Source organism: Haliotis asinina, chromosome 6 (genome assembly GCF_037392515.1).
Source record: "Haliotis asinina isolate JCU_RB_2024 chromosome 6, JCU_Hal_asi_v2, whole genome shotgun sequence".
Lineage (NCBI taxonomy): Eukaryota > Metazoa > Mollusca > Gastropoda > Lepetellida > Haliotidae > Haliotis > Haliotis asinina.
Window position 1 is genome coordinate 36,052,260 of NC_090285.1, and position 72,089 is coordinate 36,124,348.

Below are 72,089 nucleotides of genomic sequence, written 5' to 3' on the forward strand. Positions count from 1 at the left end.
GAGTCATATATTCATATGCCGTTACCACTGCCAACGTTGCGTATCTATATAGGTCAGTGGCATATCGAAAATCCTGTCATGATGCCAGATGATTTAGGAGAAAACCTATTTCATTACAGTACCTAGTGTTCTACATGCCAGTGTTAAACACTGTTTCAGTGGATTGCATGATCTTTACACAATTCAAAAGTCGGTAAGGCGATTCATAGAAATCTGAAATGTCAAGGTCACAGGTTGTCATAACCCACTATACACAGTTGAGGTCCTTTGACAAACAAGGTCGGTAGGCCGATGTCCAATATCCAGTTTCTGTTGTAAAATCTGAGAAAGTTACAGCTAAATCATTGCAGGGCGATGTCCGCTGTCTCTGTGGTCAAATGAGAGGATAGATGGTCTCGATTATTCGAGTTTCCATTTGTAAAGGCAAAATAAATGACCAGACGACAATGATGACACCAGGTGCTTGCAAAGGTTTAATCATATGCCGCCGTCCCGGTGTCAGTCTCACTCATACCTATGACTCCATCTGAATTCGACATATGTTATCTCCTAGTCAGCTTGCGCTTCAATTCCTTTGATTTTAGCCATTATTCGGTTCATCGCCTTTCGCGATTGTATAATTGTGGTGTGAGAGCACTATCTTTCTATCGCTTCTTGCGAACCCAACCCGTAACCATTTGTTTCTCTTAACGATACCCTGACGTCCACGCATGTCAATAAGGAGCAACGGTATAGTAACACTTGGATGAACCAACGTGATGCGTTTTCCGGTCTCATTGACTTGGATAAGACAGCAGGAGGATTATCTGACCTTGAGGTCAGCTCTCATGTCAATCACGAGTGATAGTGGGGGCTTAGAAGCTTCTCAACTCTATCTGTTCTGAAAGTGTATGGAGTGAACGAACTGTGTAATTATCATGTAAAGTTTGTTGCTTTGAATCGTCATACGAAGCGCGCCTTTGAAGGGAACCTAAGCTGACTTGTCCAAGAACGGATTCGAATTATCACAGATGAACCTAAAATTCAGCAAACTGAATTTTTATTATGCAAATCAGTCTAATAGTAGTTCAAGGAGATCTTGTTCCGCCATCTCGTCAATCATATCCGTCTACGTCTCATGTCTGCTTGATTTATGTGACACTCTCACACTTTGATTGTGAAGTTACAACTACGTGTAGTTGTCGTGATATAGACGGAGAAACAATTTACAAAATTGATACCCAAAAGTAGGGTTTGCTGTCAAATGACTCGAAGCAACCCATATTTCTGGGCAGCCCATTCCCAAAGTGGGTATAGTATAAACTCAGATCCCGTTATATAGGATATTCAGAGGGAACGGTAAGGTATCACATCATATGAGAGATGGATATTGAGTATAACCGAAGAGGCGGTTAGTGAGTAAAATAACAGAGATGGAATATGAAGTATAACAGCAAGGAAGGATAATTGGTGTAAGACCAAGGATGGATATTGAGAATACCAACAAGGATGGGCAATGAGTGTAACAGATGGGATGACAATTACGTATTACAGGAGGAAGGGATTTACAGCATAGCATCAAGAATGGATATTGTGTGTAACAGAAGGGATTAATATTGAGTATAACAACAAGGGTGGATAATGAATGTAAAGAAGGGGTGGATATTGAGTATAACAGCAAGGGTGGATTTTGGGTATAACAAGAGGATTGGATTTTGAGAATAGCAGCATGGACAGATGTTGAGAATAGCAGCAAGGATGGATAATGGATATGCCAGGAGGGGTGGATATTGGGTATAGCAACAAGGATGGATAATGAGTATACCAGAAGGGGTGGATATTGAGTATAACAGAAAGGATGGATATTGGGTACAGCAGCAAGGATGGATATTGAGTATACCAGAAGGGGTGGGTACTTAGTATACCATAAAGGCTAGATATTGGGTGTAGCAGCAAGGATGGATAATGCGTATACCAGAAGGGGTGGATACTGAGTATGACAGGCAGGGTGGTTATTGGGTATAGCAACAAGGAGGAATAATGACCATAACAGGAGGGGTGGATATTGAGTATGCCAGAAATAATGAATATTTGGTAAAGCAGCAAGGATGGATAATGAGTATGCCAGAAGAATTGGATATTGAGTATAGCAGAAAGGATGGATATTGTGTATAGCAGCAAGGATGGATAATGAACATAACAGGAGGGGTGGATTATGGCGTATCAAGGAAGGATGCAGGATGCAGACATCGGTGTGGCGGTAGTAAAGATTGATGAAATTGCCTCAGAGATTTGGTGGTGATGGAGTGTTAAGGTAGATATTCCAGCTGTAATGTAACAGCAGTAGAGCATCATTCATGGTGAACAGAAGAGTACCAAAGTAGTCTCCTTGAAGTGACGATTGTGGAGCGCTACACTATAGGCAGTAGCGCGCCACAGTGGAGATGGTCGGAGTATCTGACAAGGAACTTATCATACATACAGTAAACGTCTCTCAAAATTAATCACACGCATCAGTAAGAACAAAACACAATACGTTCTACATGATCCGATGAGACACTTTGATATCCAATGCAAGGTTATTGACTTGACGCGATTAATTTTATAATTATTCAGAGGGAACAAAGAAGCATTATCACCTACACAGAGATGTAGGGCTTTGTAAGCCAACCACCTCTCATTACTTGTTTCATCATGAAACAGGAACCCACGATGGAAATGCCAAACAACGCATATGAAAGGTCAGCACAAACATCATTATGTTGCGCTCATTTTATAGATTTCCTTTAGCGACTTAGGTTCACAGAAAAGAGAAAAAAAAAACAAAAACAAAAAACAATCAAACAAAAAAAAAAACAAAGAAAAAAAACAAACATTGTAACGTTATGCGCAATGAAGAGAATCGGTTAAGGTGCCATTATGATATTTTTTGCCACTAACCTCTAAAGGTGTATGTGTAATTATACAAGCTGTGTCAAGCTTTAAAACAAGCACGAGTGGCATAATAACAATAAGGCTATAGAGGTGAATTAAATCTATATAGGTGGTAATTCTGCGTTGTAAAAATATAAAACATTAAAAAAGAGAATAAAAAGAGAAAAAAACACAAGAAAAAGCCCTTATCGCGAACGTATATATTGGCAGTTGAATCATATGTAGAGCTGCACTCAGATATAGTAAAATGAAGATTTTTTAGAATTTCCCTTCGCTTATCTCACCAGTGTTCAGAAGCACAATTTAATGCTTTATTATCAACCCAGGATCGTTGTACTACTTGTAGTAGTTGTAATAGTGATAAATAAAAATACTTGGCAGTGAAGTCAAGTGGTAACTCAATCATGGCCATATGGAAATGTACACATGGTTTTCGGTCCTTTCTTTTTGTCTGAAAGAAGAGGTGGTGACGGATGTTTGGAGGCGGGTGGTGTTCAGTGCGTTGATTTGAATTCTCCTGAAGGTGTTATGAGGATAGAGGGCAGACTGTTTTCCCATGTAAATAATCTGTGCTATAGTTTGCATCTTGCGTGTAATTTGAAAATTGCTCTTTTCTTGCTGGACAAATAAAGTTCAAATACCACATTCACAGGTAATATATTCTCACCAGGAAAAGAAATGCAAATTTTGTCAAACTTTTAAACAAAAGACATAAATATAAACGCTTATTTTTAAGAGATTTCCTTTTTCGAAACTTGCGTTTCTTTTGCTGCTCAGTATCCTCGCAAATGGGCCTCGAAGTTAATAGACAGGGTCTAATGTTCAAGCCCATCGCTGGTGTCCCCAAACGTGATATTTCTGGAGTGTTACTAAAAGCGTAAAACCCAGCTCACGAACTCACGAACTCACTCATCCGAGTCAAAGATGCACAGATTTATCTTTGCCCCTTTTGGTCGTAAACCGAAAGTGCAAACGTTGTTTTATCTGGAAGACAGAGTGAAACTTTGTGCATTTCCATACAATGATTTATCGTTGTGCCTCACAATATAATTATGAAGGAATGGTTCTATCACCTCCGGTCTAATTCACTTTTATATGCAGGGAATTTGCAGACAAGACAATCTTCAGGCAACGTTTCCTGAGATCCTCACAGACAAAATATTGGCTCACATAGAGAACCGATAGCCATGTATGAATTGACTGTATATTAAATCTTGTAATATCATCTGTGATGAACGCGCGAAGGAAGCTGTTGTCATGATTACTAACTCATAGCTACAGCCAAAGGACGTGATGTATTTTGAATTTGGCAACTCAGTTAATCAGGTGTCTGCTTGGCCAAATATAAGGAACGGAAATGGGTTCTGTTTGCAAAAGGTCTGTGTCATGTTCGTAGAAAGGACGCGGTACTCGATGGATATTGGTCGTTCTATTTAGAATGTGTCGTGTGTTGTGTAGTATCAACAGAAATCAGAAGGTATCTCTGTGAAATGTAGTTAGTCGATCTGAAGCACGAACTCAGAACGCAAAGAACAGTGAGTGAGTGAATGAGTCAACACGGCTTTTCTCCTATCATCCATATTGTAACTATTCGCAACCGACTGGCTAGAACGCTTGACAGAGATCACACGTGCATCCTTTTGGTTCTACAGATAACATTAATAAGCTACCCGTCACAAGTTTAGTCTCACTAGTGTAAATGTAGCTACTTATTTCAGTCAACTGTTATAAACAAGATTTGGCAAAATATTCCATACTGTTTGAAGGTGTTGTTCACTCATGAACATATGTATTGTAAAATGAATTCATAACATTGAAAAGGTTATTGTCATGAATTCAGTAAATGATTCAGCTCAGTTAAAATTGGGGAATTCTTAACAAAACTTTACACCAAAACGCAGCTGTAGACATGCACGACATCTGCACATATTCTTCGGCTAATTTGATGCATGATACCCGTGCACTTCCTTTCCGTAAATTTTCCAGTTGTTTACTTCAAGTTAGTAGAGAAAGTCATCTTTTACGTTCAACCATACATATTTTCATAACATAGTAAGCCTTTAGGGCTTTAAGTGAGTCTAAATATTTGATGGGTAATGTATATGATACTTATATTACATTTAGAGTGTCAGCTATTCTGAGCCAGTACTGTTATACACATATTTGAATGAAGTTTTGTAATCCGGTCACTTCAGTGCGTGTTGACTGACAGCGTGGCGGAAGCTCACTGATGCAGATTATTCATACTTACCACTATGGTGAAACCCACGAACGCAGCTGAGATGCTGACAAACATAATCATCATCAAAGAATATCTCGAATTAAAGTTCGACATCATAGGACGCTCGGCAAATATCAAATAACAAAAATCGAACATTTAATTATGATCAGTCCATTGATTGTTTCCACTTTTATGACTTTCATTGACATAAATGACTCAAATCACAGAATATCGTTTCAGTAAATTGAATTTTCGCCGTTACAAATTTGAATCGTTTTGTTTTATGTGATTAAATTAATGAATCCATTGGTACTGGGGAATGGTTCAAAGATCATCAGAAGACAATTATTGTTCCCGTTTAATACAACAAATTGGTTCGTAAATTGGTATCACTGACTGTATTGAAGCACCATGCCACATAATCAGAAGCTACTGCCGCTTTCTAGACGTAAGGGTCACCTAACAGAGGGCTTGTTACTTGATCGTTAATCGTTGCTATTTATGTCAGAGATTTGTTTATCCCAGACACGTTTACATAAAGGCAACTGAGTCATCGATGTAGACTAGATCACGAACAGGGGCGGTGTGGTAGACGAGTAGCTGAAGCTTTCGTCCGTCACGCCAAAGGACCGGGTTCGATTCCCCAATGGGTAATCGTTGCAATTTATGTCAGAGATTTGTTTATCCCAGACACGTTTATATAAAAGCAACTGAGTCATCGATGTAGACTTGATCACGAACAGGGGCGTCGGGGTAGACTAGTAGCTGAAGCTTTCGTCCGTCACGCCAAAAGACCGGGTTCGATTCCCCAAGGGGTACAATGTGTGAAGCCCATTCCTGTTGTCCTCCACCGTGATATTCCTGGAAAAGCACTGTAGACCCAACTCACTCGCTTACACCTTAGTGACAGCTGGCGCCCTCATTTGACCGCTGTAGCTCTCAACTAATTTACAATATGTTTGATCTTCAGTGCAATGTGTGACAGGTATCTTTGACAGTCCCTGATCTTGTGCTGCCGAGGGATCGGGCACTAAACTCATCAACTGAATACAGTTCATGTATTACTCATGATGCTCTCCTATGGGTAAGTGTATTATCACTCGATGGACGAGTGACCGAATGTTCCATAGCCAATTTGTCCCTAGTATGGTGATTTACCTTCAGTTGTTGGCGATCTATAGCCAGGTTTTATACTATTTTCTCCAAACAGTGCTATTAGTTTTAACTTTCCACGCTAGTTTTGCATGACATGGCTGCAGTTAAATATTAACTCACTCACTCACTCACTCACTCACTCACTCACTCACTCACTCACGCACTCACTCACTCACTCACTCACTCACTCACTCACTCACTCACTCACTCACTCACTCACTCACTCACTCACTCACTCACTCACTCACTCACTCACTCACTCACTCACTCGGGAGAGACACCAAAACAGAAATGTACCCAAGTTGGGTAAGTGCGAGTTCAGTTTTCGGCCGTACTCAGCAATATTTCAGCTATATGGCGACGGTCTGTAAATAATCGTGTCTGCGCATTCGGGAACCGATGACATGTGTCAACAAAAACAGCGAGCCTGACCACCCGATCCCGTCAGTCACTTCTTACCACAGGCATAGTAGCCTTTTGGGGCAAGGATGGGTTGCTGAAGACCTATTCTACTCAGGATCTTCACGGGTCACTTAAGTAACTGAGGTGTGAGGGACGAAAGACTTACTGTATGTCCCTATATTCCAATGTACTGATGAACGGAGCAGTTGTGAAAGTAGGGTTAAGGATATTTAAAATCATTATGACACAATCTCACCAGTAAACAGTGTAAGGAAATTCGTTATACGTAAGGATAATTAGAAAGCGTTGTTTGAAGAGCGTTTAAATGTCAAGTCATGATATTTCGCAAGGATTCTCGGCAACAACGATTGTTAAATTTTCCCATTAGCGTTTCAGGTGTTACTTCAGAAAGAGATTTCTCAAATCACATATTGATTTTGCTAGAACACTGCTCAAAGCGGCATAAAACCCTATTCACCTTACTCATTAGAAGTATTGCCCCCAAGAGTGACGTTCTCACGTGGCTGCCCTCTCTCTCAGCAATGTGCAGTGTCACTTTCTTTGGCGTTGCTAAATATGTCAATAGATTCTGTAACTTGGCGTTTCGTCCATACAGCTGCAGGGTTTTGTTCAAGCTGTTCTCTGTGCATTGCTGGTACATTCGATACAAGACTGGAGTCACCCATGAAACAGGTTTGTCAGCTTACTGGCTGTGATTTCGATGCCCACGGTTCAGATTACAAAGTTGACTTTGGTTTGGCGCCGTACCGAGCATTATTTCCCTTGTTGTATTGCAGAAGTGAAATAACTCTGTCTCCACTCAAGCCAGAGTCCACGAGTGTGTTTACATTATCTCCATGGGAAAGCTTGAATTAAGATATGCCTACTTGTGTCACTGTGTACGAAGCGACATTCTTTATAGGGCTAAGACCTCAGTCCACAGTATACACATACTGTCCCGGGTATACATTCTTTATTCTTTGTTGAATACTACCCAGGGAGTTAAAAAAAGAAAGAGAAATTTAAGAAGAAAAAACATCCTATGATCAAGGGAACACTCAAACTCTTTGAGCACGTATCAGCTGCATGGATCTCAGCGGTATAAAAATATCCCATCACAATATACCATATCATATCATATAATGTAACACCATTAGTGAGTGAGTCAACATGAGTTGAGTTAAAATGTAATATCACATCGGAGATATTGCAGCCATATACGGATACACAATAACTACAAGTAGATAAAGAGCCAGTCAATACCATGTAAAAAAGGGCTATTGACCAACAACCAACAACTGAATTTAGACCACCATACTAGCAGCATGGTCATATCAATGCAATAGCATTTATGCCATTTCTATACTGTTTACTGTTTTCTATACTGTCTTTTTACACAAGGACACATTTCATATCAGATGTCATGATTTTGGACGCTCTTTCAATTATGTACTTATGTATATGTAAGTTCAGAAACGTTTCATTTTGCTTTTGAACAGGTCTGTAAAATTAATTGCATTCCATACTCGGGGGCATGCGGACAATTCGTTATGCTGAATTCAACCGGACAGTATTACACATATCAATATATAACCAATTACCCAGATAACTTTTTGTTCGCGGAGATGTGAGTGGGATTTCCTTGTATTGCATGTTTGTTAAGAAAGTCGCACAAGTTCAATATATAGTTTTTTTATGTCTAGGTTCTTTATTGATTTAAAACCAAGATCTAACTGAGAACAAATTTAACCAAAGAAATATCCAAGTCCCATGTGCATTTTTGGAGCTGACAGGTTATTGCTTTTCTCAAGGAATCGACTTGCGGATTCCTTGATACACGCAGTAAATGGATAGACACCGGAAATGTATACATGTACAACGTCAATATGACATGCGCGTCACGCGTTCCGTACTCAAACGTACTTCACGCCTGTGTCAGGATACACTCAACAGAATTAGAAACTTGACATCCACATATTTGTGAGGGGTTAATTCTTTCTGTTTCTCGTTGTGCCAGACACACCAAAATGCCATGTTGTCTATCTGGACATTGTCTTGGCGACCGACGTAAATAATCCCTCCATAAACCCGGCTGCGAGTATGCCGCGACTCCCAAATCAGCAAAGTGAGCGTAGCATGGACTGGTTTCTAGCTTGACAATCAGAAGTTGGACGAGCTTTATCTGTAGTCCTTTAGTCGCCAGACAATGAGCAGATTGATGACCCATGGACAACATCTGGTCATGTTGCAAAACGTAAAAGCAATGGCGTCGCATGTGACGTCAAACGTGATGACGTGCAAACCATAATAGGTCATCTCCGCAACAGATTGGGACCGTAACATTCACTAGGAGATGCTTGTTCAGAAGCACATCACACCATCGGGGATCGCACATATCTGCACTAGACGATCATCCACATGCACTATCCTGACTCATGACCATCGTTCCCACTGTTTGAAATGGGTTGGTAGACATGGCAGATTAAACCAGGGCGTTATGGTTTGTGGAGACGTACTGCACGTGGGGACCAAATTTGACCACAGTTCTTTTGCAATTCATATTACTGGATGGTTCTGTACTGACATTTCAACATGACAAAAGCAGAATACTGGCCTGTCTTCGTTGACAATACGTAGATCTGATCAAACACATTTAGGATGAAGTAAGGGAGGCGAGTATGACCAGATCAATCAACCCTACTCAGCAAGAATTTGTTTACCAATGACAACAATGACAACTAGTACCGACAAGTTTCCACTCCACAAGCAACCGTTATGTTTCCCTTGGCCACACTGACTTTCTCTGTCCCAACATTTTTGTGAGTGTGATGTTCACGTTGGGGGCACTTGGAACGTCACACATGTTTCCACTAAAATGATGCCGTAATCTACTTTTAATCATCTGTGTTTGATGCGCGGAGCAGAGAAGTATGATACCCACTTGTTCTAGTAATAATGTACTCTCTGCGTCCAGTGATGGACTGAAGTTAACAAGTGCAAAATGTGTAATTTTGTTGAGTACATAAAGTGCTATTTGCTTTGATCCTATCCTTTGTAGAAAAAAACATATTCGGGTGCATTTTTAACGCTAACGTATTTTAGACAAATGTAAAGGGTCACGAGAGAACAAGGTACTTGAGAGCCAAACCTGCAACGTACCGGTTGTATTTGATGCCGTTGGTTAAGGGACTCTCGATGAAAAAGGTCTTTCTTTTGTTTGAATACCATTCAATACGAGAGAGTCTTGGTCATCGTATTCAGCAGCTTATCAAATACTACTTAAACTGAAATGCTTCCAGATATGGGATCAGTTGTGTGTTCATTTTTTTTATCAAAGATCTGGCTACACAAAGTATTCCTAAAGGTCGCCCGCATTAGGCCGCGAAAACTCAAAGTTGACACTGAATAATCTTTAAACACGGAGCAGCTCGTCCCCATTAAAGCAAGAGGTCTTTGTGTTGACATTTAATTTCCCATCTCAGCTTCGATATTGCCCATTAGACTATAAATTACCCTCTCGGCAACCATGTTGGGGAGATCACATGTATCATGAGCCAGTAAACAAAACCCCAGGGGTTAAATACAAGAATCCTTGTTGGTAGGCAAAGGAGATTTGGTCATAGGATTTTTAGATCATTGTTATACTGGCATGGTGCTTAGGCGAATTACAACACAAGGAAGCTAAGGATTTTGTGACTGAAAGATCGAGGCGCTTTATTTAAAACATAACCATGCTCGATTTTAAGTAGTGTGATATCCACAGAGTTGTCCATAAGTTCTCAAAACCAGTAATTAATTGTTCATGAGAATTACGGTCTGGATCTCGACCCAGAATGCGTTTATAATACTGCGACCTGTGACATTTCTATAGTTTATGGATGGGGTAGTTTAGTAGTTAAAGCGCGCATGTGTCAGGCCGAATACCCGGCACCCATTCCCATCATGTTATACTATGTGAAGGCCATTCCTGCTGTCCCCTGATGTAATATTGCTGGAATATTGCTAAAAGCAGCTCAGTCACTCGGTAACATGAGCACTGCCACAGCGAAGTCGAAGCAAGGCTTGTACATACAAGCGAACCTTTGCAAGGACAATTCAGCATCAGTATGGATGGGCACATAAGTGCAAATTATTTCATCAACATGAGGTGGAACGTCAATGGAAATTAAATTAGAACATATTATTTGTGTCACGGCCATTGCATAGTCAACAAAACTGATTAAAAAGTCACTTTGAGACAACTGCTATTAGGGTTTATTCCTTTCGTATTCAGAAACTGGCAATTGATCAAAGACGTCAGGAGGAGGAATGAGGCATGCGACTGTAGATGTATGACACGTTCTATACGCAGAGAGAGAGAATGAGAGAGAGAGAGAGAGAGAGAGAAGCGCGCCACTAACCATTAGACATACATCATCCTTATCCTGATCACAAATTCACATTAACACAGGACAAGAGAGTTTAAGGTTTATTGTGGACAGGAAAATCAGTACTACTAATGGTTAAAAGCGATTTGATAACCATTCACTAAATTTTAAAAGAAACTGCCCCGTAATGCTTACCCGGCATGAGCGGAATGATTGCAGTGTTTACATGCAAAGTTTCCTTTCAACTTGAGCGTCAGGTTGGGGTTCCTGGAAGGTTTGAGCTGTAGCGAACATTTTGGATTTACAAGATTATTAGTTCTCATTTCGTTGTCCCTCTTCAGAAGAATATCTGATTTAAAAAAAAAAACAGAAACAAAAACAAAACAAAAGCCAATTAATTGGTATATCTAACAACAATGGCAGTTCAATAACTTAGATGGATTTGGATAGACACATTCCTCTTAATTCACAGCAAATGCCGTGTTGGGAAACTGTAACGGGATTCTAACAAATAACACAATGAATTTTTAGCAAACGTCATAGACGTGAATTTCGCCAAACATGTAGAACATCGATTTTTAATCCTCGTTGCTTATTACTGCCTTCTATCAATACTTGAAAAATGGAAACATTAAAATCCATGGTGCCTTGGAAGAATATTGATTTCTATCATGATTAATGCATGTACGTGTTAACACGCATCTTTAATAAATAGACCCTTTGAGATGCTACGAGGCTCTAAACCATAGGCGTACACGGGAAAAGGGGTGTTTAGTTAGTTGGTTATTCTCATGTAAGATGTGTATTATTACAGTGTATACACCAGTGAATGTTCAAATGAAAAAGGACCGAACATCGTAAGCTATTTCTTGCCGTATTGTCTTGTGCTCAAAGTCTAGACGCTCTGTTCCAGCCACTGTGTTTTAGTAAACATACCATTTATCTAAGTCACGATTTTTTCAGATTCAAACTCAGCACAACGAGCTACCTCCTGGACTCATTTTCTGGTTCATCGCCCTTACCAGCAAATCTGAAAGGAACTCAATACGGACCAGGTATATCATTCGTACTGGCCTCACAGAAACACAGTTGAGTTGTCTTAAAACCATCCACTGACTGAATTTTGAATCTATAGAAGAATCCCCTTGCTCATAACTGTATCTACGTCTGCAAAATCTGTACCGACTGGTGACACCTGATCGATTTGGATACACCTGGTCCTTCTCGCCGGCTTTGGACTAGCACCTGCTGACGCCATGCACTACATAAGGAAAATGGAGCTTTTTTCTGTAATATTGTTGTTTAGGAAGGCCAATAGAAATTGTGTAAGGTGCAATGTGAGACAACACTACACTTGATTTTGGCTTTTCAACGCGCGTTGTGTAGTACTTGTACGTTGTGAAATGCTTTGAGGACCAACTATGTTTTCTTAGTACGTAAAACGTTCGTAGTGATTTACATTGTGGTTCGAAAATGATGTCATTGTTATAGATGTAGGCTGCCAAAGAGGAATGTTAATGTCTTAGCGATCGAGCCCTTTCTACTAAATAGTCAAATAGAGTCATGCGAAGTCTGCGTAAAGTTGTTTTTGGTCGCTGTGTATTGAATTTTAAATGTTTTTAACCCATTGTTGGATTATCTTTAGGCGGTCAAGGCTTAATTGGACAATGTCGTTATGGCAATTATGTACAGGATAATGTCAAACTAGACGTATCAGTAACCCAACAATGTAATTCCCATTTTAATCTTCAGCACCTGTTTCCGTTTCAAGGGCACAGTTTGTTGCCTTGCATGTGATAGTGATGCATGATTTGAACAGTGCAGAAGATGTTCAACACAATCATGTTTATGATAAAGTAAAACAACAGAGATGGTTTTCAGCAACGCGTTGCAATGATTCTGAAACTGTATGTGTCCAATATTTCCATCAATGTTCCATCAAATATTACGTTCCGCTCGACATACAAATGTGCCAATAATCGGCTGAGCAATACGTTCAAGACAGTCTGAAAACTGATACAGACTGATAACATTCACCAATATCTAGACGTAATTATTTTAATATCCTTTTGTCTGCACTTCTGACAAATATTCATACAAACCAATCAGGGTTTTATGTGCAACTCAGTAGCCCATTTGTACGTTTTCATAATATTTTTGTCTGAATAATTTAAAGGCATTGAACGTCTCTGTTTTGTCACAAGATGATTGTTAGAGATAGCCTATTCCTATTCACACGTCTCTGAGATAATTGTAGTTGTCCCGCTGAGGTAATCTTCAGAGATGACATCCAATTTCTTTTCCTCCCAGACATCTATTCCAGGCAAAGATGGAACACGTCAATTCATGGCGATCATTAGGGAGTATTTATAAACTAGCATCATCAGTATTGCGACCTACAGGATTATAGTGACTTGTACTCTATCTTCGTTGCACAGGCTTAACTTTTGCCACCAGCTCATTTCAGCACCACGAAGATGAGATTTTAATTTGTTCAAGACATTACCCGGCCTTCACGAAAATCACGTCTTTTCAAGCAGGCGCCAGGAATGACTTGGTGATATGAATGGAGTCTAATACAGAGACTGGCGAAACTGGGCATTTTCTGGAGAGACATAAAGTAGTTATTGATCAAGTAAACTGGACTCAGTTCTGAAACGGCAACAGATCAGTCGATTTTTGCACCGTGTTATACTGGGCAAATAGGAGTACAATAATTTCGGGTTCCTAATGACATTATTAGAGGCGATGTACATCGGAGACACTGGAATGACAGGGTGTCCCCAGGCGCTGACTGTTACATAAGAATTACTTTCTCAGATAGGGTAAAGAATTTCTTCCTTAGTAACAGGACTCGCTAGACGTTGTAGCTGACTCTCATTTAAATTTCCCCCCAAAGAATGTTTGAAATGAGCTCTTGCACACTCGTCGCGTCCCAGTTGGATTGGTAAATCATGGCATGCCAACGAAAGATAGACGTCTTCCTAATCGAACGAGAGCGATATTGGTTCTGACGAAATACCCATGGGAGGGATCGTCACTAATTGTTTCACTATCGCCTAGAACATGTCAGACGACATGTTGAAATAGGGGTTAACGTCCCCCTGCACAGGAACGTGCATGCATCTGCGAGCGTGTGTGTGCGTGGGTGAGTGTTTCTGCTTGTGCTTGTATAGACTACTTCCTGTTATATAGTATCTGACGGATGTCTGGAAATAGTCGAGTCTGGACCAGAAAGTCAAATGATGAACAGCATGAGCGTCAATCTACACAATTAGGATACGTTGTCATGTGTCAGCTAAGTCAGCGGGTCTGACCACCTGATTCCGTTAGACGCATCTACAGCAGTTCTAACCCAGATCTTCATGGGTCAACTGTCTGACAGTGTCAGGGATACTGCATGTTTCATATTATCTCACGTTACAAGGACGCCGGAACGTCCTTATTTTGTGAGACATTTTCAGGAAAAATATTATTAAACAGGAACGTGCTTTGAACCACTTCTTTCCGCTGTTCGATGCAGTTTATAGCGAAACAGTCCACGAAACAATGCGATATGAAATATTTTCACTCACCTCTGTTACATGGAAACCTGTATTGGTTCGCCTGAAGTTTACAGCCTTTCCTTTCTGTTTTAACCGTTTATATTCTATTCCAAAGCTCATACTACTTCGCCTAAATGATGAGTGCGATATCATTATCAAAGACTCTGTTAGTCTTGTTAGTGACAAATGCGATATATTCAGGAACTTTATATTGATTCTTAGTTAAATGGGACCTGTTTTCCGAACTCAAGAGCATTACTCTACAACATATACTGCTGTCGCAATAAGGAATCTCATTTCTTTCACCATCAGAAGCATGTGTTTACACCTTCTCCAACCTCAGGTCTTAACTGACCGCCCCTTTGGATCTAAGTGTTGGATGTTTGGTGTTAACTGTTGTGATACACACACCTCAAAATCAATAAGTGCGGCTGTGCAGAGAGTGATCCAGTTGTATCATAACGTTTCACCGAAATGTTGGGGGGTCATTTACCGTTTACCGCTTCCTTGAAACCCACATTTGGGCAACGATGTTGTGAAACCTTAGTACTCAACCAGATGAAAACAGGAATCGAACTGAGAATAACAGGGTTCTGGGGAAGATCAGGGATGCAACTCTACTGAACTAATTCTGCATCGTTTGGCCACCATGCAGTGCTTTTGAACACGTCTTAATGGTTTCAGAATATTTTAACGAGAGAGTGTCAGAGTATGAGTTAAAATGAAAAGTCACTTTGGCAATATTTCAACCATGTGGTGACTAAAACAATGCGTAGATTAACAATAATGAAAGATAGGTTATACAACCCTGCTAACGAAGAACAGTAAAAGAACTAGAATATCACAGATATACATGTAAAACGAGCAATAGGGGAACAACAACACAACTGATGGCTGATCACCATACTAGGGACCATGGGGACTTACAGTGCCTTTGCTACCTACATGGACCCTCGTTGGATTCACACCATCCCTTCAGCCGCTGGCAAATGTAAGAAATGTTAGACAAAATCAAAATAACAAGGATACTACGTTTAAAAATCCTGGTATGTTGGTACATTGACTTTGAACGTTTGGGGACGTACGTGCACTCTCAGGAGGATAATAATTTTACAATATGTCAACCCCCTTTTGAGGGTACGGCCACTAACATTTCAATTCCTAATCTAAACTACCAAATGCTAAAGTACATCGATCTACAGAACATATCAAGCAAAATTCAAGTTCCTTTAAAAGTAACAACAATGACAATGATTACATGATTCTAATCAGAGTAAGGGATAAGAAGTGGTGTCACAAATTTGTTGAGTTCTGCTTGGCAGCAAGTATTCCCATTGGCCATTGTATTCCCAGAAATGCCAGCGTGACTGGGTAACCAACATAGGACCATACCGTACTGGCCGCCAGTAGCAAGATCATGATACCATTCAATAATTTCAATTAAAAGTGGATGTTTGCAAGGAAGATTTGTAATCTCCTGAAGACAGGAAAGAGAGTCAGAACATATTATGTATTGTTTCTTTTTTGGATGTTTTTAAATATATTAAAGATCAATAGTGTTTCCTTCTGCTGTAAACATAGAGTACCATGTAATCTAGAACATATTTTAACGAGAGAACAAACGTGTGGTTATGGTATACCTGTTGAAGCATTACTTAACTGTGAAGGTTTAGTGTTTATACGCGTGCCACCAGTGAAGATCCGGGTTAGAATTGATCTTCGGTAACCCGGGCTTGTTGTAAGAGTCGACTAACAGGAACGGGTGGTCAGCCTCGTTGGTTTGGTTGACGTCATTGTTTCCATGAGTAGATACATTGTTTATCTGTTTATCACTGTATTGTCTTGTCCAAACTCGATTGTTTACAGGCCGCATTCAAATAGCTGGAATATTTCTGAGTCTGACGTCGAACAAGAAACAAACAAAACCAAATCTTACACGTGCACTAAGGACAAACAGTGGATGCCACAGATGTTAATCTCTTCAGAGTAGCATATCCTGTAGGGGTGTGGATCGTACAGTTCCCTGCCTAGCTCTGCAGCACCTTGTCCGGGTTTGATTGATGGTCGTTGAAGTGCAAGTGACAGGGCCTTATCAGACCATTAAAAACGCCGAGTAATCATATAGACTTTACACAGTGGAAAACAAGAGTTGAAATCAATAAGCAGACGCTGTGAAATGAACTTCCAAACACGAACTTACTGACGCTGAAGTAGAAAATTTCATTAAATGGCAATTTGTAGTTTCTTGTTGGGATAGAATATCCAGTATCACTTTCTTAGGGTGAACATGTTTGTCCAATGTGTAGACGTTGGTGGGTTTTGTGATAATACCAGTCAACGGGAGATCCGTGGGATAAAGGATAAAGGATAAAGGATAAATAATCTGAGCCAGACAAATTTTTGACCAGTGACAATTCTGATTAGGAGTTCGATTCAGCCACTCTTGTGGTAGGTGGGTCTAGGCACAGGATATGTACGTGTAACTCATGTGTCGTACAACATGTTCATCTTATTTCAGCTGGCAGTGTTTTTGCGCTCATCGTTTCTTGGAAGGAGTGATATATTTGGGGATCTCTTTGTAATGTCGTGTTTTACACGAGTCCACCCTCTGATGTACTGTGGCGTGTTAACCTCAAGTAGGAGGAAAGTCCCGAGAGACGAAAGCGGTATATGTTGAAAGCCTAGCGAATATTGGTGCTGTGGATCATCACTGGACTGGACTCATACATCCTCCTGTCAATGTTCAGACTGTGGCGTCTTTCGTTGTGTTTTTTTTTTCAAATTTCTGCCCTAAAAACACAAACAATGACGTCATGTTACCTCTGGACTTCTCAAACGACGTATGGTGCAGGGTAGCATGATCTTACCTCGCATTTGTTCTGGAAAGACATTCGACATTTCTGACTTCCTGGAATACAAATGTTCATTTATTTACAAGTTTCAGGAACGAGGAAGTGGGTCCCTTGACAGCATTCCAGTTAGACCATAGCGTGTCAGGCTAATCTAGGACGAATCCCAAAGTGATGCAAGACGTAAACCACTTTAGAGTGGTCTTAGCGCTAACGCAAATAGAAACGAAATTAACTCAACGCAGGATTCGGGTGTTTCCTCAAGTTCACGACGTGCTCAAGGGACACTGAGCTGTACTGTGATTTCGGAGCCCTATTAGTAGAGACAGGTGTTCGAATCACAGTTTGGACAATAATTTTGAGAAACACAAATTTGTGTTTATAAGTTATGATTAACATATATTTCAAATTTGATCGAAATCGGTGACGACATAAAGAGTTTAGAAAATTCTAGAGCTGCACTCAATGAAATGCACGCGTTTTATGTTAAGAGTGTAGCTGTGGAAGTTTCAAACTGTGACTCGAACCCATGTGCAGTGTCCAAATTAGGACCCGAAACAAGTAACAACGCCTACCGCGTAAACAGCCAGTACTCATAAATATTATTTGATTCACCTGTAAAAGAGGACAGTAAGTTGTGGTACATACTAAACTACTAAACTCCTCACGCAATAGTTCGTACCTAATTGACCCGTGATGGTTCCGGGTAGAATAGCTCAACCCATGCTTTCCACAAAAGGCGACTGTGCTTGTCGTAAGAGAGGACTAACGGGATCGGATGGCCAGGCTCGCTGGCTTGGTTGACACACGTCATCGGTTCCCAATTGCTCAGATCAATTATCATGCTGTTGATCACTGGACTGTCTGGTCCAGAATCGAATATTAACAGACCACCGCCATACAGCTGGAATATGGCTGAGTCCGGCGTAAAACTAAACTCACTCACTCACTAAACTCTACAAGTTCGTGTCTTGTGAAGCCAGTGTTCGCGACAGCAGTAGAAAGAACATTTATTCACTCACAAGATTCAGAGACATTCACACATATGATAGACTTGTTAAATCAAAGTTTCAAAACAGCAATAGTTGATCGAAATATCTATATTTACAGTGTCCCGGTTGATATGTCATACATACCTGTGGACCTCAATGCAATACATGATAAATCACTGGCCAAAATATGTCAATAGAAAATCGTGTTGCCATATGCACTGAACAATTCTGAAGACGAGTTCATGAACATACAAACCACAAACATGAAGTTCCTCCTCGGTTGACATAATATTTGGTGCTTCATTGTGTTTCTTCTATAAACATTTCACAAAAACACGAAAGTCTCTTGTTTTGTTTTTTCATATTACTCCGATGTTCGTTTTACGATCCAGGAAAACGATCAGCTCTCTCATGCAAAGCGGCACTGTGTGTTTGGTGAACAAGCGACATACGGACATGGCGCATTTTCATACGCCTTCATATGAGTCGTCTTCGTTCTCATTTATCTGATGCAACGTGAGAGTGCAGCGATGGGGATTTGTGTGTCCAAGCGATGTGGTAAAGTGATACTGCAGCTTTGAGAACTCACAGAAAATATTCCTTTGTGCTGACACAACACAGCTCCAGTAGTACTACATCCGAATACAGAATACAAACATCACTTCGATTGGAAGTCTATCACATATATCACACCATTCCACTGCAAGCATTTGTCATAGAGGCACACCTTTGGCTACCTGGCGACACATTTCACAACCATAGCAGCATCCCATTGATTCAAGAGAATGTCAAATTTTGCATCCTCACAACAGACACGTGGTGCGTGGTCTGGATCCTGATTGGATGTCCTAACTTCTCCACCCGCCTGGTAGCATAAATGTCGAACTTCAGACCTCGGCTAAAAAGAAAACCACTTATAGTATTTGCAATTCTCATTTTAATTAGTAGCATAAATAATGAACTTGGGACTTAGTCTAAAAGCAAACAAAAACATGTTTCAGTATTCGTGAGCGTCTGGTGTCATCACTATTTGCAATTAGTGAGTGAATGAGTTAAACTTTACTTTTCCGCAGCTTTTAGGAATATTCCTGTTAGTTGTTGGTGATCAATAGCCCATGCTTACATGGTATTACCTGACATAGTATTCTGTTTGTTCTATTTAAATACATTCTATGACTGATGAATTATTGTATATCTGTAACATTTCTTGTCACTAAATGCATTATTGTCGATGCGACGTTAAAATTTAACTCACTCACTCACTAGCAATATTGCAGCAATATCACGGTGGGTTAAACCAGTAGCCATCTGGTGAATCGAACCCGGGTCTTCCGCGTGACAAGCAAACGCTTTAACCACTAGGTTACCAAACCACAAGCGGTAGCAATTACAAATCTCCTTAGTAGCTTAATGACAGCTAAATCTAAAACACACGAAAACATGTTCTCCTTTTTCGCGAAAACTAAGTACCACAACTGTTGGTGGTGATCCACAAACGCACATATACTACAGACCGATTCATACAATGGTCATTGCATTTAGCAGACATTTACTACAATTAAATGATATATACTTCCGAGGAATCTGTTTACATAAATTGTGAAAACTATACTTCAATTCGGCCATGTCGAGCACAAGTAACCTATGGATTCTACTGTATTTCACGAAAAGATTACTTGGGAGGAGATCCACGTGTACAAACTGCAACATATCCTTGTCCCTCCAAATTGTCAATAGGCAGTTCGAATCTCCAATGCACTCATCCAAGCAAAACTACTACAATCTGTACTTAACAAAAAAGTGCAATCCCCAAAATTACATGTTATTTAGTTTCACCTACACCAAAATGCCCAATTAAAAGCTGAAAGTCATACCATCTGTCCATTGATACTACCGTAATAAATTCAACGTATCTTCGAAGAGACGACGCCCACTAAGGTTTTAGCAAGAGCTTTCGGTTAGCCTAGTGGATAAAGCGTTCACTAATCGCGCCTACGGCCCGCAATTCCAACAAGGCTTCAGCATGTACTGCATGTACTGTACTACATGCATGTCCCTAGGTTATTGTTAACAGGCTCGTAATGCCAAACTTACTCACATAGGTTTAAAAGTTCATTATTAGTTTTGAGTGAGCGAGTGAATACTTTTATATTTAACGTCACATCGGCAATATTTCAGCCTTATCGTGACAAGAAATGTTTGATGTTGAAATAAAGCTTGTATATTTTATATAAAAAAAGCAGCAACAAAAGTGTCATCAAAGGTTAGTTAAACAACTAGAACATCACAGTTACAATTAGAACTAGTGTGGAAATTTAAAGCTAGTAGCACTATTTGGACAAAACATTATAAATCACGGGTTATCCATCACCAACAACTGAAGGTAGATCACCACACTAGGGACCGTGGTTTTGAGAAAGACATAGCACACCGTAGCAACGTAACAATAAAACATTTCTTTTTTGTCAGAGAAGAAATAATATATATGTCATTACAAACCTAAGTGACGTATAGAGTAACCATTTGCTTGCATGAAATTCTTCCGTCTCCAAACAGAACAACTGCATTATGTTATTGCCTCAATCTGTTTGTACAGACTGCTTTGTCAAGTGTTGTGTTACCGTTCTCTTTAGCTTACAGTTATAGCCGTATATAGACGTAATAGTTTGATTGATGGACGCCCAACGCTGACACTCATTCACCAAATGAACAATGAGTCACCGCACTTCTTTTATTTGTCGTTTTATTTCACATTAGGAAAATAGCTCATACGAACATCAATTAAATATTAAACAGGCTACCCACCATGCAACGAAAACTGAATCCCAGTGCAACATCGACAGGTACGACGGCCACGGTCTCACTATTGTTGCAACATATCATCTCTGAGCACACTATCGTAAAGTCTGCATTGTTTGTGGCATATCCAAGGATCCCGTTGCAGCACCTGTCATTCACTGTAATATTCCTAGTTGGCATCGCAGTTGTCTGAAAACAAACGTGGACACCATAAGCATAACACAATTACAAGGTATTATTTTATCTGGAGAACAAAATATTTTTTAATCGTGTAATCGCTGATGATGAGCCTCATCGGCCTGACTGTGCCAGGATCACCCGAACCCTCTGCTGCATATCTATATTAATCTTAAAACATAATAATAATAGAGTAGAGCTAGTAGTGAGTGAAATTATAAAATCAAACATTGTGTCATAAAACTAGGGTAAGTGGAAAATTAGTCAGTCAGATTAGTCAGTTTCTTTCTTGAAGTCACTTGCCCTGTGGCAAGTGTCTTTTCAACATATTTTTGAACCCCTGCACATACAAACTGAATTACCATTTGAAAAAAATACCATGAAAACAGCGTAATAAACATATTGGTAGTTTTTATAAAGTAAAGCTATTTTGGAGGGGGTCTTCCATTGAAATGTCCAACTTGTATTCAGATGGTAAAGCCGCATTCCGAGCTGAAGCTTCCTCTGTGGCGCTGAGCAATGATCAAAGAGGCAGGAAAGAGATACTTTGTAATCGTACGACTGGCAAAATCCCCTGAGGATAAAGTGTGCTATACCAGTTTGTATCGCTCGCGCCACTACGACTATGCGGAGGTAAATATGAAGAGCTATGGGAAGCTTTAAAGGATTCCGTACGTAACCATGAGAATGACAGTGAAAGACATTGGAGTAAAATTTATGAGAGTGTCGGCTTAAAGTTAATGCAATTGTGCTCTGAAACTATAAATGAACAGGAGATAGTCAAGGTGTCGTTCTGTGTTCTTGTTTCTATTTGCGATCGGACGTTTTAACTTCGTGAGGTTAGCGAGTGGATGAGTTGGGTTTTATGCCGCCTTTTCCACGATTCCAGCGATATTAAGAAGGGGGACACCAGAAATGGTCTTCACGCACTGTACCCATGTGAGAAATCGAGCCAGACTACATGTATGAAGCACATTTATAGTTGGAAGAACGACCAATGATCCAAGATACCAAGGGACGCTGGAACCCAATCAGCCAGTCACACGTTGCTACCACGCGGTCGCAAAAATTGTTGGTAATTGGTAATTATAGACTCATTTACACATTGTAACGACATTATCTCAATTAACGTCGCATCGGAAACCTTAGGGGTTCCCAGATACTGTACACATGGCATAGACCTTCAGTATTATTACCACGACCTCCCAGAAGAATCCCCTGACGCATAGCCGCAAATATGCTGATGCAGCATTATGCAATATGCACTCACTCTGTATAGATTATTATGATGAATATAATTTGTGAAGTAATTGACTTCTTCGCATCATCTGACAGTGCAATATAAAAACTGACCACGATCTTTCATGGATAAATCTCTTTTTATAATTCTTTGAAACACAATGTTTCGGGGTCATTTCAGACCCCTTCGTTGTCTTTCAAAGAATTAAAAAGAAGATTCTGTAAATAAGGTCACACATACAACTTCTATATGCCCCTAGAAGACATCGATATATAAACTGCCTAAATACTACCAACAGTGAGTCAGCGAGTTAATATTTACCGTCATATATCCAATATGTCGTGGTGAGAATATACACAGTGAGTATACTTTAATGAGAGATACAGGGATAGAGAGCACTGTAACTGCTAGAGAGGGGTGTATGGGTTAATGTATCATCGATATTTACTTATGTTCTATGAGTTCCCCATATTTCTCTGTGTGTGTTTGTGTGTTTCACTTTTCAAACAATGGAAAATGAAATTGGTTAATGTCAAAGCATCTCATATTTCGAATATATGTTTCGTGTTTGAGACATTGTTTTTATCCCCGGACATACAAAAAAGTGCATTAAGCCGGCGTCACGTTAAATTATCTCGGCATCTAAATTAAAGCCATTATATCACGTCGTTACTATCAGAGAATCAGTTCAATAGACATTCGCACAGCCAAGTCATCTTTGGTATGCAAATGTCGACATTTATCAAAGCTGAACGCCTTTAATACCAGCTAAACTATTTTTTCCAGTTAACTGGTTCATCTCAAGAGACGACTTTCGTGAACCTCTCGCTAATCTCCCCAGGCCCAAGTAAATGAGAAGAGAGCGGGTTGTGTCATTTGAGACCTGATGAAGCAAAATTGTGTTACACGATCTTTACCAGAGATGCACCATTCTGACCAGACAGCCAAAGGGACATTATTATAAATTTCAGAAAGAGAATTTATCGATTGATACGCGTGTATGCAGTTTCATGCCTCCGGCAGCAATGCCTGATAGTCCTCTTTGACCCACGAGACCTTGCAGCGATATAAGGACCAACTCGGATCAATGGTAAACCATTGTAGGTATTTGCTTTGAGATTTGATGGCAAAGGAATCATGACCAGACACATTTACATCGCGAAGATGCGCGGATGTGATCACACTACAGGCCGCATCTTGGTAAGATTGAACCGCTCATATCCTTGTATATATTCAATATGGAATTAAATTACTATGTCTTACTCCCAAGATTAACTACAGACACTTGGGGAAAATGGTAAATTTTACTTCTCGTGAAGATGTAGGCGCAACATTGTTGAAACTTGGAGTTGCTCATTCTAACTTAAATTTTGGGTGAGGTGAAATCAAGTGGGGTGAAACGTTTCATTAGCGGTTATTTTTCTTTTGTATGCAACTCGGGTTGTGTATCGCGAGCTGCGTGATTCACTCAAACCAAATCCAGTTTTTGGGTGGTAGTGCAATACCATTTGATTTCATGCCTCTATATAAAATGATATATGTCTCAAACGCGAAATTCTGAATCAGAGAAGACTTGACCTTGGTTTGCCCCGTCAACACCAAGCATGGAAACAGCCAATACCATCTATTAACGTCTTCCCTTAGCACGGACGCTTTATCCATAAGATCTAGGACGTGGTTATTGTAGTTTGAAATGCAATGATTGTAAATTGATACTCACAATGTTTTGACAGGCATATTGCCATAAAATGTGACCGTGTTTGTCGTAAAAGGCGACTAACGGGATCGGGCGGTAAGGCTCGCTGACTTGGTTGACACGTGTCATCGGTTCCCAATTGCGCAGATCGATGCTCATGTTGTTGATCACCGGATTGTCTGGTCCAGACTCGATTATTTACAGACCGTCGCCATATAGCTTGAATATTGCTGAGTGCGGCGTAAAAATAACCTCACTCACTCACTTACTCACTCAATCTTAACAGGCATAGTGATTATAGAAGTGGGATCCTGTTCCACGGAACTGCCATGACCGAGACTTATGACAATCATCGCTCTGATGCCCTTGTGATGATGGGTAAATTAATATACGTATCTCTATATTTGATTTTGGCCACAGCTGTATGTTTCCTGGAGACTAAATAATGCGATTACCACAATTCAAAATCTATTTGTTGGTTTCATGAATAAAATATCATGATCCGACGAACATGGGACATTGATTGACACTAATGCATCAGTAGCTCGACATCCTCCCCTGTTTACATACGCCATGACAACATGGAGTTGTACTTTGTGTATCGTGACCCTCGCTACTTGCATTTCCCAGACACACTGATTCCTAAATCTGATTTATAAAGTCAATGCATGGTGGTTTGTTTCTTTTGAATAATATATCATAATGCGAAATCACCTTCCCATGACGGAATGTTTGCTTCTGGTAAAGAATCATTCCGTTGACTGTTAATTGCAATATGACACGTGCAAAACGTATTGGTCACAAATCAGGTTATGGTTAAGTCTGGGGTGGGCTGGGAAGTGGTGACGTTTAAGCTGAGTGTCTGTTTCAACTACATGTAGTTTGATCCTTGACACGTTATGGGTTCCGATCACGTCTCAAAGGATATACTGTCTATGAAAGAGCGTGTCGTGTACACTACACGCCACCGTTGGCAAGTAGGGACGATGATGTAAATCGAAACCTTTTAGCACCAAAAGAGAAACTGTGGATATAAAGTATGTGCACACCAAAAAGACGAACAGGGTTATGCACTGCTAGCATTCCCGTCGGTGCTGTGAGATGTCTTGCACTTTGTTTGTTGCTTTGGTGAAAAAATAAAGGAAGGCGCAGTAGAACAACCAAATACGAACAGTTTAATATCAAAGGAGGTCATGCATTTGAAATAAGTGTGCAGAAATTCAGACACCAGTTAACATCCAGGTTTGAACTTCAGAAGCCCATGCATGTCGTGAAAGGTGACAAACCGAATCGGCGCTTTTGGTCATGCATCTTGTTTGATGCATGTGATTGAGTGGGTTAATATTTAGCGGCATATGGCCAATATTGCTCCCATGTCGTGACGAGAACATTTTAATTTATATCAATATTAAAGTTACGAAATTGAGAACTTAAAATCCTGCCATCGAAGGACAGTAAAAGTACTAGATTATCACAGACATGAACGTAAAAGAGCAAGGAAAACTAAAAGAGTGTAATTAAAAAAGACAATACAATATAAAAATCGGATATAGATCGCCAACAACAGAAGGAAGATCACCATACCAGGGACCATGGGGACGTACAGAACCTTTGCTACCTGTATGGACCGTTGGATGCATGTGATCGTACCCCGTCTGTCGTGATTAACACTCAATACGGGGATGTTTGGACTGACGCAGAAGAGTTCTAAGTATTAAATGAACAATTAAACAAATGTATCCTTCAGCTGGCACACTCAAAACCTAAATAATATAGTTTACATGAATTCGGTTTTGTTGTCAGAATTATCACATACATGAGTTTTTTCATGTCAAACATATCAGCTGAGTGACGCTGACGTCATTCTAATAAGTTTGCAGTTTTTACTTGTCGACACATTAGGGAAGATATAAGCAAGGAACGTGTCAAATTGCATTGCTCATATCAGGCATGACAGCTGCAAGACGTTACAGCAGGAAATGGCAGGCATATTATATAACGGTTTAAGTGAAGAAACTTGATTTTCTACTCTTATAACAATGCTCACAGATTGCTTTCTCCAGGCTTATTTAAGATCAAAGTATGAAGGGATTTGCACACACTTCATAAGGATTCTTGAATCCCTATTGGACAAGCACCGTTACTTCCAACAACTGTCTGGCGCTAGCCTTGTGCCTGGATGGCACTGAGGGTCTCATGGGTATAACACTTGAAAGCCGACCGTCGGCAATGCAATAAAGACCGTCGATTCTAAATGGAGTTACAAAGAGTTCAACAGATATTTATCTGGGTCGGGTCTCAAAGGGTGAGTTTTGAAACTGAGATGACATAACAAAAATTATATAACGTTCAATTGCTTGAGATCGTGGACGAGATACGCGTATAAATTCGTCATATCTCCATGGTAACATGAAATGCACACTATCGTTTAACTTGTACTCTTGTATCTTGATCTGTCTAAATGGACTATGTATAATGTATAATCAATTTGGTAATGATTGTGATTCATATTGATGGTGTTACATTCACGATGTGATTGAAATTACAGCTGTACGTTTACACAGCGTCTTGGGTCGTTTATAAATAAATAACACACACACAGTGAGCATGAAATCGGCGTTGATAACGACATGCGGTATAAAACAGACCTAGCAATTTATCACTTTAATATTCTAAAAGTATTTATATGTGAACCCTTTACCTTGCGATTCTATTCTGGAGATATGAACTGTTTTATTGAAAATATGTGTTTTCACATGGCGTTTTATTGGCGTGTGTTAACAATTAACACATTTCTGTGCGAAAGGAGTCATATATTCACTTTAAGTATTACGGGCGAGCGATTCTTCTGAACAGTATTTCAACTGCAACATTGAAGTTGAGTTCGGAAGTCCAAATTGGCGAAACTCCACGGATACAATCGGGAACGTAACCTGGAATTCGACCTCACCAGCATAGTGTTCTAGTTTGCTTGTTGTTTAAAGCTGTACACAGTAATATTCCAGCTATATGGCGGCGGTATGTCTATAATCGAGTCTATGGGACACACACACCCTCCTCCCCCCCCCCCCCCCCCCCCCCCCCAGCTCTCGTGTCCCCCTCTTGCGGAAACATTGGTTGCCAAAGGCCAAATCTTACAAGAATCTCAACGGCTATATAGGACTTTAGCCTTTCAGACGTAGTCCTCAAACAGGCATGGAGACTATTTGCAACATACAAAATAGGAATGCATTGACATCACGTTAGGTCTCGATATTCAAACCAGAGTAATGCACAATAAAGGTCTTAAGGTACCCAGAATACACTATTTTCAAACCCTTTGACTGCCAAAAAATGTTACATCTGTATGAACGCTATTGGACATGTTCTGTTTTCAATGTCTGAACATTAAAGTTCGAACCAGCAAATATATTCACTAACATTTTATACGGAAACCAGACCAGATTCATGTTTGAATCATTTAGTCAAATCCATGAATATAATATATGCAAATGTTACCACCAGGGACCACTGTAAAAGGACAGCTCGCCGCTATATCGCCGCTATTCTGTCTCGAACCAGTTGAGCTCACGCCCTTTTACAGTACCGTCAAGTTTGAAGGAAATCTCTGTCACGACCTGTGGTGAGTCCCAAGGGACTTCGAGAATTGACACGCGCAGAGCTCTTCCGTAATTGTCGTGACAGGCGAAAATTGTCTAAGGTTATTTTCTTCACTGTTATTGCTGAAGGCTAGACAGGAATGCAATAAGATCATAGTTTACAGTTTTAGAACTATATTGATTTACATCGTGGCTGGCAAGGCATGCCCTCCTACGGCTCATGTTTGTTAGACCTTGACCTTCACGAAATATAGTGGTGCATACAGATGATGATGAGGTTGGCGTAAAACCAGTCATGTCTATACAGCCGTGATCACTCTTCGTTCCCCGCATCAATGATGCAGCCAGCTCACAATGAGCAAATTGATATATGGTAACAATCATATTACGCCGATGTTAGGGACACGCAATTAAGATATATCTTTCAAATATCCATTTCTGTCTTGGACATGGTAACACCTATGACGATGCACGCGAGATGCAGTTCTCACTGTCTCATGACATTTACAGATGCGATGTGGCAGTTCTGTCACACCTCTTGGGATAATTCGATTTATCGAGTGAGGGACTCGAGTTGAGGATGATTCCTCACTGAACGGAGTTGCATCGTGTCGTGTGGTATAAAACTCATTTTTTCTAAAGTTGAAAATGTCACATGCAGGAGTATAGGTCTGACGCAACTAATTTATTCGCAACCTGGATTTCGAAACCAGTTCGAAGCACATCCTGGATTCCGGCCAAGGACTAGATTCTGGGTTTCTCACATTATTCTCACATTCATACATCAGCAACCAAAATATGAACAAACAGTGAAATGGTAACGGTTGTTTCGCATTTTGATCTGTTTTCAAAGATTCAGCGACAACCAATTTTACACATTTAATCACTCTAACATTCGGTTTTCAGTACATTTTTAGAACGCATGCATTATTTTTCTTTACTCGCAGTAAAACACAATTCAGTGCAACAATGTCTCACATATCGTAATGGCAACGCATGATTTGGTGTCGGTGAATTCCTTGAGTGCAATCTTCTTTGCTCTTTAGTTGGTTCCATCAGACGTGAAATTCAAGTATACATGTGCAGTGGATAGGTAGGTGCAGACTCAGCAATGGACATATAGAGAAACAGTAAAATTTCCTTCAAGCAGTTGATGTGATGGCAGCCACGGCCAAGGGTGATGACAAGTAATGCCATAAATGCCATATACATTATCTAATGACAGTGACAGTATGGTACAACTTGGCTGACAAGACGATGTGCAATGCTGAAGTGATGAGGATTAAGAATGCAGATTAAATAACTAGAATTACGTTTTAAATGTCTTCCTAGTTTTTGGTCCTAGAATATTTAGACGATGGCTATCCTGAATAAGATCACATAACAGTAAGATGAGTGTGTGTATGATTCGCAGTCGAAAATCGATATAACAGGTAATCGCGAAAAGGAGAGTACCTTTCACTGTCACAAACACGTACAAACGGAATCCACGGTATCATCTGAACAAACACAGAACATACCAAATATATTTCAAATACGTAACTCCGTCCAACCTCATCTCAGTCTTAATCGTGCCTATGACACGTCGGCCCTTACCTGGCAACCCTTGAACAAGAATGATAAGACTCTCATTTGAATCTTCTCGATCATACCCCGGTCTCTGTGAAATGTAGCTATTAGAATTGCTTGATGGACCTGTTAGCATACTAGAAATGCACCCATCAAGCTCGATAGGAATGCGTGTGGAAAGTTTCTCACACTGAATCTTAATGAAAGGATCAAAATCAACAGATGTGATCGTTTCATTGTTTGGTCTCATTTCGAGTTCTGGTGGGGTCATTGGGAGGTAAATCCTTCATACAAAATTCTGCTTTAAACATTTCCTCTGAAAATTATACTGAATTCTTTGCTGTTTTCAAAAAAGAAGTGATGCTCACGTATACTAAAAATGACTCAAGACTTGTCACACAGGGAAACCGGACTTTGGATGACAGCTGCCTTTCACAGAATGCATATGACCGAGTTCTGCCAATACTAATATACAACTCTTAACGAAAACATCAATATATGTGCCTAGTGATATTGAAACATATTGTCTCTGTTTCAGTCGCTCTCGTCAGTGGTACATGTATAACATATCAGTTTAGCGTATTAACACTAAATTGCGTATTAAAGGGTGAAATAATTTGTCTGGTGGTGCAATGTATATCACGTCATACCATCGATGATCCACTGTTCAGACTGTGTTGTCGAACATAATGAGAAAATGAGAAACACTGCTGTTTCTTGTTGTAGTAGTTGTCGGCTGATCAGGCCAAATGCCACTATGACCAAATCTTCAGTTTACAATACATGAAATCCAATATGGGTGAATCATGTCGTATTTTGGTTGGAATAGCACCGCAAACATCAGCGCACGCATTTACTGCAGAAACTGCTATCAGAGAACCTTTCTCCAGACGTTAAGGTGCCACGGTCTAGTGACTGTCTTCGATCTGTAGGTCTAGACTGAGTAGTATGTTGCATTAGGTGAAATATTCCTGTCTGCAACGCATACGGACTGAAGGAGGATCCGATATACACTCTAAAAATACTCCATGCCTACCTCTAGATAATACCTCATCCCTGTTATCATTTGATTCCCTGGAGGTAACACGGACCATGGAAGCACTTCTCGGCCTACTTCTTGACAAAATGTCGCTTTCTCAAGACTGAAGTAAACAATACACAAAGAAGATAAGATACATGCCAAAACCATTCTACTCCTTGCTGGTAAATCGATATCCACTGACAGGGTTAAAGGACCATGAATCCTGAGAGAATCTTTAATGAACGCATGAAATAAACATAACAGTTACTACGCTTCTTGTGTGGTGTACTTAGCGTATGATAACGCTTTGCTTGTTCAGCGTTAACTTTCTATGGACTAATCAGTTTACGTTTGATGAGCATCACCCATTGGTAATTACCAGGCATGGAAAATATGTTGCGAAGACGTATGCCAATTAATAATCCGTTCAGAAATAAAATACAAGAATTATTGAACCTACAGATTCCGTTTGGTTGCAGACTGCGTTGTCAGCATCCCCCAATTTCAAGGGCGTAATTGGATTTATGCCAGTCGCCATGACTCATAACGTAAAGGCAAATTGTTTAAGTTGACAAATAATTACATTAGCAAAACTGTTATGTGATTTAACCATACACTTCCTACACACTCCTTTATAATTCATCTCTGCAGACGGTTATTGAAAGCGAGTTGTTAAATCAAGTATTAACATAACGTTTCTGTTCCTGCTGTGAAAACAGCATCTCCTCCAGCGTTGTGAATTTCTGATTCCATTAGTGAAACCTATTAAGCTTAATGGGAGACCGCTGTATGCAAAGCAAATCGTTATAATTAACTCTCTTGTGGTTATGGTCATACAACACTTCACAGACAAGGCTTGATGATACAATGGGTGAAGTGTTTGACATTGAGATGCGTGGCTTCGAACGGATTCAATGTTTTCTTATTTCAAAATTACATAAGGGTTTCAAATCTGTTTTTTTTAACTTTCATAAGTTGGAATCTGACAAAAACATCAATTCGAAAATGTGAAAGGCTTTACATTTGCGTCAAATATATACAAAAAAATAAAATTACTGAAATCTCCAAACTGTGAAATGGACATAAAAGCTTACATCAAACGGAATTTGCTTCAGGTGCAGTTATATTTACAAAGTTAAGATAACATCTCATGTAAGGAGATACTTGTATCTCAATACAGTATGGTCCAGTATTTGCAAACCCCAAACAATGAGTGAGTGAGTGAGTTTAGTTTTACGCCGGACTCAGCAATATTACAGCGATATGGCGGCGGTCTGTAAATAATCAAGCCTGGACCAGACAATCCAGTGATCAACAGCATGAGCATCGATCTGCGCAATTGGGAACCGATGACATGTGTCAACCAAGTCAGCGAGCCTGACCACCCGATCCCGTTATTCACTCTTACTACAAGCAGAGCCTGGGTTGCTGAAGGCATAGTCTATCCCAGACCTTCACGGGTCAGTTAGATACTAACAGAACCTTTATGTTATAATGTATTGGGACGTAACCTAGACAGGTGCTACCGCAGTGATGTCTTCTACCTGTTCCCGCACGTATGCCGAACGTCGGCAAGAATCAATATGATGCGAAACATCAAACTATTGGCAACACTATTATTGCACACGCCTATACGAAGACAATTGGCTGTAACGTTAACGATTCCTTCGGTTAAAGGTATGGCGTGGAAGAATTCTACATGACAGTGTGTGATCATGCGATCACGAATGTTGCAGTAATGCATGAACTTTCTGAGGGTATTTACCAGTTCACCATTGTTCACAAGTCTATTCTATTCATGTTACCTGATACACGCGCATGCCTTTACATTACATGCTGGTAACATAATGGTTCCCATTTGCGCCGTTCGATGCTCATGCTGTTGATCACTGGATTGTATGTTTCAGACTCGATTATTTACAGATCGCCGCCATATAGGTGGAATACTGTTTAGTCAGGCGTAAAACTAAACTCATTCACTCACTAGTTGCTAATTCAATTTCACATTTTAAATGTGACTGTAACTTGGCATCAAATTTCAGTTACTTTTAAGGAACACTTCTTCAACTAAACTTCAGTTTTCGATTGCGTAACACACGGATTGTTGACCAAAATGACGCTAAACATGAATGAGTGAATAGGGCATAGAGGTTTGTAATAGCCAAATTCAGCGCGGTGGAAAGTAAACGTGGGTTTTACGCATTGCATCAACGCTATGATCCGAACGCAGGAATTTTATTCTTACCATCATCTGTAGTATAGTACAGAATAATTAACAACCCTTACTCAAATAGCTATTTTATAATCCACCTCACGCTTATTGCCGTCTATGAGTCCCCAGACGAATAAATACAGAGTGACTGCTCTTTTCAATACACGTTTGTATGGACGTATATTGACCACAAAATGGTTCAGTAAAGCAACAGTTTCATGTTGTGAGTGTTACCCCACTGAAGTATATAATGGCGCCAGAGACATGATTCAGCAGCAAAGAAAGATGGAGAGCTCTTCCTGAGTCTATTCAGTCTTCTCAGACTTTAGTCGAAGACGATATTATAAAATGTGAGAGTAATTCCTTATCCTCCAGTTGCACTCTCTCAAGAATGCCACTCCTGGAAGAAACCTCAAGCTTGATGAACAAGCAGTGATAAGGGATTCAAGTCAGTGGTACGAGTATTGTTTGTTCTTCTGGGGATATGTTTGGGTACTTTACATGTGAGAATTCATGTTCTTTGTGCGTGCCAAATTAGAGTCTAGTGATTTGCAAACTACCAGGACTATTCCGACCAGACAGGAGAATATAACGTTTACTCGTTGTCCTTATGAGAACCGTTAGCATCATTTGGACATATCGACCACTGGTAAGAAATATCTGACCCGTCAGATGACCGCCAATGATGACAGCCCTGGTGTACTCCAGACAAGTATTAAATGAAAGTCCCATAGCTCTGTCTTGGGGCAATATGGGAACATCTATCACGGAAAGGAATCGTGCTTCAAATGCAATGCCAAGTATTACATGGAAGGCGAGACTGCCTACGATGTCAAAACTCATGCTTGTTTTCCGTATGAATGAAACGAAGGAGAGATTACAAGTCTAGCACATGTTTAGTGTCGCCAAGTTTGACAAGATCACAGTCGGAAAACAGTGTAAGTGATGTAATAATCGATCCTTTTTTAGCAGGTATAGTGGTCATTAGTGGAAGCGCGACGTTATACTCAGTCTGCAGTAACACATTGTCGTATGGAACTTATATGATATTTTTTTTGCTTTGTCAGTTTTTTCGCTAGATAGATATTTGTGCACATGCTGAAAAAATATAGACGAATGTAAAAATAAAAGTTTGAGGATATTTGTTTATGCAAGAGGTGAATAGCTCGAAAAGTACATGATGTCCAAACCACAACATACATCCTTTCCAAAGCTGTTAGTGGAATATCAAGAAATGTGCATTTTTTTGTTCTAACAGTTTGACAGAGAACAGATGGAGATTGTTTAGGCATATATCACTATACCAAGATTATCATTTGCGAGGTATTGACTGCCACAGGTGTAATATTTGAACAGACATATTGCCAGAACGTAAAGGATACACATCGCCAAATGAATGACTCTTTCAACTGGCCAGACAGCAGACGGTCCAAAAACTAGAAGAACGAGGACCGCCCTCAAGACGACTATCACCTGAGCAGTCCGTCATTGCGCAACCGGATATTCATAGTGGCGTCGTCAGCGTCAACCCTCGGCATCATCACGGACACAAACAAACTGCTTGTAGAGGGCGTAGGGACCATTTCGAGGCATGTAATGAAAACGTCAAAATCGACTCCGTCGATGCTCGAGATGCTCTGGGAAGTCGAAATTGTTCCAACGTTAGTATCAAGAAAGACTCAGTGATGAGATAACTGCTTGTTGAGACTATCCATGTCTGTGGACCATTTGTCATTAAAATGTTAACACTGACAGACACAGTAGTCATCATAGGGCGAAGAACAAGAGGCCTCAGAAAGCTGCAGTATGTCGAGATATCTGTTGAGTTTGAGTAACATACACAACTCAGTAAGCCACAATGGAATACACCTTTCGAAATCGCTGGACATTCATTCCAGTGTCACTTTTGCGTATTTTCCTTTGTGCACTAGAAAGTGAGCGTTTGGGGTCCTGGCACAAAATGTGCCAGTGTTCAGAAAAAATCGTTTCGTGTAATTCACTGGTGAACAGGCTTTCAGTTGTGGCAGATTGTTTCCTTTAAGATCAGAGGGGTCACGGGTGCCAGTTCACATACCTACAATCGGTCTAAGAGGTATCGTGGGGTATATGGAACATCTGGATATAACTGGAGAAGTATGGCCCTATATGTAAACGTAATCATAGTTTTACATACACACAGACACTGTTGTATCATTGTATTTGTACTGCCATTGAATTTGATTTGCACTGCCAATACCTTTGAAATGATACGTATTGATTTGTTACCTTAGCATAGATTATAGTTACTTACCGCATGCCTTTGTTGTTTGTTGGTTGCACACACATTTCGTTTTCAGGTTCACTTGGGAAACGATCGGTATTTCTTGAAGCAATAAACACTTACTCTGCCTCTCAAATTAACCCAAGTCTCAAGAGAATATGACGTGGGCGTCTCCAAATAGGATATTATTTATATTTCTGTTTGACAGTGGGTATATGTCTAGTGTGGAATTTCAGTATTAATCTTTGGAGATCCATCTCGTTAATATTATTACGCTTTTACTAAACCAGGCATCGTCGAGCACACAAAACACAAAACATGCTCCTACTGCATTTTACACACAACCTTTCAGGACATTCAATGATGGTAGGTTCCCCAGAGAATCTGGGTAATCTTTGACATATCCAGCAGAAAGATTGATTCACTGCTTTTCATTAACGTTAGTCGCTGGGGAATATACCTGGTTGGATTCACTAGCATCAGATGAGCAAATATAATTATCCTCTGTACATGTACAACATTGTTCCCGGAAAGTAGCTTGTATAGAAAATTGAAAAGGAAAATTGAAACTGTGGAGGTAACTACTGAACCAGAGGTCTGTCTATTGCCCGACTGAATCAATGATAACAAAATGCCTTTTAAATGTTACTAATCAATACAAAGGAAAACTGTTTTTTTCTACCAAGCAATATGATTTAACACTCAAAGAACTGAGAACTGTGCGTTTTGATCGGAGTTGTAAATCAACGTCGACTGGGAGAAACCTATAAATCAAGTGAAGATTTTAAATGATTGTTTTTGCAGTAGTTCAATCATGTGGTATGGTGCACTTTGCAGATGTTGTCTTTCCCTGCGAAACATTTACTGGGGGTCACCTAGCTCACCCCGTGAACAGTCACTAACTTCTATAATTAGTTCTGTCAAAACCATCCTACAGCAAAATAACTAGATCCATAAATATAAAAAAGTGTCATTTGCGCGGAAGAGCATCAAAGAAGAAGAAGAACATCTAATTTGTAATGCACGACAAACTTCATATATCTTTAACCTGATATTTCCTTATTCGTTGAACCCGTCATCAGGGTTACTGAAATATTCATACAGAAACTGAATGAGTCTTCGTTTTGGTCCATAGACAAACGATGCTTTCAGTGAGATTGCCTGGATAGACTATTATTGTATAACACAATACAAATCCCTGGAACAAAAACAGTCGAAGTGCATCAGCTAAGTACAATGGACATATGAGAGCAGTTACCATTGTTTAAAGACAAAAACGAAACAAAAACGTTGTCGTTGATAATACTATTTTTTATGATTTGTCAGAGGTCCCCATATACATGGCTATGCCTTTAGGACGCAAAAAAGATATAGTCATGCGTATGCATCTTTCTTTCAGTGCGATTGAATGCTGTTTGACGATGCAGTAAGCAAAATTTCACTTCCACGTACGCTTACACCATTTAGTGAAAGGAGGAGCATGGTCTACAGCCTACCTGACTGCTCTAGTCTGCCCATCCCGGTCTCTTTATTGTCTCTGCCCTCAAGAATACAATTCCCTCCCCGAGTCCGAGTCCGAGACCCGCCAGATCGTAGACGTATCCTACCTTTGGTGAGAAAAGCAAACCAAGAACAAAGGACTTACCCCAGAAACAAGAGGGTATTGTTAGATAAAGGAGAAATAATTCTAAGATGCTTCGGTGAAAGATCAAAGGCGCCGACAATACTTTATCAGACAATAATGTGCACTGTTTGCATTACGTTACAATGTGTTGACGTCACTGTGCCATTCCAGTCTGCCCCCTCGTAATTGAACTTGTTGCCTTACGCCACAATGTAACTGACGTCACGATGGATGGCAGTTGCCATCGCCTCGTGCGGTCTCCCACAGTAAACTGCTTCGTCGCCTCCCATTTCTTGGTTTGAAGTTGCATCACACAGCCAACGTCACTGGTGGAAACATTACGTGTATGTTTTCCGAAGGATAAAATGTCTCACAGTTCGTCTCAAAAGTTTACAGAGACACGGTAATGTTTGCGATGTTTACATTCCCACAATGTAATCGTGGAATGTCGCATGACTTGTCAGCTTCTGGTGAGTGAACTGGTCTAAACTTTCGTTGCTGTAGAAATGAGACGGTCATATTGCCTTGTATCAATGGTTTAAGAGAATCACAGATGAAATTAAAATGATCTAGAGAAGATATTTAAGCCGCACATAAACCGTCAACAAACTGTTCATTATTTGTTTTTTTTCTAGTAACGTTTGTCTTAACGTAGGGGGCTGACACGTCAAAAGAACAGCGCGTCAGTTAGCCCTGCGCGAGGATTCTTAATTTAGGTCACAGACACCGTCGTTTGTTTTCTGCCATAGATTAATCGAAAATATGCTTAGAAATTATTAAACACGGCATCTTATAAAAGAAATACAGTTCGTTCTACCACCATGTATAGTGTAATAAAGCACACTTTCGCCCTGAACTATTATATCGTTAAAGTGCTTTAACGATATAATAGTTCAGGGCGAAAGTGTCCTTTATTACACTATACATGGTGGTAAAACGAACTGCATTTCCTAATTCGATACCCATCAGCAACACTGACCAATGCAGATTATTCATAATGACGTGTCATCCTGTATGATTACATCCGGAACACATATTAAAGCAAAAATAACTGAGTTAATGTAAAATAGATTCCGGAAACTGCGATCTTGAGGCATTTAACAGAACCTAAACCCGCAAAGTGCGTTTGTTAATAATATACATTACTTTAAACCAGCGCACATTAAGTGATTACATGTGCATTTTTCTCCTGGCTTTGCTCAAGTCTATACTTAAAAGGATGCAGTGTTTGACGAGTGTTGTAAGTGAACCCGATGCTGTTGCTTTTCAAACTGCATCATAATTAAACTGAAATTATATTATATGTCACTATCAGTTAGTAAAACGGCGGACAAATTAACTCCCACAACAAAATGGATACCGGCACATATCTGATGATGGTTGCATACGAGTTCTGGTTATGTAGAAGTGAGTTAACATTTAGCTTCACAAGGACAATATTTCAGCCATATCGTGACGAGTTTTTTATACAAACGGAACTTTCATGCAAACCTTCGACTGAAACTACAAAGACTAATATGTTTGAAATCATAATTATCAATCTGAAGATGTCAGATATGAACGCCAAACGTAAAGAGATTATCCTTTGTGGCTTGTTTCAACTATTATCATCAATTTCAATCGAAACGTTGAATTGATGCCACTCTCGCCAATGAGACTTAAGGGATTCCTCCACTCCATTCTGAGACAAATCACCGTCCATTTGAACTATGTCCTCGCGTGATGCCCAAGATGAAGCGCTAACTAGATATTATTTCTGTTAAACTGATGGGGCGTTTGCATGACCCGTTGTTCTAATCTTATAAAACGAAACGTGCATGGTGCTGAAAAATACGTTCAGGTAACTGTAGCAGAAGCGTCGTTACAATAGGGTGAAAGATACTAATAAAGGGGCAAACAAACACAACGGATCAAAGTGTTACATTTCAACTAATGTAATGCCACGTGACTCGGTAAAGTGAAGTTTTCATCTGCATCTTATTTTGTTTTCGCGGTGTGTTATCGCGAGTGTTTTTTTATGTGACTAGAACGCAGTTATTGATAAATGCTTCAAGTGCTCAACTGTCATGAAGAGCAATTTGGGTTTCCAAACAGTAAATATTAGTTAGTAGATGTTTTGTTAAAGGTTCACTGTAATGTATTACAATAGTGTCAAATAAGGCTTAATATCACCAGTGGTGAGAAGAGATTTCTTGTTGACAGATACCAGACGTTTAGTCATATTTAACCTTGTTCCATAGTCAACTGTCGTCATGCTGTGAAATATCAAAACCACTACGTGTTAGTATTCCTGTGATGTACAGAAAGGAAATCGATAGCTGCAAGAACAAGACAGTAGAACCAGGCGGTTTTGTTTTCAATTCTAAAACCACTAAAGAAAATCTTGAGATGCATGCAACTGTGTGTCGAGGCACAGAGCAATGTCATTATGGCACACCTACAATCTACATATCTGAAATCAGCCCCCAAAAGAACAGGACGAATAACGGAAACCAGGCCCACGAAAAGTACGTTTATGATATCGATTTCTTCAATCTCGGTTTCTATTCCCAATTGTCTCTCACAAATAACCACTTTATAAATCGATTCTTAGCACATTACAAGAAAAAAACGGAGACCACACATCACCTCTACACCGTGTTTATAAGAATGACTGTGACGCAGCGGCAATGAAAAAGTGAAAATTACATGCATGCATGTGTGCATGTACGAGGCCGATTATTGCTTCTTCTGCTGAACCCAAAAAGTGGAGGACGGACAAAAGTTTCAGTGATCACCCACTGGATGTGCGGCTGAAACCTAGATACAAGGGCTCGTTGGTTTTCCAATTTCACAATTAGATTTTGATACACCGTGATATAACCATATTAAAATACGCCTTCAACGTTATATAACAATAAACGTATCACTCCTTAGTATAGTGCATGTTCCAAATGATTTCTGGATGGCACAATTCCAATTTTCTTCTGTTGTCTACCAAATGCGGGTTCAATACACACAAAACACAATATACACCACGCGGCAATAGAAAGTATAGATCCAGTCTGATGATCCGTAAAAGTCTTTGTGCAAGCATAATAAATGAATACGAATCGTGAGTGGTTTTTGAACATTGGTGGGTTCGAAAAACTGTTGTTTTTCTTCGATGTTTGAACAGAAAATTTTCGAACCCACGGCTACTCGCGTAAAACTAAACTCACTCACTCAATGAATGGTAATTTGTAACAGTTCTCCATCGTATGGTATACTTGAACTAAACATCTTGTTTCGTGTCTTTTAACGCATGCGGTTCATTAAAGCGGACCCATACTTTCACTTGCCGCCTAGGTCATATACAACATGCTGTTTTAAAGTCACACACACGGGATGTTACTTCATTGACCAGTCTAGTACCTACGACGGTAGAATCACAGTTAAGGTTCAGTGTACAGTTCCAGGTTTGTGTACCGTATGCTGCTTAACGTCACATCGACGTTGTATCTGCACATAATCGAGTCTCGACCAGCAACCCGATGATTGACTTCATACGTGTGTCCATACATTGAATTGTATTTAGGCTTGTTGTTTACCGCTGCACAAAGCAATACCCCAGCTACATGGCGGCAGTCAGTAAATAATAGTGTCTGGGCCATTCAATCTAGTGATCTACACAATTGGGAACCGATGACATGTGTCAACCAAGTCAGCGAGCTTGACCGCCCAATCCCCTCTTACGATAAACACGGGTTGTTGATGATTAGTTCAAATCCGGATGTTCACAAGTCAGTTGACGTGTAAGTGTATGTTGCATATCTCTTAAAGCACAGAAAACATGTATTTAAGAAATTTACTATAATGGAGAAAAAGATAACGTTCGTGGCTCTGAGGACCGACTACCCACTTCCGACACAGGAAGCCAAGGATATAATGTCCCTAAAGCCTGCATAGGAATTATCTGTCTGCAGGTTTTATAATATAATAGTAGATCATTCTCTGAAGATGGGGATCTTCTCAAAATAGATTGTGCGCGAGTGAGTTAAAAGGTAAAATCACATCGGCAATATTTCAGCCAAATCGTGACAAAAACAAGTAGTAAATCCACCACAAATACATGTAAATTATGAAAATCTGTACACGAAGGACAGTAAAGCCAACTAGCATATCACAGTAATTAATCTCCAAAACTTCTAATGTTCAAATGCGGACAAGACAGTATACAAATGGGCTATAGATCGCCAGCGACTGAAGGGAGATCACTATAGTCTATACTAGGGACCATGATAGAATCTGAGGTAAACAAACGTGAACTCATTCTTTCACAGACGATGAAATGTGAGCACCACATGAAAAAAAGAGATCCTGTCGCAAACAAAAATCTCAGACCCTGGCAGAATTTTAAATAGTCATTTCCTCATACAAGCACTGGCGGTTGTGATATATGTGGGGAGGATCGGAACACCCACACTCACTGCTCCAGTCATCTAGACCCCTAGTCCATCTAGTTTTGCGGCCTTCAGGAAACAAATTGAACCATAGGCTGGCGCACTATTCAAAGGGTCACTATGTTCCATTATCCATCTAATTCAGAACCATTTGCCAACCAAAGGTCCATCTATTCTATCAACTCATATGTTGTGTCTGCTCAGAATCGGCGAAATAGAAACTCAAAGGCAGAGGAAATGTAGGTAAAAGTTCATGCATAACACATTTCATCATGGAATACTAAACAAACATGGCCATTTTCGTAAACGTTCCCAATGCCTGCAGCTGAACGACTTGTATCATAATCTTGTGTTTATGACCGGTTACCAGCAACGGGGCAAGCTTATCCTGGCCTTCGTGGAAAGAAATTGCAAATATTTCTTTGAAACATTAAACTTGCACTAAACGGCACAAGACTGCGAGTATGTCATAGACAGTATCTTGCTTAAGTGGTAGTTGTCTCAAAGTGAAACATTTACATGGCTCTTCATCTGAGCAGATTCACTTTCACAAACATGTTAATGCTAATGGTTAACTTCTGCTTCTGTTGTGAGTTCGAACCAGTTTTTCGTTTTCATTTTCTTTGCTTGCTGTGCAACTGGTTTAGGGGTGGTGACACTGACGCTGTAAGTCACGAGGCACGGTCTAAGATCATACTAGAACGCTTATAGTACTACTGGAATATGGGCCCATTGTGTTCATGTTGAATTAGACGCTTACATATCTGAAGGGTTCACATATCACAAGTTTGGTGCAAATATCTAGAAAACATAGCACAGAGCCAACAAGGACTTGATACAAGGGCTTGATACTAACAAATCACAATCGTGTCACAATAATCTATATTCCAACTGAGCATGATTCTGATATTTGCATTTCCCTTCGACTAGTGTTATCTGCAACAATTTGCATGAGTCTTTATGTATAACAGTCAGCTTGTTTAAAAATATAGCACAAAGCATCACATTAATATCTGACGGAAATATATCCAGGTATTTTTAAAGGTGACAGGGATTATTCATGACTGTAGTACAGATACACAATTCCAGCATTTCGCTGTTAAGATTAAAATTGGTAGATGTACTTGGTACCAGCTTTGTGCCCTGTTTTGACAATCAACTCATACATGGTGACGTGTAACCTATTACTACATCAGATTATTCATGGTGATAAATGTCTACGAATCCAACATCATTTCAGAAAAAAACATTTACTTTCGAACCGTATATTCAAAATCGGAAACATAAACTAATAACTTGTCAAAATATATCATGAACGGTTGATAATTGAACAGTTGATGATGTTGAAAATAACATCCCCGGCAGAACCTTATCAGCCCCAGGACGACATGGAACGATAAGAAAATAAGGGTCATTACATGCTAGCGACCACTTACGAAAGGTGCCATAAATGGTCAGAATTCGATTATCACGAAAGTTAATGATAGTGGCATTTGGGAGATTGATGCCCCTTGCCTGCGTAACTACAAATTGAAGCAAAGTAAGAACCACACTTTATTACTTACGACATCGATGCCATTAATCCAGGGGAGCAGCAACACAACCCAGAGGATGGAAGATAACAGAATGCTTGGCCAGATCTGGATCTTAAAATGTCTCCAGATCTTTGTGGGATTTGCCATGTCTTCAGCCGACCTTTCGGCAAATGTTTCCAACGTGTCCTTGTCACCTTAATCCGAGCGTTGCAACAAAAGATGCCAATATCCCTCTCGGCTCCCATAAATACATGTTCTACAAAAAATAGGAGAAGATTTGAAAGTTTTCGGAAGGGGTAAATCCCCCTTGCCCCCTAAATGGACCGGCACTTCGCCAGACCAACCATTCCTGTCGCTATATTGCCTACATTAAGAGACGAGCGCTGTTCTTTCAGTCCTGCCGTAGTTGCACGTGCCCTGGGTTATGGTTATCGGCTAGGAGATGCAAAACGTTATGTAGAGTGTTCTGTTCTCCGACGTCCTGCGGGGAAATTTTTCCCCACTCTCTCCTTCCCAGCTTTCCTTGGACCTGATGCGACAGCGATCAATTCTGAATCGAGCCCATGGGCGCACGTTGATGGTTTGATCTCAACATCGTGTAATTAAAAACATTGGACGACGCAGGGTTTCATTGGACGGCCAAGGGAAATTTCCTCTGGGATAGCTTAAACAAACCCTGCAGAACGGGAAACGGTGCCATTAACACCGTGGCTTCGTCGACACGAAAATTTGTTAATGCATCCCTCGCCTCAATCGCACAATATTGTGAAACTTGTTCCTCTGCGTAAAGGTTCCTTCTGTTCCATTTACTATCACAGTTTCGCAAGTGTCCGTTATTCCACGGAACTTGGAAAGAAGATGTCCCTCAAACCATCGAAAGTGTTTTCAATCCATTTGTCAGAAGTTTTCCTTCTCACTCTCTTTGCCACTGTCTGATTTTATTAGCGAGCCGTCTGCCGCTTGGAAGTGGTGCTTCCCTCTGCAAATGGTTGTCTCTGACACGACACTGCCGTTACTTGAAAACGTCAGGCGTCAAACCAGGCCAGCAGGTTGTACCGGTGGCATCGTCAACTGGAAAACACAGAGCCTTTCCACGACACAGCATGATCATAGATCGCGCATGTAATTGATTTACTCTCCGGCTAAATCCTTGCGCGCTCCGTTCACCGTCCCTCAGCATTAAATGCGAAGAAAAGTTGACTCGTGGAATTATTGCAGAGCAAGAGCTAACTGGCTATTGATACGATAATGGCTTGGCAGTGTCGGTGTAAATGTTTGGTGCTGAGAATGGACCTTGAGGCATTAGCGGAGCTATCGCAGTGTAATCTTTGAAAAAAGCCATGAAGCAGAGATCGAGGCAGGAGTAACGTCGGAACATTACCGATTTTCAAATTAAACGAGCAAAGGATGCGTTAAACTAGCCAGGTTTTCCTTGTGATAGCTCACACAGCCGTGACAGACAGCAGATTTGGTGCCTGACATTGTTCCCCTGCACAACCTCTCATCTTGTGTCGCCTAAATAAAGAAGAAAAAAGGTGATTTGACAGTTCCTCGAAAATCACATATCACGCCACATCTGTCAGCAACATTATAAATCAGTCAAGAACTCAAATTTATCTACTTTTTTCAAATGCACTCTCAACTCGTCTCAGAAGTATTGATATGGGGACGTTTAATGCTTTAATGTTCCCAGATGTTTTATGGCGTTGGTGACATTGATTTCTGAAGATATGCACTTGATGCATGCTAAGGCCATTTGCGCAAATCCAATATCATTGAGAGTGACATGCAACATGATTTCGGTCATATCAGTGCCCGGGTCCGCGAAATTGCGCTAATAAAACTCAAATCACTCCGGTCGTAAGTATTTAAAACATCCCAAAGTGTTGAACTAACATGACCCACTAAGAAGCAGGAGCGCAAACAAAGTTTCGAGTGTGCAATGACAGATACTGGAAGCAAGATAAGTTAACTTTGGTTACCTCCACTATTTGAGGTTCTCTCAAAACTCCAACTCTTTGCGTTGCTGACTGGGTTCATTAACTAATTTGAAGCCAGCAGTGAAGGTACTTTTGATCAAATTCGTTCGCGAACGTAGTATGAATAAGCATTGGATTTGTTCTACTAAACCCAGTGTCTAAACGATCATTAAGGGGGTGAGATCCCGCAAATTGTCAACCTTTGACGCATGTGTTATTACGCGAAGCATAATATAAAGTATGTATTTTCTTATAACACGACATGACTAATTTGTGTTTCATATATTTTACTTTTTTACCAGGACTGTTTGCATGCAGTGCTCTATTCAGATCATATTCCAACAGTCTGTAACCAACCAAGTCAAGGCAAGACACTGACTGACATAATAAACATCGTTTTGCACATATGACATTTTACACAAGATGCCATTAACTGAACAATCCCATTCCAACAGTCGCCTCGTAGAAAGGACATGGGTAGAAGAGCTGCCTGGTATCGTCACAGTTGTATCATTGAACTAAAAAGTCACATGTCATTTTGTCAGTAGAAATAACCACTAAGAACGTGCTGCAAGAAGAGACTTAAATGCGGGATTATGAACTTTTAAAAGATACTTACTTGAATTCCGTGTTTTCGACCAGGGCTTGAGCAGTTCAAGATGATGTATGACCTCGGTCTGGAGAGACGCGGCGTATATTTATTTCATTACTGATCATGTCAACTACTCCAAGCAATGGTTGTAGTCTGAAAGAAGAAATGGCTGCAGTGTCACACATCTTCGTAGTGAAGGGTATCCCCTCCCTACGACGGATCGATAGTTTTTCCGTCTAAAAATAAATTGTGAAACAAACTGTAAAGGACCAGTAATGTTGCCCAGCGTTTTCGATACCGCTCCATGCAAGCTCCATGAGACATGTCTACTTCAAACATTTGCCTTCAAGTTATGTTGTCTCTTTATCATATCCCATGATGGAAATATGTTTGAACTGGAAACAGATTATTCATCGTTTTGCAAGGTAACACTCTAATCTGATATTTTTGCTTTATGTTTAAGCATAAGGCCTTTGTAAATATCCCTTGATCTGTCTGACATGTAAGCCCAAATGTGCTTAATCTGTTTTGCCACAGACTCGTCTGCTGAAAGTGGAGCACTTTCTGGAAGCATTGATATCAGAAAACACATGGAGCACACTATTCCATTTGTAGAAGTCCGTCCACATGTGCACATGGAGCACACTATTCCATTTGTAGAAAGTCCGTCCACACGTGCACATGGAGCACACTATTCCATTTGTAGAAAGTCCGTCCACACGTGCACTTGGAGAGAGATCAGGTGTTTTGGTGCCAAGGCTCGCTCTAATAACCTTGCTGCATATCACAAGCATTTGTTGAAAGTTTATTCTGAGGCAATATACTGGTACATTGATGGAATCCATGAGCACAGGTGTATATTGTTCTGACGAATCAAGAAACGTAATCGGAACGCACGAATAGGATTCGAACCCAGTTTTCTATAGTGCCCAACGGTGAACCTCTACAGATCGAATGGTGGCGCCTCACGTCTGAATATGTAAAGCGTATTGAATGTTCTAAAACGCCCCCTTATCCTCCAGGGCAACATCTAATTTTATTTTTGTTAAGGTATGTATAGGAAAATTTATCCGTTTGTTTTCGGTATTGTTGTGGTCTGAAGCAACACAGTCATATAGAGCATGTAACTTTTCACCCCATCGCCCATTACTTGCAGACCGCCCCCATACAGCTGAAATATTGCTGAGTGTGGCGTAAAACTAAACTCACTCACTCACTCACCCCATCGCCTGGAATAAATACATAATACATGAAGACATGTTTGGCATCCTGGTCAACACACGTAGAGCAACAGTTTATAGTAGGATATAGTAAAAGCCTACATACGTTTCTTGAAAATTTTAAATAATTCAAAATTGATTGTAAGATTTGATAAATGTGGGAGCAGAAACATTGCTTATATGTATACATTTTTATGCAGAATTTGAAGGAAACTTATTACACGTTTCCCTTTGGATTCCGCTTCTGGAATATTCTAATATTGGTTGAAGCTCCAGCACAGTGTATCCGATCGCTGTTCTCCGGCGGATAACTACATTCAAGTTGTGAACTGGAGCTTATAACATGGATAAAGTTCCTTTGTCCGCTGTTTAACCTTGATTGCTTCTCCCAAAATGATGAGTTCAAAGGATCACAACCATTATTGTTCTAATGCTGTTGTTCTTATTACAAACATTGTAATTTGGTAGTGCTGGTTTTTCAACGCGTACATAAACGTTTGGTGGTTACCACGGTGAGAAAACGATTTGTTTTTGACCCGTATGATCCTTTGATTCAAAATAAAGAGGGCAATGACTGGAATCCACGTTTATTTTATGATGCAAAAAACCAAACAAACAAAACCATGCCTGTCCAAGTTGAATGTAGTGAACTTTCAAAATGCCAGTTTCCGTGCCCCATGTGGCTCAAGGTAACGGGGCATAACATCCAAGAGACTCTGTAACATCCAGCACTCTCCTCCTCATACCCCCTGCCGGCCTACTAATCCTCTGAAGGGACAGTCTAATAATAATAATAATAATATGTGTATTTATAATGCGCTGAATTCCACACATAAAGCATGCTCAAAGCGCTACATATATTTTTCCCTTGATCACCGGATGTCAATCTCAACAGCACATCGTATTTCAATCTCAACTCCCTGGGGAGTATACAACTCGTTGCTGCCACTAGGCGCACCGAGTTTATTGTGGCTCTCTCATCCTAACGAGGTACCCAATTGACAGCTGGGTGGACTGGGACCAGCACTTTGTCCAAGTTTACTGCACGTTGCTGTACCTGCAACTAGGTGTATGCACGTGTTCATGTGGCCACCATCTGGTCATATACCAACGGATTCGTGGGTTCTTTTAAGTGCATAGGGTTGTGTACTGTACACTAGGGGTTGTGACAACACTTAAAGAGTCTGCACACAAAGTTGACTCCAAGGTTTTTACACCCGGTCACAGGTGGGCTCGATCCCGAAACCTCAACCTCGCTGGATCACTAGCCTGGCGCCTTAGCCAGCTCGCCCACCATGCCCCCACCAAACCTACGCTATTATTTGTGTAAAGTAGCTTCCAACTGGACCAGGTTCTATACAGGGTTATCCCTTTGCTACACACGACGACCAGTCATGTTCAAAATATGCTCCAGAAGGTGTTTTGTGTTACTTTCCCCGGAAAATAATATGCATCGTCATATAAAACCAATAAAATGAATCATAAACATGCATCCAATGGTATATTGTTACCTATTAAAACCTCGGTAACTTTTGTACATCTTGGGCATGTTAAAACTGAATGTCCCATTTTATTTGTTATCGTGTATGTGTCATAATTTCAATATTTTTTACATGAATAAAACTTTATTACATACCTTTTGCCTTGCGTGCCGGTAACAAGTACCCCGAGCACGAAGGTCGGAGAGCATTACGTGTGTCCAACTTAAAGTCGGAAGGACGCACGTCATTGTTCGATACGAAGCAACGGTTTTGAATGGTAGCAATATGAAAAAGTGTCCATAGACAGTTTTGTCACTAGGTTGCCTGCTCTCCAAGGACGGCGCTAGACACAAAATGACATTAAAAAGCTAAATTTAGACTTGCTAGGCATATTAAATTACTTGGAAAGGTAATAATCTCTGTTCAGCAGACAGAAAAGGTCGCTAAAAGGTTTTGTCGTTCCATTTGCAAAGGAAACCTCACCAAACTGAAACCTTTGGACTCAATTGGTATTTCAGTTTTCATTAAAACCAAATACAATACTACTACCCTTAAGCTATGGGTTAAACGTGGGCGTGGTTGATGTCTCTGTATATCAGAATTGTTCATGACATCAATCACTGGAATGTGTACTGTTTCCAGACTGTTGTTTTTCAAACCCGTGAAGGTCCCGGGGTAGAATAGGCCTTCAGCAACACAGGCTTGCCATAAAAGGCGACTATATTCGTCGTAAGAGGCGACTAAGGGGATCGGGTGGTCAGGGTTGCTGACTTGGTTGACACGTCATCGGTTCCCAGTTGCGCAGATAGATGCTCATGTTGTTGATCACCGGATTTTCTGGTCCAGACTCGATTATTTACAGACCGCCGCCATATAGCTGGAATATTGCTAAGTGCGGTGAAAAACTAAACTCACTAACTCAGTCACTTGTTTTTCACTGCAGTCGTGCTGCGATTATCGATTCGGATTTCAGTTCGCCTTTTATATTCCATGCATCATGTCTGTGCCATGTGAAAGTACTCCTTAAACCTACAGAAGGCAAGGCTTTCCTCGAGAGGGCAGGGATACTGTTCTAAGCACCGAATTTTCCTTCAGTCGCCAGCGGCTGAAGGAATGGTGTAGATCGTCGACAGGTTTTACTCTTCAAAATGGTTTCACTATTTATTATTTAAATGTTTTCGTCACGATATGCATGAAATATTGCCGATGTGATATTAGTGAGTGCGTGAGTGCGTGAGTGAGTGAGTTCATATTTAAAGTCACATCGGCAATATTTTAGTCATATCGTGACGAGAACATTTTGATACTGAAATGAAATGTGTATACATTACAAAAACCTGTCGTCAAATGACAGTAACTAGAATATCACAGTTACAATTAAAAGTAGTGTGGAAAATTAAAACAAATATCACTATTTGGACAATACAATATAAAATACGGGCAGTAGATGTCCAGCAACTGAAAGTAGATCACCATACTAGGGACCATGGGGACGTACAGTACCTTTGCTACCTGCATGGGCCCAAGTGGGCATAACCACTATAAGGTTTTATCGCATGTAATTTATTTACACCCACCTGGGTGTCCCACTTCTTTTGCATCAGAACACGAATATACGTTCTAATGGTAGCTTTGCAATCGGTGTATGGAATAAGAAGTGGTGTCACAGATTTATTTAGTGCTGCCTTGACAGCAAGATCAGCTATCGCATTCCCAAAAAATGCCTACGTGGCTTCGTAACCAACAAAAGACGATGTCGTATTGGCCAGTAGCAAGATCATTATATAAATCAATAGTTTCAATTAAAAGTGGATGTTTACAAGAAATATTTTTAATAGCTTGAAGGCAAGAAAGAGAGTCTGAATAGATTATATACTGTTTGTGTATAGGGGGTCTTTGAATGTATTTAAGAGCTGTTAATATGGTGTTTGCTTTATAGGGTTATGATCAGATAATCTAAAAGATATTGTTCTGGATCCAATCACATTGGCACAACCAACTGCGCCACCATCATTAGACCCATCTGTAAATAGAGATTTGTATGTAGTATATTTACTTTGTAATAGATAATACTCTTATTTATATGAATTAGATTGTAATTCATTTGTTTCTGACTTTTTCATGTGGTTCATGTTAGGTCGCCGAACCAAGAAAAGAAGACGGGAAGAAGATGTATTTTCCAGGTTAATGCCAGCAGGAAAAAGGAATGTAACGTTAAATATTAATTCACTTATTCATTCTACCGACATCTGACAGGGATACTGTTCTTAGCACCAGCATATGACAGAGATACTGTTCTAAGTGCCGTCATATATTACAGGAACACTGTTCTAAGCACCGACATCTGACAACGATACTCTCCTAGGCACCGTTACCTGACAGGGATACTGTTCTACACACCAATGTGTGACAAGTATACTATTCTAATCGCCGTAACCTGACACTGTTCAAAGCACCGTTACATGACAGGGATACCGCTCCATTATACCAGGCACCATTATATGACAAGGATACGGAGATACTGTTCTAAGCACTTTTAAACCCAACTATTGAATCTCTACTAAATGTCGAATAAGTATCAGGACATAATAACATGCAATGTACACTGGTTAAGAGGGTGTCAAGATATTAATTCACTACCAGAGCCCAAAATAAGAAAATAAAACGTTGGGTGAAATACTCAACTTGATTTTTTCCCTGTCAAGATAGCTGACTAATGCCAACTGTGGAATTAAAGGACGAGTCGAATACCGTTCTGTCCACGCATTGCGACGGCATAAAAGGAAACCCTAACATTGCGCGGAAACTACAAGGACCATTAAAGTTCTGGTGCTCTTAGTAAAGTGGTGATAAAATGTCTACAACTGTTATGTTAAAGGATATGGATATTTTTATACAGTCTGCTACGGTATTACCTATTCGACTTCTCATAGCTGGAAAGGCCGTAGAAATCCCATATATTACCGGAGACTTCACGTTATTGTATTTCATATCCTGAAGGGTTAATCCTAGGATCGTGAATTTTGGTGAATTGTCATTACTGTGCTTGGTCTTAGGAAGTAATTCCAATTTATTTCTTCAATTTTCGCTCTGGAAATCCCCAAATGGGAAGGCTAACGTTATCACTGTCGCGTAGCAACCCCGCTATTAATTAATTGCCATGACAACGGGAATGATAACGTCCATTGCACGTGTCTGTGATGGCGTCCTCAGAAATGAAAGATGAGTGGATCCAAGTTAGTAAATAGAATCAAGGGCTGTCCTGTGCCGTGACGCCATGCAGGTTCAAACGTCAATTTTCCCAACGTTAGATATACCCTTGAGATAAATGTTTAAACATAGCCTGACTGCGGGGAACTCCCCAGAACTCACAATGAAATTATCATTTAACCAGGGATTTCCGTATCTGGTGCACAGCTGGATTTTCATGTCATGTGCAAAGTAGCCAAGGAAATGCGTCTAAGGAAAATATATCATTCTATAACCGTGACATACCTATATGTATATATGGAAAAAAAATTAGTCTCATTTAATAATTAGTACTAACTGTAATTCCTTTGTTTCAGACAATGTCCATTTACAGACGTAGTGGTCCGATCTCACAAATGGCGGTGTTGTAGTCTAATGGTTAAAGATTCCTATTGTCACGCTAGAGACCCGGGTTCGATTCTCCACATGAGTACAATGTGTGATGCCCATTTCCGGTACCCCTTACTGAGTATGCTTTTACGCCGCTTTTAGCATTATTTCAGCATACTCATCGGAGGATGGAAAACAAAACCACAAAGACAAATTGTTGCCACGCTATGAGTAGGACGACATGGTCTTGTTGACATTCTTAATACAAATACGTGTGGCATACGAATATTGCACTTTATATGGGAAGAGAGACAGGTTAATTTCAACGAAATGGATATACCATGAGTGAGTGAGTGAGTAAGTGTATATTTAACGTCACATCGGCAATAGACCATGAAACGTCCTATTGGCTGGTTGGTGTACTGTATAATGTCGGACTCAGCAAGATGGTAGTTACATGGCGGCGGTCTATAAATGCCCGATTAAGAAACAGACTAATAAATGCCCGATTAAGAAACAGACTAATAAATGCCCGATTAAGAAACAGACTAACAACTGATTAACGCCATGAACATCGATCTACGCAACTGAGATACGATGACATGTGACAACCAAGACAACGAGCCTGGCAGCCCCATCCTGTAAGTCACCTCTTGCATCAAACATCGGTTGCTGAAGATCAAGTCTAACCCGGTTCTTCACGGGTCGAACTGTTTTATGTAATATAGTGGTCATATAAGTGTAACTGTGTAATAGTATGGTCTTATAATGGTCACTATGTAATACAGTGATCATATAGTGGTCATCTAGTGGTCATCGCTATGAAAATGTACCACTGTATGCTTTCCTTCTACACCATTATGACGCACACTGATGTAGCATCAACATTCACTCAAAGTAAGGAGCAAGTCCCATTATACATTTTCAAGCGTACCCCCTAAATAAAATCTAACATAAAATCATACAATTCAAAGGATACACATATTTTCCGTGCCATTTCTTAGCAACGACAAAAGCCCAACTCGCACTCTTACCAACCACATGTAAACTGTCACGAAATGCAAAATAACGCACCCAGTACATGTTTTATCCAAAGTACAAATAGAAGTCAGCACCGATTGTCACTACTCGACACTTACTGGTTCCATGTGTCTTGTTCTTGGCCTCTTTGTTTAACATGACTCCAGATCTCAAACAAGTGGACGAACGTTTCATACATTCCACACTCTAATGGCCCCAAGGCATTAGTGGAAATGACATTAAGTATAAACGGAGTATTTATTTATTTATTCATTTATTTTTTTTGATATACTACAAAAAAACAAACATTTCCAGCATTACCATGTTTTCTTTTTGCCTTTCATTACACACACACGCGCGCGGATTGTCTTTTGCAGGTTGTTCACATGGAATGAGTTTAGAAAAGCGTGAGTACTGAAATTCAGCATCACTGATATATTGTACATATGTTTATTACGAAAAATTCTGATGCTAGAGATGAAGAGCCGTTGTCAGGCGTTCACAATTTGCTCTCAGGTTCCAAGCACCGGACATATATTTAGAGATTTAAATTATACCAAAAAAGGCAAGGGCATTGCACTTTAAAAATATAGCCATATACAAAATCATGTTACAAAATCATCAGTACATTTTGTTAGTTGATTGGCTAGTCGCCTCTGGACCAGATCATATTATAGTCCCATTTTCCAGCAAGCATTATGATGAAGTAACAACATCGGTGTGGTGTGACCACTGAACAGTTGTCAGGATTCGAGTACTGGTTGATGGTATTTTTTTAAAATGCATCTAGTGTTTACCCTTGGCATTTTTATCAGTGCGTTCGGGGATTTTTCTAAGGTTCCCTGCACTACAGATTTCTGTCCAGGAACAATGTAATAGTATGAGCCTGGTCGTTTTCAGTGTGGTCTTCAAATGATTTTCTGTGCAAGTTATACAATAAATGAATATCAAAACACGATTGTTTAAAGCCTTTAAGTTACTGTTACAAATTTAAATGCATGGATAATTTGATATTTGGAAATTTGCCATTGCACGTGTTTTTTTAACAGAGTGCACCTTTTGAAATTCTGTCGCTCTGCCCCATTTGAATCCTTAGGTGAATATCGTAGCGTATTATGTCAGTCACTGCCTTGTCTGGTCCAAACTAGATCATGCATTTGTGTGTGGTGTTAAACAATAAACAAAAAAAGATCGATCAAACGAACCGTATATGCATAGTTTGAAACCGCCCGCAACTAAACGGCGTCAAATATTTCAAGTGCATAGTTTAGTGATAGGCATGGTTACAATAAGTGTCTCTTGTGACACAGAAAACCTGACAGTGGTGAGCAATATATATGCTTTTACGTTGTGCAGCCACCGTTACAGTAATTTTAACAATTAAGCACAGAATAGAGAGAAGTCATGGGTGTTTTGCCTCATTGATTATTTAGCTTCTAACACATTACGTAGAGCAAATTATGATTACTGCCATTCTTCACAAAAAAGTGGATGGAAACAAATTAATAAAACCTGAGTTTACGCAACACAAAACATACAAGTGGAAACTACATTTCATTAACAGTGTTTTTGCTTTCATTAAATTGTTTTCGCTCGGCGGCCATATTCTCTGAAGCGCTAGGTTCCCTTCATTTGCTGTTTTGTTTTACTGTTACTTCGAGTTATAATACCGTTACATTCTTACAACTGGAAGAGGTATTCCATTTGTCAGCATGCCTTTGGCTTGGAAGAGTGAATAACATATTTTACATCAATCGTGTCCCAGAAACTCTTCCAAGGCAAGTTGCTAAATGCAGTTAACAATGAACCAGCTTTCAAAGATGCGTGAGCAGCTGCCAGGGTAACGTGTCATCATTCCTATTTAAGTTACTAGACTTGTCTCATTTGCATTTGCCGTCTCCGGCTCTGATATTGCAGGATAACGGCGCAAAACAATACTCACTCACTCACTCACTCACTTCAAATACACACACACACACAGAATGCATTGCTGATGCTGTTTATCTGTAATCATGCAATCTGCAATGCACATTTTAAAAAATCGACATAAATGGAACTAACGTCCATTTTATTATTTACTCATAATTTGTTTCAGTGGCGTTTCTGCACTGCAGTAATAGTGTGATATTTGGGACAGTGTACTGCAGTAATAGTGTGATATTTGGGACAGTGTACTGCAGTAATAGTGCGATATTTGGGACAGTGTACTGCAGTAATAGTGTGATACTTGGCACAGTGTACTGCAGTAATAGTGTGATATTTGGGACAGTGTACTGCAGTAATAGTGTGATACTTGGCACAGTGTACTACAGTAATAGTGTGATATTTGGGACAGTGTACTGCAATAATAGTGTGATATTTGATACAGTAACAGCAATATTCCAGTGTTTCTGTGTAACTATTAAAACACGTATTGCGTTAGTGCCACGAGAATTTCCTATCAGCTGCCATAACACAGCTCGGAACTACGCTCTTATTCGCGCTGACAAAAGCTGCGTGTCGAAACAAATATCCAGTTTGTTCAATGACATCTGAAATAAAAACACAACTATAAATTAGGCTTCGTTCATTCTAAATTATGTATTTGCATTGAAGGCATGCCAATTTAGATTGATTGAACAACTAGTAATTACGTGGGTACAATAACTCAATCAATAAATCTAATTAAAGTTCAATTTCCACTTTGCTAATTTCTAATAACATGTAAATTGCGTCGTAAATCATTAACAGATCATTTTTCAAAGCCACCTTTCTGAAATTGCAAGTGTAATGGTCGGACACCTAGTATGAGGTGAGGGTAAATCCGTTGTAATGTCGAGCTGAAGATCTTTGCAGTGAGTTAGTGACGTGGGCGGTAAAGTTTGTTTCTCTCTCTCTCTCTCTCTCTCTCTCTCTCTGTGTGTGTGTGTGTGTGTGTGTGTGTGTGTGTGTGTGTGTTTGTGAGTGTCTCTGTTTTAGGGGCGAAAGAGAGAGACTCTCTATGTGTGTTTTGTGTTCTAAAAGATTCATTCTGTCTCCATCTTCTGGCCATTTGAATACACCTATGCACATACAAATATTAATGCATGTTGTGATCAGTGAAGCACGCGTGTGGTTTATGGAGAACAAAGAGTAAGATACATCATCAATGCAACAGATACTCTCAGCAAGGCTTTATTTTTTTCATTTGTTGCAATTTAATACCGCACTCAGCAATATGTCTGCTATATGGCGCTAGTTTGTAATTTAAAACAATCGAGTCCATACAAGACAATCTCGTGACCAACAGCATGAGCATCAGTCATCACAACGCGCATTGCTGAAGATCAATTCTGACCCGGATGTTCACGGATTTCAGTTGTTTTGATGTAAAGTCCGTTTACGTTGTTGTGAACCTTTTTGTTGTATACGTTGCATATAATTCACACATAATGCACGGATCCAGTTTTTGAGATTTAATCCCTAAAAAATATGAAATTGAATAATTGCTTTTTTTCCAAATAGGAATATTTAACGGGCAACACGTCAACAACATATTGCAGGCAACCTTATGACTAATTATATCAGTGGAAAAACGCTATACACACAATACTACAGTGTTGGAGAATTGCATTTTAAAACGGATCTTTCTTCTCGCTGACGGTAAATGAAGAATTGAGGTCAAGTCAGAACGACCTTTCATCTGACCAATCGGAGCGTCGGTCACAAGATCGGGAACGTGGCAGTCGTAATGTGTTTCCTTAATTACACCGGCCTTTCGGAGCGGCAGTTTATATTCTGTAAGACCGATTCAGTCAAAATCGCCGTCCATCTCCTGCTTCGTGATCAATGGGATAAACATGTGAAACAGAAGAGCCTTTCCAGTGCTGCCGTACAATCTCGGTCATCTTTAAGACAAAGGAGAATATTCTTTGCTCAGTTTTCGAAATTTGGATCAATACTTTTTTCAGAACATTGTTGGGAATGGAAATGCTCAGTTTGGGTCAAATGCAGCAAAATGTGTGTTTTCTAATTGGATTACGCCGCCTTGTTATTCATCAATCACTGTGATATGGGGTTAAATCTTTAGTTAGTCACATCGAACATACTGGTACGGTTCCCCCCAAAGGACACCATGTATGAAGCCCACTTCTGTTGTCCCATGTGATATTGCTCTAATACTGCTAAAACGTCGAACCACTAGTCTATCGAAGGTCCGAGTGCTTGTTCAGGCATGCATTCTAAGGGGATATCTACAGATCGTTATGCACCGGTCTAGTTGCAAAGATCTTCAGTGAGATGGATAACTCTCATTTGTGGCAGGAATACCATTGTCACAAGAGTGTATTTTCTATAAACTGTATTATTGATTGGGTGATAATTATTATTGGGTCACAATGTTTAGAGTTTTGTGTGATAGTAATTATGGGTCGCATTTCGTATCATAAGTGTTCAGTGCTGTTAGTAGCGGCAGGCCTTTAAGGTAGTTTTCTAGAATTACTTCCCTTTGAGAATGTGTTTTGATTAATCGTTGCCTTCCGGAAGACTACGAATAGGTTCTAAGTTAATGACGATGGTCTTATCGTGCTCGAATATTGAAGAATCATTGACTGTGTAAAGACTGATTATTATGTTGACCGCGGACTCACATACAGATAACTGGAAAACACCAGTCTGCCTGCCTTTGTCAACGCTTGACTTACATGACAGCTGCCTGACAGCTCGCCCTCTGACATTCAGTATTACTGTTTCTCACTCTCAAACCAAGACTTTGGTGAGTTGAGATTAAATTTGTGACCCATTACTTTAGGTTTGACTCAGATGCATTGTACATGAAACCTTTATTGTGAATCTTTGTATTTTGGTTTTGTTTGCTCAATACATTTTACTGAATAGTTAAGACTTGTCTGTGTTATATTTTGCTGGTTCTGAGGGGATTTCTTGCACCTTTTGTCACGGCAAACGTTTAACCGTAATACCATACCTATGATAATCCTGCAATGAGTTTCTTGCCTTGTGATCTTCTACATGTGTAAACGTATATAATTAGATTAATACCGGCGATGTGACAGTAGCTGTGTTTGGAAGTGTAATTCGATGGACCTGTATCTCACTATATACGAAACAACCATTCTAGACTGTCTGTTATTATGACGTACATATTATCGTACATGTACACTCAGTCTGGCAGTTGCCTAACTAGATATACAAAAGGTATAAGGGCATCATTTGTAATTTGCTCATTTTACCATACTGTTCAGCCTTGGTGTGATATACACATTAAGAGGCACTGGTATTGCAAAACTGTTCTGGTTCAAATGGATATTTGCTACGCGTAATACAGAACTAGTATTTCTAGGCGGCTGTAAAGCATCTTTTCACCATGTGCACCGGGCACAAAGACACAAGACATCCTGACAGACAACAGGGTGTTTTGAAATGTCATACAATTTCAATACTTATAACCAATCTCAGCCTGTTTGTTTCTTTTGCGCATGCAAGCGAGGTTTTGAAGGGCACTTGACTTTGATTTACATAAGGAAAGCAAAAGATATGGATGCCAACTTCATTATTGTGAACAACAAAACATGTCGTAATGTGTGCTTGCACCTTTGTCATATTTAAACCGTTTACTCCTTGGATTATATGTGAATTTATCGCAACTTCATGCAAAAGGAAGGTTCACAACCACACCTGCCTTTGCATCAAAACCATTCAAATCAGTGACGATCCGGTAATCAGCAAGCCCACAAAATTTTGTGATCACCGACGTCATAATCACCTGATGGAGGAGCAAACATACACCCCGAAAGTATTCAGGTTATTCGAGTTATTCACAATACAGAACTTGACGTCCATAAATTGTGCCTTTCTTAAGCAGGCGAGGTAAAGTACAGACCGTTTGAAAACATTTTCTTAACTGGCCCATCTACTCGAAGACGGGGTTACTGAAAGTGTGTTAATAAGTGTACTCGGCATATTCCACAAAGCGACGCAAGTGCTGTCGCCATTGTGGGTTTTGTTTCTGGTAAAACTATCAATATGCCTTATATGAACAAACACGTAGTGGCGTTTTGTTTGGCGCCATTCTGATCTGGGCTTACATCATAACAGACCCGCCTCAAGACTTCCAGACTTTTGTAGACTCATTACGACGCCTCCAGACACCCAAACCTGTCCTGAACAATGACTCGTCTAAAAACCATACTCGAGACGACCATTGGAAATTCACCCATTTCCAACTCTCTAAACATCATTTGTGAGTGTGTTGATTTGTAGACGATGATAACAGGTCATTCGGAACAATTCAGAGTCGTCGCGCAGGAGCATGAACTGCGTGAGCGACAGTTCGCATGGAGTTGATTAGCTGTTTGTGCGCGATTTTCTCAATCTTGGCCTAGGATGCCTTGTGTGTTACCATTCAAGAACATAAAAGCTGCAAGTTACAGGCCGAAACACTACACATGTAGTGGGTTATATTGACCACCATATTTTACATACATTTTGCACCAACCTGTCTCCTTCCTACTACACCCTGTCTTCCTCAAAAGATGAAGATTATAATAGCAATAATGTATGTCAAGGCACTTTTCACACAATCCGCTTGAAATCAGTCACTGACATGGCCAGTTGAGATGAGCGAATTATAAATGCCAAAGTGTCAGTGTTGAAGTTCATCGGTAACTTGAATTTACTTATGACTGACATTTTCAAAGTCTGTGTCCAAGCAAACAACACAGCTGATACCCAAACGATGTATTTCCAAAGGCCCTTTGCTCTATAACTGGTCTACTCACTGCGTTAGAGGATTTGAATTCAGGACTGCAATTCCCAGAGTAATTAATTGTGTTACATTGGACGTAATGGGGAGTTGTAATGGGGAGACTCGTCGTACACGAGGTAAAACGTGTAGTGTCTGTTTTCTAAAAGTTGATGGCAGTGTTTCAGATAATAATGACTTGCAGATTTACACTTTAAGTAAATACGAACTACCAAGACACTTTCACGTGTGTATCTCTGATAATTTTGTAATTATACACTGGCGCGTTATTACATAACGGCCTGAAGTGTAACATTGTGGTTGAAACATTCGTTTGGTACTCTAAACACACTGGTTTGATTCTACACATGGGCACAATGTGTTACGCCCATTTTTCGTGTCCCCCGCCCTGAAAGTGATGGGATATGGCTAAAAACTAAAACTCACTCACTGTTGCGGGACAAAATATTTATTGGTATGCTTGAACAGAAAGTGACACTTCTGTCGGTTCCAACGTCATATCTCCCGACATAACAATATTCCACAACTATCATGATATTGGATTTCAAAAACAATGTTAACCATACCCAAATAAATACAGATTTTTAGGATATTCTGAAAAATTGCTTCACGATATTGATCTAGCTTTTCTGCCCTCTGAATGAGGTTATGGTCAAGGGAACACAAAACGCACTCAAAAGCATTACAAACATCCGGGTTTATGAAACTGACAAACGTTTCTTAATGAAACAGGTGTTCAACATATAACAACATATACACACTGCAACAGCGAACATTAAACAACTTTCAGGGGGAAAAAGTGCAATCTGTCTCTTGTCCTTTTGCCACGAGTCAACCGTGATTGTAACTCCTCGGTGCGAGAACAGACGCCTTCGTATCATGTTTTATATATAAAATATCTTCTTCATTGGAGTTTATCATGGAGTTGGGGTGTCTTAAACAAGTAGAATTTCCTCTTTTAACTGAAGCCAAAGAATATTTGTCGCGGATGGGTACAACCGCAAGGCCATCTCGCAATGTACGAAACGGTGTATTCCTGCGATGGTAATGTGTAGAAAACGTATAATTCTACCATTGACGTTACTGAAAGTGACACTGATCCATGTTGAGCTACTTCACACACACAGCTTAACACGAGGTGAAGCAGACAACGTAAGACACGACATTTTTATACACGGAGTGCAAGTATCGAACTTGCATGTATAACAGAGAAGTATGATCATGTTATCAAACTATTCTTCTCTGATGACATGTTGCCATGGTTGTATTCAGAGTGAAGTAATATGAATAGTGCCTTAAATGTATTGTAACATACAACCTAACCGATTTACCTTATCATATTGTTTATTTCTTATGTAGGCTTTACATTATCAAAATTATAACCAGTTGTTGATGATCTATAGCCTCTTTATATATTATGTATTGTTCAAATTGGCTGTTAGTTTTAAGTTCTTATGCTAGTTTTAAATTCGAATTGGGATACTCAAGTTATTTTACAGTACTTTCATGACTGGTTTCATAATATATGCGTATTCTTTATAATCATGTTTGTCCTCGTCACGATATGGCTGAAATATTGCCCGTGTGAAGTTAAAGTATAACTCAATCACTCACTCAAAATTAAAACATTAAATCCCTGATGTTGCTAGATTGCAGTCTGTGTTCTATTCCGCGCCCAAACCAAACGGTGTATTCCTGCTATGGTAATATGTTGAAAGAACAGCCAGCCAAAACATTACCAATAAAACGTTCCAATGTCTTGTCTTGTCTCTATAAACAATGTGCCACAGAGTAAAATTTAGTTAAATAAACAGTTTGTTTGATAAGATTTCCTTAGACATAGTCGAGTTATTTACAGTAAGAGATAATATGCGTCAAAAGTGAACTTTGGAATTTCAGCAAAGATTCTTACTGCATTACAGGAGAAATATCATGACATATTATGCCAACCTTAATTGCATTGTTGTAAGTGATACATTGTCGTAAAATCTCCAACGGTAAACAGAGCTTGTCTAAAGTTGCTATTGCCTTTGCAAAATTTACATACATTCACTTGAGGAAAGAACGATGATCAAGAAAAGAACATATTTCACAAACATGGACATTCCGGAATGGCAAGATTGATAAGCAAGATTATACTCTGGCAGTGGTCAAAGGTCTTTCTCCTAACATACCCAAAGTCTGATATGAGATCAGCCTCATCCAGAGACGTTTACATCATACGCATGAAGTAACACGTTCTGCACAAGAGATGGATCTGATCTGGCTGCTTGTGTTAAAGAAATCAGACGGCATAAGTGAGTTTAGTTTTACTCTGTTTTTAGCAATAGTTTCGACGTATCACAGCAGGAAACACAGGAAATGGACTGCAGACACCGTACACACGTGGGGAATCGAACGTGGGTGTTCGAGCGAAAGCCTTAACCACGAGGTCACCTCAATGACCCCCGGCGACATGGAAGCTCCCATATCAGTCGTGGCATGGATCGAAATCGGAATATTGTCATGAATTAACAAGAAATGCTGAGAATCCGATTATGACATTATTTCTCTGTAATGTGGACAATATACTTCGATAACCTTAAACTAATGGTAAACCTTCGTCGCTGAATTACATCCAAGTTAATGGTGTGTTTAAGACTACCATCGTTCCGTAACCAAATATTCGGCGCACGCACATAACACTCTGTACATGTACATCATAACGTGAGAAAATACTGATTGATCGTCAAAATTTTAAACCTTCTGGTAAAAAAACCAGGAAAGTCTTCACAATTGACAATGACAAGGGTAGTTTCTGGGGGAAACATGGAGGCAATTAGTTCCATGGCATTGACAAGTATCATCTGGGGCATTCGCTTCAGCAAGCGTGTCCTCAACACGCGATAGAAGCAGTATTCAAGCTATGCAGGAATAGCATAGTACTGTCACCTATATTTTCCTACTCCTGTGTCCTCCAAATCTGAATCAATGAAATCATTTCAACCGCACTTGAGGTCATTATATGGAATCCACATTTACCGTCATTCTGCACAAGAAAACAGACCTTGAATTACATGTTCTCGCTATAGAGGCGTTCGTTATTAAGCTCAGTTCACTAAACTGAACAATAAATACAGATAGTAGGTTATGATTCCGTTTGTTCATAGATGTTTATTTCTGTTCTGAGGCATAGAATACTGATTGACTTATAATGCGAAGACTAAATGTATTCATACGATATCTCCAAACAGAAGAAACTCACTACACACACATGCATATCTAAAAAATATCATTTTGTTCAGCTGAATCAAAATATAAACCACTGTTTACATATTGAAGCTTAGCGTCTTTAAAATATATCGATAAACAGCTACAGCACAATGTATTAAAGTGCACATCGTCAGATGGTTCCTTTTGAAGCCTAACGCGTACATTTGGATTCGCCAAAACTCAGAATATCCTTACACTAGAATTTATGTATATGTCTATAGAATGTTTACATAGCATGTGATTGCACAGTCAAATGAAAAGAACATGGTCTTTGCTCGAAGTCATTTGTTTTCATGTCGTCTATGGCAAGCGCTTATTTTGTCGTTATTCAAAGGATCTTGCTTTGATAAATAATTGAATTATCTTTCTTGCTTTGATCCAACTGGGTGATGGAAGAAGGTCATGCTTTGATTAAAAATAGCGTAAAAGTCTACATATACGGACTAACAGCTCATTCCCATGAAGAAATGTCAATATTTTGATCTTGCGTACATCAGTAGCGAACTGTTGTATGTGAAAACATTGTGTTAGTGCCCCGTTGGAATTTCTTGTCAGGGAATGAAAACTTTCATGGGATCCTTAATGGCTCATGATGCTAAAACCCTAACGATGCTAAAACCCTAAAACCCAAATGGTATGGCCACTGACGAGATCAGACTGCTTTCATTCTTTGATTGCGTTCACATAAAGAGAGCAGTGGAATTACAGTGATGACGAAAGCAACGCACATACGACAGATCTGGATGTTTTATGTTGTTTAACATTAGGTTATTTTCAACCAAATGTGTGGCGTGATCATAGCTAATGCCGCCTTGTATTAGTGCTTGTTAAACATGAGAGATTGTGATCTTTGCAGTTCTCTGTTGGTTTTCATCTGTTGTGAATTAAAGCATGTTAACCTTCTGAAGTTGATAGAAGGCAAATACTAAGTTCCTTATCTGATCTCACTGTTTTATTCGTCCATGCTTTCCACTGAAGCTCCAGAATACCAACCGATTATATTATGGAATATATGTGGGCATTTCGTTTGTGTCATGCTACAGTACTCATTTACGGACTCACATAACAGCTGGATATCAGGTCAGATCGGCTGAATTTTATTTGTATGGAAATATAGGTTTTCTTCGGGCTACTTACACGCTGTTGAGTGAAAGATGGCACAAAATGAACAAAGTGTTGGGCATCACACTGAGAACTGAACTTCCATAAGAATATATGGTTTCCTGCTGAACTTTATCGCTGTCCAGTTTCTCTTCTCAGTACAGTATATAATTACTAATGTGAAACGGCAGTTAGTACTGCTCAAATGAGGCACATTAAAGTATAGCTCAACGTTATTATAAGGTTATATAATTGTTGCAAGAGTCTATCGTGGACAATATTCGGAAACACAGCTGGTTGTTGATGGCATCCGCTCCATATTCATGAAAAGTAAATGACTGCTTTAGCCTATACGGGCTACTAAGAAGTCAAAGATATATACTGAGGACAATGTGAGGTTTCCAGTCTACTTCGGTAACATCACCTACTAACTGCCGTTTCAGTTTCAACAGTTCAACAAAGTGTTTTTATTTTGAACGCTGTATTACATTGTGTGTAATCATACGTGCACATGATCACGCAATGACATTCATGGAAACATTAACAACGTCCATTTGATATGTGCTCGCATCTGCTTCAGTAGGCATATCACCTCAACATTATCCCTTTCTGTTTGATTTAACTCTTGCTCGTTTGACTTCAACATGACTCAATGTGAGTCCTCAATAACACCGTCATATCTGCAGTTTCAGATGTAAAGAGATACTATTAAACTTATAGAATGTTGACGATGCTTGCAAACTGTGGACATTTTCTGATTCCACGCAAAAGGTTTTGGCAAACTGACATTTATAAACGGGTAAATAGTTAATGCATAATGCAAAGCTGTGATACAAACTTTCACGATCCTATGACATTGTTACAGGATTGAATATCTATCTTTAATACGGTGGTACAAACGTTCGGAATTTAATTGGCATATTTGTATAGCATATTGATGTTCGTTCTTTTTTTTTTACTTGTATTACTTTCTTGTCCATTACTATCTGTAATCTTTCGTTGCGAGAATCTATATCATTTATGTACATACCAAAGAGAGGTACCCGTGAACAGCCATCTCCTCGTGGTGGGTGCTGGGTAACGCTAAGAACTGTTCAACCCCCCGTGTGGACCCGGGTCAACTTCAAGCAGACTCACTTTATATGTTACGCTCACATTATGCTCTTTGTAGGTATCGCCGTCTACAGCTCCTCCAAACCCTATACGATCAGCTCCGAAAACTATGTATTATGGGAGATTTGAATACAAATACTAAACGTAAACTATTGGAAGAGTTCTGTTCAGATAATGATTTATGCTTATATAACGACGGTTCTCACACATATTTACATCCTGGCACGGAAACATATTCAGCTCTTGATCTATCAGTTACAGACCCTGAACTAATGTGTGAATGTGAATGGTCAGTCCATGATGACCTTTGTGGGAGTGACCATTTTCCAACGGTCTTAACACCTGTAAACCCTTCTGATACTACCCCCTTCTTCGAGATGGAACTTTAAAAACTGCTAACTGTAACTTATATCGAACTTTGTGTTCTAGAAGACTTAAACCTGCACTTTTTACCTGATGCTGTAAAGAAGTTCTCTTAGGAACTCATTGCCAATAATATAGCTGACGAGTGTCTCCCTAAATCTTCTGCAGTTCCACACATACAAACACCATGGTTTACCGATGAGTGCAAACAGGCTAGGATGGCACGGAAGAAAGCTGAACATCATTTCCGTCGCCGTCCCATGGTCCATAACTTGAATAATTTCAAGATATTAAACGTTAAGGCAGGGCGCATTTTCAAGCACAGTAAGCGCCAATCTTATCAGAACTCCCGAACACAGATATCCAAGGTATGGAATACGATCTAGAAAATAAAATGTAAGGGCTCTCAAACTAGCATCAACCATCTCAATGCCGGAGACGAATTATTAACTAGTAAATCTGATATTGCAAATAAACTTGGAGAAACTTTAGCGAAACACTCTTCCTCATCGAAATATGTACTTCAATTCCCAAAAAATATAAACAACAACAGGAAACGAAAACTATTAATTTTAAAAAACCCAAATAATGGGGAAGGCTACAATGAAATATTTTCTATTCATGAGCTTCATACTGATCTAGAACAAGCTCACGATACTGATACAGTAGCTGATAACATACGTTATCAGCTCCTGAAACACCTACCGGAATCATCTTTAGACACTCTCTTTAAGATTTTTGATGACATTTGGACCTCGGGAAACTTTCCTTCTCCATGACATGCTGCTATAGCTGTCCGTATCCCTAAACCTGGACGTGATCATGCCGATCCTTCAAACTATCGACCTATTTCGTTTACCAGCTGCGTTTGCAAAACCATGGAGCGCATGATCAAATGTTTGGCACCTAGAAACCAATAACCTAATTATAGATATTCAATGTGGTTTCCGTAAAAACAGATGTACAATTGATCACTTAGTGCTTTTGGAATCCTTTGTTAAAAACGCTCTAATTAATAAACAACATGCAGTGTCTATCTTTTTTTTATCTAGAAAAAGCATATGACACAACCTGGAAATATGACATCTTAAAAGATTTACATGACTTTGGTCGTTCACCTCAATTTATATGGAACTTTTTAAATGACAGTTTCAAGTCCGAGTGGGTTCTACCCTGTCTAATCATTACAATCAGGATCAGGGTGTCCCCCAGGGCAGCATTCTGTCAGTCACTCTATTGAGTATCAAGATTAACAGTTTACCAAAGGTTTTAAGTGATTCAGTCGAAGGATCATTATTTGTGGATGATTTTAATATTTCTTGTGGTGGAAGAAACATGCATACTATTGAACGGCAACTTCAGTTGTTTTTAAACAAAATATATAAATAGTGTTTTGAGAACGGCTTTAAATTTTCTAAATCCAAAAGTAACTGTATGCACTTCTGCCGTAAATATAAACCTCATAAAGAACCAGCACTATCTTTAAACGGCACTCCCATCAAAGTTGTCTAGGAGGCTAAGTTCTTAGGACTAATTGTCGACTCCCATCTAACATTTCTGCCGCATATTAAATCCCTTAAATCTAAATGCATGAAGGCACTTGACTGGTTAAAAGTCGTGTCGTGAGGAATGGATCAAGCAACACTCCTACACCTATACAGATAACTTGTTTGCTCGAACCTTGATAATGGCTCCATTGCTGTATATGGTGGAGCCTGTAAAAGCAACCTAAAATCATTACATTCAGTTCACATATAGCAATATCTTCTAGATTATCAGGTAATCATCCACAAATAGTGATCCATCAATTGCATCATTTAAAACTTTTTATACACTATTTATCTCTATACTAAACTGACATACAAAATACTGCCTTGTGGAACACCATGATCCTGATTGCAATGATCCAACAGGGGAGAAACCTCGAAGACTTGACATTGTCTGCCATTCAAAGAAGTTGGCTATGAATTTAAGTAAACGGCCTCGCAATCCGAAGCCAAATAAGTCTCTCAAAATGGCATACTTCTACGGAAAGTCATATGCCTTTTCAAGATAGAAAAGGTAGACACAACCTGTTGTTTATTAATGAGAGCATTTTCAACAAATGATTCCAAACGCATTAAAAGAGAGACAGTACTTCTGTTTTCACACTGAAGCCACACTGTATATGTTATAAGGTTATTTGTTTCCAAATACCAAAGAGGTCGATTATTTGTTATGAAACAAATTAATTCTATATAAGTTAATGAAACAGGTCGATAATTGGACAGATCCATATGATCACGTCCATGCTTTGGTACTGGTACTGTGTTGGAGGAAAGTTACCTGATGTTCAAATATCATCAAAATATTTAGAAGAGTTTCTAGACATGGTGCTGGTAAGTGCTTTAGGAGTTGACAATGTATGTTATCAGCCTCTGCAGCAGTATCGTCAGCTTGATCAAGAGCAGTAGGGAATAGAAAACAGTTTATTATAGTCTTCCATTGTCTGAAGTGAAATTAATAGGTCTCTTTTCCTGTTGATTCTGATGTTACTGGAATTTAGGCACATAATTAGAAGAGAAAGAATATTTAACAAGAGGTTCACCCAGTTTATTCGAAATATCCAATTTATTAGTAAGTAAGTGATCTCCATGTTTAAGATGATGGACACTAGACTAAGTACCTTTACCTTTAATTTTCTGTATCATGTGTCACACTTTAGATATGGGCGTTCGAGAATTTATTTTACAAACATGTTTTTTCCAAGATTGAAAAATCCATCTTGAAGATGGGGTAATATCAAATAGGTTCACAGGTGTTAGAATTGTAGGGAAATGGTCACTCCCACAAAGATCATTGAAAATTAATTCAGGAGGTTTGAATCCGTGACTGATAAATCAAGTGCAGAAAAAGTTCCTGTAGCAGGATGTAAATAGGTGTTACAACTGTCATTATATATGCATAAATTATTATCTGAACAGAACTCCTCCAATAATTTACCTTTAGCACTAGTAGTCGTACTACCCCAGAGTGGGTAATGACCATTTAAGTCCCCCATAATAATACAAGGTTTTGGTGGTTTGACTGGAAATGTTGTACGGCCCCAGAATGAGTTGCGGCCATTTAAGTCCCCCATAACAACACATGGTTTGGGTAACTGGTCATATTGAGATTGAAAGTAAGTCTTCTGAAAGCTGAAATATAAATATATAAAGAGCATAAGGTAAATGCAACTTGTAAAGTGAGCCACACTACAACCACCTGAAGACTAGATGTAAGGGCAGCAGGTTCAAAAAGCTCATGGTTGAAAGCCCTGAACCAATAATTGTAAATCATTACATCTTAAATCCTCTACAATTCATTTGAATCAGTGTTTGAGAATGAACAATCTCTTACGCGGCTTGACTGGAGATCTGAAATAAAGTGAAATTATTAAATGTGCTCCAATGATTGTGTACTACGTGCGAGCAAATATTGAAACTGTGATCTATGATGTATATACCATGACCTACACCAACGTCGGAATTACGAAACGTGCTGCAATGATTGTACTATCTGCTGGAAAATACTGAGACTCTGTTGATTAATGATATATGTCTACTGATGTTAAAATTATGAAACCTATTGCACCGAGCGCACTCTGTGCGAACAAGTTGAAATTGTATGGGCAATGTTGTATGCTATATATTTACATAAGCGTGATATACAAACTGTGGACAGTAACCAATGTACACTGGGCCGATGGTCTACATGTACCTCTTTGCAAATATATAAATAGACTGGAGATCTGCCTCGCCCATTTATTTTAAGCGACAAACTATGCGATCCCTTCAAGTGATCTCAACTTGTTACATACTTGACCGATTCATCTGATCCTATAGGTTGTCTACCCGGTAGATTCCAACGAGAAAATGAATCTGTTTTATACCTTGTTTTTACAGTTTGTTCTTTTCCATATTGCACTTTGGATGGCCGTGAAGGTGTTTAGTTGTAATGGGAGGTATTTTAGTTGTCATAGTAGGTGTTTCATGTGTCACAGAAGATGGAGAGTCAGATATCTGTGTCGCTGAAATTTCAACAGTAGCTTGAGTAGCAGATTCAGATGGTACGACTGTCTGAAGAACGACAGAAGTCACTCAAGTCAAATCTGTCTGACACTGAATTGATGCACTCTGTGTTTTCATGACAGATGCGTTTGTCTCATTCTGTCCATGATTTGGCCCAAGTTTCTTTGCTTCCAGATAAGTGATGTTCAGTTTTCTTTTTTCCAGACTGGACAATATTTACTGGATGAAGAATGAGATCCAGTCCAATTCTTTCATTTTGTTTCAAATCATTGGTACATTCCTTTGTAACATGAGTGGTTCCACTACAGTGTGCACACGGGACAATGTTTTTTTGCAGACCTTTACGCCATGACCAAATTCTTAACATTTAAAACACATCAAAGGATTTGGAATAAACATTTCAAAGCATCAGTGTTTTAAAATATCTTGCTTGGACTGATATTGGAGATGGTGGAGAAGAAAGTGAAACGGTACGTATTTGTTTTGATTGTTTCGGTACCATGACGCCTGGCAAACCCTATGACAAAAGACATCCCTGGTGCTTCATCTCATACACAAAATCCAGTTCAGACATATCTTCAAAAATCTGTCTCGATCTCTTATGATACCTCGGCTGTTGTTGAGATATCTGTGTCGAGAAACAGGAACACCAAAAAGTTCATCAATGGACACTGAGTTTATTGCCTGTTGTCTTTCGCACATTCAGTAAGGATTGAACCTTTTCTCAAACTTTTGATATTTTTACGTCACTCGGTATCCCTTGAATGTCCTTTAGCAAACAGCAAAAGGGTTCACTTTGACTGGGCTCTTCGTGGGTGCCTCCAGCACTAGGAATCTGGGCCTGTACTCCACTGATATTGAAAGTACAGAAACATCATCAGTCTCAGAATAGTTTTCAAGCTTTTGCTTTGTTTTTTTAAATGGGGACTTGGCGTTTGGCGAGCTCTTATTGTTACCCAGCACCTATCACGAGGAGGTGGCTCGCCACGGGTGCCTAGTGAATAAGGCCTCGCATAATACACTTTCAAGAATTTAAACTTTGTCAGCTGATGTAAATATAATTATGTAATTGTAGATTGCAATAGGGTTATATTTACTCTTTCAAAGGAACAGGGAACGTTTCTGTCCAATAGTAGGAATAGTATTGCTATGTTTAGACTTTGTTATCGAAAAGCAAAAGGTTGATGTAACTAAACAAGAGACATTTAAATCTAGTGGTGATCTACCTTCAGTTGCTCGCAGTCTATAGTCCATTTCCATATTATATTGTCCTCTATAGTTAAACTCTTTTAAGTGTAATACTAGTTTTACATTTTCTCTGTGATATTCTAGTTAGCTTTACTGTCCTTCGTTGACAGATTTGTACAAAGTGCCATTAATTGATATGTATTTCTATAATTATTATTCGTTCCCTTTAACGATATGTGTGAAATATTGCCGATATGACGATAAATTTTAAATCACGCTCTTACCATTTAAAGCTAGTGCGTCGTGTTATTATGACTAGAAAGACACATTCGTCTAACCTACATTGCAAGTGTCCTCTGAAGGTTTATTTCAAATGATCCTATTAATCAGAAATCTGTGACCATTTATTAGCATGCCATGTGTAGCATATTACTCTATGTCCTGGTTTACTGGCATAACCAATAATGTATTTAGGCTGCTTGGGGCGACGTTTCACTGAATGTGCTACAGTGGACAATACTTGAAATTCAGGTGATATTAAACATAACCAGATATGCTAAGTCATAGTATATATATATGATACTTTAATGCTTGCTATTCAGTAGTTGCATTTGAACTCTGATGTAGTTTGGCACCTTTGGAGATGGTATCAATATTTGTAATCTGCAGGACGCACTTTTGGGACAATATAACGTCCAGAACTGGAAGTTGTGTGTCAGAGTCAAATGAACATAACGAGTAGAAATCATGGACAATGAGAAGAAGATGACTATAGATGCATTTATACTTCTCGTAGGTTGGAAGAATGATCGCACATGTGATATGAAGTGTAACTGTCGATTCCATCATGGGCTGTAACATTTTACCTTAAGGTCCATCTGCAATATGTACAATATAATTGTTACTGTACATATAACAGGAAAGAAACAATGTGAATGGAAGTGCCGTACACTGTACTCAGGGATATGCATGCGGATTTACATAAAGCTATCGATCCATCATATCTTTGTACTTCATCTTGCATCCGGGGGTAAAAATCAGTTGGAGATGAGATGTTCCATGGTACAGTGTCTGCTTGTGTCCTTGCACTACAGGTAGGATATACATTCATAGTCTATTTTCTCACTGTCGTATTTGTTCATTTAAAATGTCAAATTAAAATGTTAAAATAGAACATCTTTTCCTACCTTTGTACAAGTTGTTATCAGGATTATTTATGAGAGACTGCTAGTCTTGTCATTACAGTAACAAATTTATACATAGACAATGCCTGAAATAGTGCACCATTGACACATGATAATTGAAACATGCATTGGTTACACAAGAAACTATTCGTCGTTAATATAATTGTTTTATGTTTATTCGAGCACAGCTGACATTTACGCTATGACGATTGGTTATCTTTTATCTTCTTGGTTATCATTCTAGATAATGACTCAGACGACATTATTGATAACTGTCCCTAAAGATGAAGACACCACTCACAATTGTTGCAGTGCTAAGGGTATTGGCAGGAGTATTATTGGAGAAACTCAACAGCCAGCACAATGACATACATCTCCTATCCATACCGGGTATTGTCTAACTATGACGAGTAACGTGGAAAACAGCTGGAGCCCACTCCGAATGCTGCGAAGAAAAGTCAAGGAAGCGGCTTACATTTAGAACGCAGGATTTCGCCATTTGTCACGTGTAAATGAGAAAGTCGGAAATAACGATGCCTTGGAAAACATACTTTGTCTGAGTATGAGCCTGCTTCCAACATCCGGGGATACCAGCGTGACCACCTGAGCTTGCTCGTTCCAAGAGCACAAAT

General features: G+C 39.6%; 1 protein-coding gene across 1 annotated transcript; it reads right to left on the bottom strand.

The window, feature by feature from the left end:
- Positions 1-18,446: 18,446 nt before the first annotated feature.
- On the bottom strand, positions 18,447-43,643 carry LOC137286959 (uncharacterized). The gene is made up of 3 exons (XM_067819008.1): positions 42,628-43,643; positions 21,250-21,432; positions 18,447-19,342 (listed from the first exon to the last, which is right to left on the bottom strand). Exons 1-3 carry the CDS (start codon positions 42,742-42,744, stop codon positions 19,178-19,180), a joined length of 465 nt encoding a protein of 154 aa, XP_067675109.1. The 5' UTR covers positions 42,745-43,643; the 3' UTR covers positions 18,447-19,177.
- Positions 43,644-72,089: the final 28,446 nt, after the last annotated feature.

Excerpts from the sequence above, each read along its gene's own strand:
- LOC137286959 (XM_067819008.1), bottom strand. The coding sequence starts at position 42,744 with ATGGCAAATCCCACAAAGATCTGGAGACATTTTAAGATCCAGATCTGG. Across the intron at positions 21,433-42,627 it reads GGATTAATGGCATCGATGTC|ACAACTGCGATGCCAACTAG; the intron begins GTAAGTAATAAA and ends GTTTGTTTTCAG. Across the intron at positions 19,343-21,249 it reads GATTCAGTTTTCGTTGCATG|CCGAGGTCTGAAGTTCGACA; the intron begins GTGGGTAGCCTG and ends TTTTCTTTTTAG.